The sequence below is a fragment of the Nomascus leucogenys genome, chromosome 18 (genome assembly GCF_006542625.1).
Source record: "Nomascus leucogenys isolate Asia chromosome 18, Asia_NLE_v1, whole genome shotgun sequence".
NCBI classification, from domain to species: domain Eukaryota; kingdom Metazoa; phylum Chordata; class Mammalia; order Primates; family Hylobatidae; genus Nomascus; species Nomascus leucogenys.
In genome coordinates, this window is record NC_044398.1 from 39,645,270 (window position 1) to 39,717,358 (window position 72,089).

Sequence of the window (72,089 nt, forward strand, 5' to 3'; positions counted from 1 at the left end):
CTCCTGAATGATTACTGGGTACATAACGAAATGAAGGCAGAAATAAAGATGTTCTTTGAAACCAACGAGAACAAAGACAAAACATACCAGAATCTCTGGGACACATTCAATGCAGTGTGTAGAGGGAAATTTATAGCACTAAATGCCCACAAGAGAAAGCAGGAAAGATCCAAAATTGACACCCTAACATCACAATTAAAAGAACTAGAAAAGCAAGAGCAAACACATTCGAAAGCTAACAGAAGGCAAGAAATAACTAAAATCAGAGCAGAACTGAAGGTAATAGAGACACAAAAAACCTTTCAAAAAATTAATGAATCCAGGAGCTGGTTTTTTGAAAAGATCAACAAAATTGATAGACTGCTAGCAAGACTAATAAAGAAGAAAAGAGAGAAGAATCAAATAGACAATAAAAATTGATAAAGGAGATATCACCACCAATCCCACAGAAATACAATCTACCATCAGAGAATACTACAAACACCTCTATGCAAATAAACTAGAAAATCTAGAAGAAATGGATAAATTCCTCGACACATACACCCTCCCAAGACTAAACCAGGAAGAAGTTGAATCTCTGAATAGACCAATAAAAGGCTCTGAAATTGTGGCAATAATCAATAGCTTACCAAACAAAAAAAGTCCAGGACCAGATGGATTCACAGCTGAATTCTACCAGAGGTACAAGGAGGAACTGGTACCATTCCTTCTGAAACTATTCCAATCGATAGAAAAAGAGGGAATCCTCCCTAACTCATTTTTTGAGGCCAGCATCGTCCTGATACCAAAGCCTGGCAGGGACACAACCAAAAAAGAGAATTTTAGACCAATATCCTTGATGAACATTGATGTAAAAATCCTCAATAAAATACTGGCAAACCAAATCCAGCAGCACATCAAAAAGCTTATCCACCACAATCAAGTGCGCTTCATCCCTGGGATGCAAGGCTGGTTCAACATATGCAAATCAATAAATGTAATCCAGCATATAAACAGAACCAAAGACAAAAACCACATGATTATCTCAATAGATGCAGAAAAGGCCTTTGACAAAATTCAACAACCTTCATGCTAAAAACTCTCAATAAATTAGGTATTGATGGGATGTATCTCAAAATAATAAGAGCTGTCTATGACAAACCCACAGCCAATATCATACTGAATGGGCAAAAACTGGAAGCATTCCCTTTGAAAACTGGCACAAGACAGGGATGCCCTCTCTCACCATCCTATTCAACATAGTGTTGGATGTTCTGGCCAGGGAAATTAGGCTGGAGAAGGAAATAAAGAGTCTTGAATTAGGAAAAGAGAAAGTCACATTGTCCTTGTTTGCAGATGACATGATTGTATATCTAGAAAACCCAGTTGTCTCTGCCGAAAATCTCCTTAAGCTGATAAGCAACTTCAGGAAAGTCTCAGGATACAACATCAATGTGCAGAAATCACAAGCATTCTTATACACCAATAACAGACAAACAGAGAGCCAAATCATGGTGAACTCCCATTCACAATTGCTTCAAAGAAAATAAAATACCTAGGAATCCAACTTACAAGGGATGTGAAGGACCTCTTCAAGGAGAACTACAAACCACTGCTCAATGAAATAAAAGAAGATACAAACAAATGGAAGAACATTCCATGCTCATGGGTAGGAAGAATCAATATTGTGAAAATGGCCATACTTCCCAAGGTAATTTATAGATTCAGTGCCATCCACATCAAGCTACCAATGACTTTCTCCACAGAATTGGGAAAAACTACTTTAAAGTTCATATGGAACCAAAAAAGAGCCCGCATTGCCAAGTCAATCCTAAGCCAAAAGAACAAAGCTGGACGCATCATGCCACCTGACTTCAAACTATACTACAAGGCTACAGTAAACAAAACAGCATGGTACTGGTACCAAAGCAGAGATATAGATCAATGGAACAGAACAGAGCCCTTAGAAATAATGGTGCATATCCACATGTTTATTGCGGCACTATTCACAATAGCAAAGACTTGGAACCAACCCAAATGTCCAACTACGATAGACTGGATTAAGAAAATGTGGCACATATACACCATGGAATACTATGCAGCCATAAAAAATGATGAGTTCATGTCCTTTGTAGGGACATGGATGAAGCTGGAAAACATCATTCTCAGTAAACTATCGCAAGGACAAAAAACCAAACACCGCATGTTCTCACTCATAGGTGGGAATTGAACAATGAGAACTCATGGACACAGGAAGGGGAACATCACACTCCGGGGACTGTTGTGGGGTTGGGGGAGGGGGGAGGGACAGCATTAGGAGATATACCTAATGCTAAATGACGAGTTAATGGGTGCAGGAAATCAACATGGCACATGGATACATATGTAACAAACCTGCACATTGTGCACATGTACCCTAAAACCTAAAGTATAATAATAAAAAAAAAAGAAAAAAGAAAAGAAAAAAAAAGAAATAATGGTGCATATCTACAACCATCTGATCTTTGAAAAACCTGACAAAAACAATGGGGAAAGGCTTCCCTGTTTAACAAATGGTGCTGGGAAAACTGGCTAGCCATATGGAGAAAGCTGAAACTGGATCCCTTCCTTACACCTTATACAAAATTTAATTCAAGATGGATTAAAGACTTACATGTTAGAGCTAAAACCATAAAAACCCTAGAAGAAAACCTAGGCAATACCATTCAGGACATAGGTGTGGGCAAGGACTTCATGTCTAAAACACCAAAAGCAATGGCAACAAAAGCCAAAATTGACAAATGGGATCTAATTAAACTAAAGAGCTTCTGCACAGCAAAAGAAACTACCATCACAGTGAACAGGCAACATACAGAATGGGAGAAAATTTTCACAACCTACTCATCTGACAAAGGGCTAATATCCAGAATCTACAATGAACTCAAAGAAATTTACAAGAAAAAAACAAACAACCCCATCAAAAAGTGGGCAAAGGATATGAACAGACACTTTTCAAAAGAAGACATTTATGCAGCCAAAAAACACACGAAAAAATGCTCATCATCACTGGCCATCAGAGAAATGCAAATCAAAACCACAATGAGATACCATCTCACACCAGTTAGAATGGCTATCATTAAAAAATCAGGAAACAACAGGTGCTGGAGAGGATGTGGAGAAATAGGAACACTTTTACACTGTTGGTGGGACTGTAAACTAGTTCAGCCACTGTGGAAGTCGGTGTGGTGATTCCTCAGGGATCTAGAACTAGAAATACCATTTGACCCAGCCATCCCATTACTGGGTATATACCCAAAGGATTATAAATCATGCTGCTATAAAGACACATGCACACGTATGTTTATTGCAGCACTATTCACAATAGCAAAGAGTTGGAACCAACCCAAATGTCCAACAACAATAGGATGGATTAAGAAAATGTGGCACATATACACCATGGAATACTATGCAGCCATAAAAAATGATGAGTTCATGTCCTTTGTACGGACATGAATGAAACTGGAAACCATCATTCTCAGGGAACTTTCGCAACGACAGAAAACCAAACACTGCATGTTCTCACTCATAGGTGGGAATTGAACAATGAGAACTCATGGACACAGGAAGGGGAACATCACACACCGGGGTCTGTTGGGTGGGGGGAGGGGGGAGGGATAGCATTAGGAGATATACCTAATGCTAAATGATAAGTTAATGGGTGCAGCACACCAACATGGCACATGTATACATATGTAACAAACCTGCACATTGTGCACATGTACCCTAAAACTTAAAGTATAATAATAATAAAATTAAAAAATGTGGCTACTATAACCACCAAAAAGGTTTTAACATTATTTAAAATGAGTTTGAATTTAAGAAAGTAGAATAACTTGGATACATTTAGCATCATCTTTCTAAAACCTAAATATTTTTATATTCTACCAAATAGTTTTCTTTCATGTACAAAGTATAGTGATATTTAGTCTTTGAGAATTGTTCAACGGATTTAATGTAAAAACGTAAAACGTTCTTTGAATGTATGACTGAATAGGCACTTACAAGTTATACATTAACATTCATATATGGGGCAATAAGGAATATTTGAACTTTAGTTAATGTATTTTCATGTTTATAATCAGGTCCTCATTCACCACTTTTGGATGTCATGTGGAGATATGATGCTTATTCAAAAGTGTAAGAATTTTTTTAAAAGTATGGCATGTATCTGGTGCCCCAGATAGTTTCTTTACAATTATTTAATGTAAGAGTTTTACATTTTAGTTGTCCGTATAATTGTTCCATTAAGACTTTGTTATGTAATTATGCAGTCTAAAATCAACAGAGAAACATTTAATATTAGCAAACAAATCATCAGTACTAGAACATAAGATTATAATGAATATGCCTGTTTAATGAAAAAAAGTGTGCAATTCAATAATTATAGTCACAAAGTTATACAACCATCACCACTATCTAATTCCAGAACATTTTGATCACCCTCCAGCTTCTTTTAGCTCTCCCAGAACTCTCCACATTGATCCCACTCTGGCTAGCAGCACCAGCTGGATGGTAATGGCTCTCAGAGGTGAACAGAATATGTTTCAACATGCCTTTCTGAAAGTTCAGTTAGCAACTGGACAGCACCTGAATTCCAGTTCTGCAAAGCTCTTCTCTGAATACCTGAGGTACCAGCATGATCCTGGCACTGCCCCTGCCTCCACTGTCTGTCTAATTCTAGCTCTCTGGGGCCACTCTTGTGAGTTTCTAGGTTCTGAGAACCTTAATCTTTTCCATTGTTTCCCAGCCCTAGACAGGTAGCTGCTACCTGATGTTGTCATCCTGTGTTAGCTCAGTGTTCATTTTTACCATTAAAAAACCTGCTTTAAATAATCTTCATCAAATTCTCTCAGTTGTAATACTTGAGTGATCTCTCTTTTACCATTTGAACCCTGATTGATGTAAATATACTTGCACATATATCGACAATAATTTATTTTATTATTACAAAGTCATATAAGTGGAATTACAATATTATAAGTCCTTTAAAGTTTAATTAAAATGCCAAGAATGTACATTGTGTAAAGGGCCCCCTGTTCAATAAATTGTGCTGGGAAAACTGGATATCCATATGCAGAAGAACAAAACTTGATCCTTACCTGTCACCATATACAAAAATCAACTCAAAATGGAATAAAGACTTAAACATAAGACCAAAACTGTAAAAATAATAGAAGAAAACCTAGAGCAAACTCTTCAGGGCATTGTTCTAGGCAAAAGTTTTATTACTAAGACTTAGAAAGCACAGACAGGGCCAGGCATGGTGACTCACTCCTAGTACTTTGGGAGGCCAAGGTGGGTGGATCACGAGGTCAGGAGATTGAGGACAACACGGTGAAACCTCGTCTCTACTAAAAATACACACACACACACACACACACACAAATTAGCTGGGTGTGGTGGTGCACACCTGTAATCCCAGCTACTTGGGAGGCTGAGGCAGGAGAATTGCTTGAACCCAGGAGGCGGAGATTGCAGTGAGCCAAGTTCACGCCAATGCACTCCATCCTGGCAACACAATGAGAATCCATCTCAAAAAATAAATAAATAAAAAGCACAGACAGGCCAGGCATAGTGGCGTACACCTGTAATCCCAGCACTAGCACTTTGTGAGAGTGAGGTGGGCAGATTCTTGAGCACAGGAGTTCAAGACCAGCCTGGGCAACATGGTGAAACTGCATCTCTACTACAAATACAAAATTTAGCCAGGCATGGTGGTGTGTCCCTGTAATCCCAGCTGCTCGGGAGGCCGAGGCAGGAGGATCACTTGAGCCCAGGAGGTAGAGGCTACAGTGAGCTATAATCACACCACTGCACTCCAGCCTGCCCAACAGGGTGAGACCCTGTCTCAAAATAAATAAACAAATAAATAAAAGCACGGACAACAACAACAAAAAGAGACAACTGGGACTGTATTAAACTAAAAAGCTGCACAGCAAAGGAAACAATTATGAGAGTGAAGAGACAGACTGTAGAATGGTAGGGAATACTTGCAAACTATTTATCCAAAAGGGACTAATATCCTGAATATACAAATAACTCAAACAACTCGACAGCAAAAAACAAAAACAAAAACAAGTAATCTGATTAAAATGTGGGCAAAGGATCTGAATAATTATTTCTTAAAAGAAGACATACAAATGGATAACAAATGTATGAAAAATGTCCAGCATCACTAATCATCAGGGAAATGCCAATCAAAATCACAATGAGGCATCATCTCACCCTAGTTAGAATGTCTACTATAAAAAATACAAAAAATAAGTGCTGGTAAGGATGCACACAGAAAAGGGAACTCTTAGACACTGTTGGTGGGAATGTAAATTGGTACAACCACTATATAAAACAGTGTGGAGGTTTCTTAAAAAATAAAATAGAACTACCATACAATCCAACAATCACACTGCTGGGCACATATCCAAAGGAAGGGAAATCCATATATCAAAGGGATACCTGCACTCCTGTGTTTATGGCAGCACTATTCACAATAGCCAAAATATAGTATCAACCTAAACATCCACCAACAGATCAATGGAAAAAGAAAATCTGGTATATAAACACAGTGGAATATTACTCTGCTATAAAAATGAAATCCTGTCATTTGCAACAACATGGATGGGCCTGGATGTCATTAAGTGAAATAAGTCAGACACAGAAAGATAATTACTGCACATTTTCACTTATATTTGGGAGTTAAAAAAATTGGGGCTCATAGAAGCAGTGAGTAGAATTATGGGCATTAGAGGGTGAGGGGGTAGTGGGGAGGGCAGGATGGGGAAAGGTGGTATATGAATACAAAATTACAGCTAGATAGAAGATATGAGCTCTGGTGTTCCACAGCCCTGTAGGATAAATATAATTGACTGTAATTTATTGTATATTTTCAAAAAGCTAGAAGAGAGGATTTTGAATGTTTACAACACACACACAAAAGTGTCTGAGGTGAGGGATATGCTAATTAGCCTGATTTGATCATTATACACTTTATACACATGTCAAAATATCAGTCTATATCCCCTAAGTATACACAATTATTAGGTGTCAACTAAATATAAAAGGGGAAAAGATACAAAAACAGAAGAAGAAATGAGAGGAAAAAATGAGCCTCCAGACTTAATCAAATTCACAATAAAAATGAATAGCTGTGGCCAGGTGTGGTGGCTCATGCCTGTAATCCTAGCACTTTGGGAGGCCGAGACTGGTGGATCACCTGAGGTCAGGAGTTCGAGACCAGTATGAACAACATGGAGAAACCCTGTCTTCAGGAAAAATACAAAAAATTAGCCAGGCGTGGTAGCACATGCCTGTAATCCCAGCTACTCGGGAGGTGGAGGCAGGAGACTTACTTCAACCCGGGACGCAGAGGTTTCAGTGAGCCAAGATCATGCCATTGCACTGCAGCCTGGGCAACAAGAGCAAAACTCTGTCTCTGTCTCAAAAAAAAAAAAAAAAAAAAAATAGCTGTGATGGTTAATGGTTAATTTTATGTGTAAACTTGACTTGGTCACAGGGTGTCTGGATTAAACATTACTTATGGGTGCATCTATGAGGGTGTTTACAGATTAGATTAGCATTTGAATCAGTGGACTCAGTAAAGAAGATTGCCCTCCTCATGTGTATGGACATCATTCAATCCACTAAGGGCCTAGATAGAACACAAGGCAGAGAAAGGAGGAATTCACCCATATTTTCTTTCTCATTGTTGAGTTGGGACATTTCATCTCATCCTCTCCTGTCCTTGGACTGGGATTTACACCATTGGCTTCCCTGATTCTCTGGCCTTTGGACTCATACCAAAATTACGCCACCAGCATTCCTGGATTTCCAGCTTGCAAATGACAGATTGTTGGACTTAGCCTCCATAGACATGTGAACCAGTTTCTCATCATCAATGTCTGTTTCTCCCTTACTCCCTCCTATTGGTTCTGTTTCTCTGGAGAATCCTAATACACTGGGAATAAACATTTCCCCAAGCCCATACCACAGGTGTATATTAGTGTTTTTTTCAATCTTTTCGAATCTTAAACTTAAAAATATTTTATTTATTTACGATTTCCCCCAGTTGAAAACAACTTGCATATCCCTGGACTGGCGATGGATAAGGAAGCTGGTAAATCCATGACAAGAAATGGGAGTCAGCAATGTCAGAGATGACAAATTCCTCTTCAAAAACTTTAGTTCCCTGTTGTTTGTTGCTTAAGACTAACTTCCTTGTACTTCCTTGTCTCCTAGCTACCTGTTCTGTAAACAACCTTCCTGCCTTTGCCATGCGCAGACAAGTCCGGATATGCCTTCCCGCTTAGTAATGGACAGCCCCCCTTCCTTCCCGCCTAATAGACCCTATTCAATTTTAACCCTTAGCCAATCAAGTTAGCTTTGATCGTGAGGTCCAACCCCAGCCAATGGGGAAGGGACACAGACGTGCTAGGAACTGCATCAGGGATAAAAACCCCTGCCCTACCCCTCTCGGTGTTCTCTTGTGATCATGACTGGTGTAAGATGGACCCTTCTGCAGAAGTAAATTTGCCTTGCTGAGGAATTTTCTGCCTATGTGCTGGTTTTCTCTGGGGCACCGGCCACTTGTTTCTAACAGCAAGAAAAACAAACAGGTATTGGTACACAAAACAACATGGAAGGATCTCAATTGCATTGTGTTAAGTAAAAGATACCAGATTCAAAGACTGCATACTGTATGATTCCATTTATATAATATTCTAAAAAAGGCAAACATATAGGCCCAAAGACTAGATAGTGGTTGCAAGAGGCTAAGACTGGTGAGAGAATCTGACTTTCAAAAGGTAGCATGGAGGAATTTTATTGACAGAGGTGAAACAATTTTGTATCTTGCTTGTGGTGGTGGTTACACAAATCTATAATTTGTCAAAACTCATAAAATTATGCACCAAATAAAGTGAACTTTTCAGTATATAAAGCATAAATTTAAAATGTAAATTTCAATAAATGTTTCACATATTTTTACTCAAATATTTGCATTTCTTTTTTTTTTCTCTTTTGAGATGCAGTCTCACTCTGTCACCAGGCTGGAGTGTAGTATCGCGATCTTGGCTCACAGCAACCTCCGCCTCCCGGGTTCAAGCAATTCTCCTGCCTCAGCCTCCTGAGTAGCTGGGACTACAAGGTGTGCACCACCACGTCCAGCTAATTTTTGTATTTTTAGTACAGAAGGGGTTTCATCATGTTGGGCAAGATGTTCTCGATCTCTTGACCTCATGATCTGCCTGCCTCAGCCTCCCAAAGTGCTGGGATTACAGGCATGAGCTGCCATGCCCAGCCATATTTGCATTTCTTTCAATTCTCATAATGGATTTAAAAAGTTTTGCTGGAATGGAGCTGCTTATTTTCCTCTATTATAAAATGTAACTGACATTAAATTTATAGTTTCCGTCCTTGGCATTGCATCCCTTTTTTTTTTTTTTTTGAGACAAGGTCTCACTTTGTCACCCAGGCTGGAGTGCAGTGGTGCCATGATGGCTTACTGCAACCTGGGGCTCAAGTGATCGTCCAACCTCAGCCTCCTGAGTAGCTGGGATCACAGGCGCCTGCCTACATGCCCGGCTAATTGTTATTTTTAATTTTCCGTAGAGATGGGGGTCTCACTATAATGCCCAGGCTGGTCTTGAACTCCAAGGATCAAGTGGTCCTCCTGCCTCCGCCTCCCAGTGTGCTGGGATTACAGGTGTGGGCCACTGTGCCTGGCCCACAATTTATACTCGTTTAGTGGTTTAAATGTTTCAATACTGTATAATGTGAATTTTATCACGTGTGATCTATGTATATCTCTATATTCCAAATTGTTAGGAATGACATGCTCTTTGGAATACTCCATTCTTTCCCTCACTGTTTTGAAATGCTGTATTTACTACAATTAAACAATACTCTTAATCATGGTGTCTTATTTCCATGGAGCAGGTGCCAAACTACTTTGAATAGAGCAATATTATATATATAGATAGATATAGATATTTCTCAGGCATTTTTTCCAGCTTTTTAAAACGTATACTGGCTGTTCATTTAGGTTTTTACTTACTCTGGATAAAGTTGAGAATGCTTTTGTAAAGTGCACAATACACTAAAGATCAAAGAGAAAAAATACATACAAAAATTTGTTGATTTTCTTTTAGGAATTTTGTCTTCCTAAGAAAGGTACAGATAGACTAAATGTATTTCCATTTAGTCAAGCAATTTTAATGTCACAGAGGAAATCATATGTGACATTTTCTTCTTTCGGATTATGTCTATTTTTTGACTTTTCAATTTCTGTCTATTGCATTAACGATTTTGATGAAGTAGCTTTCCTGTGGCACCTCCCCCATCCCCCCCAACCCCTCTCCCAAAGAATCGCTGATGCTGTCAAAGTCTTTTAAACTGTATGGATGAGAGCTACTTCCTAACATTTAAAGTGAAACTGACACGCAGCTGTCCTTTCTTTGAGGCGTCTGTGTCTAACCCGCACACTGGCTGCACACAGACCTCCCCTGCAGTACATCCCTTTGGGTCGCCCCGAGGGAGCCAGGGCTGCGGGCAGTTCCCACACCAACTCAGACTGCATCCGCCCACTGCCTAACGGGGCACCTCTCCGCCAATCCTGAAGGGCTGCTCTCGCAGCCTCAGGGGAAAGGTAGTTTCCAGGTTGGGCGCCGACAGCGCAAGGCTTTGCGCGTGGGCTCTGCGCATGCCTCGTCCACTGGCTACCTCTGCGTTTCTGCGTTTCCGCCTTTCCTTTTGTTTGTCTCACGTTTTGCGTGGGAGGCGGTCCTGGGATTTCAAGGTCTACCGGCTCTTTTATGGCGAATGCACCCCGATGAGAGAGCGGGGTAAGCCTCGGCGGGTTGGGCAGGGACGGAGAGGGGGCCCCGCGCGACTCCGGGAGCGGGCGGCAGGGGGCCAGTGCCAAGTGGTGGCGAGGAGTCCCGGGGACCTCACAGGGAAGCCGGGGACGGCGGGGCTGCAGCATGTCTGCCAGCACGCTAGGCCGGTTCCTCAAAGGCGCAGCCTCTGTACGGAGCGGGCTACGCCGTGTGCGTCGCCCTGTTTGTAGGGGCCGCGGAGGAGGGCATGTGCGCTTGCGCTGTCCGAGCGCTGAGCCTTGCGGGAGGGGCAGTTCTCTGGCCGAGCGTGCGCGCGTGTGCTAGGGTGCTGCGGTACCTGGTTAGGGAAGGGCGGGTGCAGTCGCCCGCCCGCCCTACAGACTCCGTTCCCGGTTCTGCATTCATCCTCTTTAGGTTCCCAACTGCCCTCCAGTCATGTCCGTCACTACATCTTGTTATTTGCTGTTCCTCTGTCCTAACTTGATCTTGCACTCAGGAAGGATCTTCAAGAATTACATAATTTTGGCCTAGCGCGGTGGCTCTCTCCTGTAATCCCAGCACTTTGGGAGGCCAAAGAGGGTGGATCACCTGAGGTCAGGAATTCGAGACCAGCCTGACCAACATGACGAAACCCCGTCTTTACTAAAAATACTAAAAGTAGCCGTGCGTGGTGGTACATGCCTGTAATCCCAGCTACTGAGGCAGAGAATTGCTTGAACCCGGAGGGCGGAGGTTGCAGGTAGCCGAGATTGCACCATTGCACTCCAGACTGTGCAACAAGAGCGAAACTCCATCTCAAAAAAAAAAAAAAAAAAAAAAAGAATTAACTAATTTTGCCTCATTTGTTAGAATAAAAAATATTTTTTTCGTTTCTTGTTTGTCAAGGTTACTGACTTGTTCAGGATCAAAGTTTGTTAGGGAAAACTAAAAGTCACATCTGACCCCTAAGCCAGTACTGTCTACTTTTCCACACACATCAAAGCAAGTTTAAAACATCCTTTTGTGAAATAACAACAAAGTTAGATGAAGAAATTAAAACTGATTTTTTCTTTTTTTTTTTTTTTTTTGAGACAGAGTCTCGCTCTGTCACCCAAGCTGGAGTGCCGTGGCAGGATCTCGGCTCACTGCAAGCTCCGCCTCCTGGGTTCACGCCATTCTCCTGCCTCAGCCTCCCCAGTAGCTGGGACTGCAGGCACCCGCCACCACGCCCAGCTAATTTTTTGTATTTTTAGTAGAGTCAGGGTTTCACCGTGTTAGCCAGGATGGTCTCGATCTCCTGAACTTGTGATCTGCCCGCCTCGGCCTCCCAAAGTGCTGGGATTACAGGCGTGAGCCACGGCGCCCAGCCCGGATTTTTTCTTTGAAGCACTGCCGCTTATGGCTTTCTGTGGAGTCACTCACCAGAGGTTAAGTAACATTACTGGGAAAATCGATAGCTTAGTCCTATTTTCTACAATGGTTTTAGTGTTAATGTTTCTTCATTAAATGTATTGTTAACTTGTTTGGCCAATATTGTCATTATACATTTTTTGTGAAGACTGAGGGAGATTGAAATCCTTAGGGAGCAAATATTTACTTTCACCTGGTGAAAAATCTTGTGCCCAAGAGCTACGTGGTTATGTTGGAGTTATGTTAGGGTGGTCTTTCACCATGTCTGCCCCCGTTCCGAAGTGTCAGAGGACATTGATATTCTTCCAGAGGGAGCATTTTACCTAGTGGGTGTGTATGGCTTCTTAGGGCAGAAGAATCCGGGAGTTGCCAGGCAGGCCAAATCTTTCATGACCCCATTCCTCTTTTTCTAACTCAGCTGTATCTTCAGAGTTGTCTCCGTCTGTCCAAGAACAGAACAAAATGAACAAGGTAAGTCGTTTATTAATTCCCTACTTTACTTTGCGGTGGACTTTGTGAGATTTGTAAGAGTCAATATGGTTTTTGTTTTTTTTTGTTTTGTTTTTTTTGTGAGATGGAGTCTTGCTCTGTCGCCCAGGCTGGAGCGCAGTGTCCCCATCTCCGTTCACTGCAAGCTTGCAGCCTCTGCCTCCTGGGTTCAAGCAATTCTCCTGCCTCAGCCTCCCGAGTAGCTGGGACTACAGGCGCACGCCACCACGTCTGGCTAATTTTTTGCATTTTAATAGAGACGGGTTTCACCGTGTTGCCCTGGCTGGTCACAAACTCCTGAGCTCAGGCAATCCGCCTGCCTCGGCCTCCCAAAGTGCTGGGATTACAAGCGTGAACCACCGTGCTTGGCCAAGAGTCAATATGTTAAGATGAGAAATTAGTAATAGATAAAAATTGAACTTCCCAGAAAATATAAAGTAACATATCAATAGCAGGGCCAAGTTAGAGTCAATAAGTTGAGCTTCATTGTGTTTCTTATGTTTCCAACAACCATGGCAGAAAGGAAGACACTGGATACAGACAGACTGACTCCTCTGAAGACACAAAGACTTCCTGGCAGATACCTTTTTTGGTTATAACATAGGGACCCATAGTGAATAACCTTCTAGGTATAGCCTGAAATGAGTGCAGCCTATTGAGTCAGACTGCTTTTTTAATTTTTATTTTACACAGATTCCAATTTTCTTTTGGATGTACTGTTTGATTAATAAGTTAAAATGTATTTTAATTTTAATTTTTTTATTTTTTTGAGACAGAGTCTCGCTCTGTTGCCTGGCTGGATGGCTCACTGAAACTTCCGCCTCCTGGGTTAAAGTGATTCTCTTGCCTCAGCCTCTCGAGTAGCTGAGACTACAGGCGTGCACCACCACACCTGGCTAATTTTTGTAGATTTAGTAGAGACGGGGTTTCACCATGTTGACCAGGATGGTCTCGATATCTTGACCTCATGATCTGCCGTCCTCGGCCTCCCAGAGTGCTGGGATTACAGGCATGAGCCACTGTGCCCGGCCAATAAATTAAAGTGTATTTTAATTTTTTTTTTTTTTTTTTTTGATACAGAGTCTTGCACTGTCACCAGGCTGTAGCACAGTGGCTCAATCTCGGCTCACTGCAACCTCCAGCTCCCTGGTTCAAGTGATTCTCCTGCCTCAGCCTCCCAAGTAGCTGGGATTACAGGCATGCACCACCACGCCCAGCTAATTTTTGAATTTTTAGCAGAGACAGGGTTTCACCATGTTGGCCAGGCTGGTCTCAGTCTCCTGACCTGGTGATCTGCCTGCCTCGGCCTCCCAAAGTGCTAGGTTACATATTTTAATTTTTAATGAATCTTATTTCTACATGTGTAGCAGATAGATAGAAAACCCCCTAAATTTTAAATACAGAACTTAATGAATTATTACAAATCCATGGCGCAAGTAATGAATACATAGGTCAAAACAAACATTGCTAGCACTCCTGCAGCTGCCATCTTGTCCCCCTCACAATCCTGACACCTCCCTGCTCATTCACTCATTTACATTTAATCTGTGGCTTCAGTGGCAGAGTTGACTAGTTGTGACAGGAACCTTTTGGCCTGCAAAGCCGCAAATATAATGATGTCTGATGATGTGGTTTTTTTGTTTTTTGTTTTTTGTTTTCTTTGGAGAGTGTCTCACTCTGTCACCCAGGCTAGAGAGCAGTGGTGCAATCTTGGCTCGCCGCAGCCTCTGCCTTCAGGGCTCGAGGGATTCTCCTGGTTAAGCCTCCCAAGTAGCTGAAATTACAGGCATGTGCCATCACACCTGGCTAATTTTGTATTTTAATAGAGATGGGGTTTCACTTGGCCAGGCTGGTCTCAAACTCCTGGCCTCAAGTGATCCGCCTGCCTTGGCCTCCCAAAATGCTGGGATTACAGGTGTGAGCCATCATGCCTGGCTAAATATTTAATGTCTGATTTTTTACAGAAAAAGTTTACCAATCCCGATATTAGTTTATTAAGTTTATTTGTTGGTGGTGTGTACTATTTTAGATGACTTTACCTACTTCGAGGTCATGAAGATAATCTCTTTTGTTATCTTTTAAAATATTTATTGTTTTAGCATTCACATTTACCTCTCTTTCATTGGAATAGGTGTCTACTTTTGTATGAGGTAGATGTCAGATTCCTGTTTTTCATTCAGTTAATGTAGAATTATTTTTGAAAAAACCATCCTTTCCCCACTGTTTTACATTGTGATATTTGTCATCAATTATGTGTACATATATGTCTGTGTGTTTTTTGGACTATGTTCTGTTGGTTGGTTGTGCCAGTGCCACACTTGGTGAAACATCTTAGTGTCTAGTAGTCAGTTTAACACATTTTTTCTTCAGCAAATCCTGGCTCTTCCTAGTTCCTTGCATTTCCATACAAATATTGTTAGTATTCTTAAAATAACTTGCTGAGACTTTCTTTGGGGTTGAATTGAACCTATATATAAATTTGGGAGGAATTACTTACCTTTTTTTTGAGACAGAGTTGCCCAGGCTGCAGTGCAGTGGTGCAATCTTAGCTCACTGCAACCTCCACCTCCTGGGTTCAAGTGATTCTCCTGTCTCAGCCTCCCAAGGAACTGGGATTACAGACACCCACCACCATGCCTGGCTAATTTTTTTCTATTTTTAATAGAGATGGGGTTTCTCCATGTTGGCCAGGCTAGTCTTGAACTCCTGACCTCAAGTGAGCTGCCTGCCTTTACCTCCCAAAGTACTAAGATTACAGATGTGAGCCACTGTGCTTGGCCTCCAGTTCCAATCTTATTTTCTTTCCCCAGTTTTCTGACATCTTTCTGATTTTCTCTTGATGGCTTTGAACACCACTATATTATAAATGTCTCTGTAGTCCTTGTTTCATTCTCTCTGTAGTCCTTATTTCATTCTTGACCTTCATATTATGCTTCATTTTTTTTTTTGAGATGGAGTTTTGCTCTTGTTACCCAGGCTGGAGTGCAGTGGTGCCGACCTCAGCTCACTGCAATGTCTGCCTCCCAGGTTAAAGGGATTCTCCTGTCTCAGCCTCCTGAGTAGCTGGGATTACAGGAGCCTGCCACCATGCCTGGCTAATTTTTTGTATGTTTAGTAGAGATGGGGTTTCACCATTTTGGTCAGGCTGGTCTCGAACTTCTATCCTCAGGTGATCCACCCGCCTCGGCCTCCCAAAGTGCTGAGATTACAGGCATGAGGCACTGCACCCAGCCTATGCTTCAAATTTAATATAATTAGGATGTTTCTTGCTAGAATACCACGTCCAACCTATTTTGCCCTAACTTTCCTGGTTTACATTGTGGCCCTAGTATCTGTTCATGGAGATAGCCAGAGGAAACATTTTTTTTCTTAATGAATGGGTGACCACATTTTGTTTCTCTGCCTCCTATTATCCGTGCCCTATTTGCATCCTGATTTCTTCTACAGGAGTTTATGTAAATGTTGTTTTGTCCTTTGCCGTTCTCAATAGAATTGGTTCTGTAAACAAAACCTGGTCACGTAATTGCAGTATATGCTCACATCTCATCTTTGGCTTTCCCTTTTTCACAGCAGTGATCCCTAAAAGATGTGCCCTAGAGGATATCCAGAACAATCCAATTGGGTGTCTTCTCCTATGTACTCCACAGAGGTTTCAAGTATAATAGTTCCAAAATCTTTCCATTTTCTACACATCCTTATTATTGTCTCTGAATTAAAGGATTAGAATCCAGGATATGTATTGCAATGAAGAAAATGTCAGGCTTTCTACATTTTTAAATCTAAATGAGAATTAAATTAGAATTCATAATAAATGTACTATTTGTGTGATTTGTAAATATAAATCTGTAGTTCTCAGTAATATTCTTGAAAATGGCAAATGATCAAATACTTTAGAGACCATTGGTGTAAAATTACTCTATAACCCATTTCCTTGGCTTTTGTTCTTAAGACAGCACCAGGCCATTTCCTGTGCTGTCTGCCCTTTTGTTGATGTCTGCAGTGTGTTGGAAGCCCTCACCTTTGCTTGTATCATGGCCCTGTGCTTATGAAGAACGTAATAGAGTGTTCTTCATAATTCAACCAACAGCTGTACTTCCTCAGTGAAACTCAAAGCAGAGCTAACTTTGCTCCTAACGTTAGTCTATTGGGTTTGTACTTTCACCTTAGTACTTGTAACACATTACCACATATATTTCTTACCACTCTGTGTGTTCTTTGAATACAGGAAGATTTTTATTAATCTTAGTGTTTCCAGCAGTGATGATAGTTCCAGGTACATTGTGGGAATTTGATTTTTTTTTGCATGAATTAATATCTTAATGCATTAATGGCAGAATATTTCTGTTACGATTTTTTTCCTAAAAGCATAAAGCAAAACAAATATTCTGTGAATAATAATCATGGTAAGGATTAGCCCATACTTCTTTTTTCATGCCACCTAATTCTGAACATTTCAGGTAGAGCAGAAGTTCCAGGGGTCAGTATCGTTTAAAGATGTGACTGTGGGCTTCACCCAGGAGGAGTGGCAGCACCTGGACCCTAGTCAGAGGGCTCTGTATAGAGATGTGATGCTGGAGAACTACAGCAACCTTGTCTCAGTGGGTAAGGTCTGTTCACTGTATCATTCTAAATAGCATTTCTTTATTTTGATTATGAAGCGTACAGGCAGTCTGTCTAGTTTAATGACATTAATTAGGCTTAGGTTGGGCTTCAGGAGTCAGTGTTGACTGATCATCTCTGAGCACCAGAAGATACTTGTGTTCACCTCTCCAGTGAAAATGTTCCACTGACAACTTGAAGCAGCCCCAGAAGCTTCTTCCTGCTTCAAAGGCCTGAAGTCTAGACTGCTTGGTCCAAATCCTAAATTATTTCCTGTTAACAGGGTATTGTGTTCACAAACCAGAAGTGATCTTCAGGCTGGAACAAGGAGAAGAGCCATGGAGACTGGAGGAAGAATTCCCAAGCCAGAGCTTTCCAGGTGAGTTAATATGTACTGCACAGATTCACATCAGGGGATTTGTTGTTTCCCAGTAGTTAATTCAGGGTTTGGCAACTTTGGAACATTTTTCAAGAACATCTCCATAGGGGTCCTAACCTCTGGAAGTGATGGAGAATGCTGATTCCTAAATCAAACCTCCAGATACTACTCACAAAAAATTCCTCCTTTTTGAATCATTTTTTGAATGTTTACTATTCTTATACCTGCCAATAGTTCAGTCTTTGCCCACCTCAACTTTACTATTGTTTTTCTCAAAGCACTTTCAGTGTCCCACCTTAACCTCCATTGTTTTGTGTTTATTCAGTTGTCAGAATTTTTTATTCACTCATTTTTAAACTCAGCACATAATTTTTGAGTACTTGCTGTGTGCTGAGGATATGATAATGAAAAAACTTAGGCCGGGTGTGATAGCTCACACCTGTAATCGCAGCACAGGTTGAGGTGAGCAGATCACTTGAGGTCAGGAGTTTGAGAACAGCCTGGCCAACATGGTGAAACCCCATCTGTACTAAAAATACAAAATTAGCTGGGCATGGTGGCAGGTGCCTGTAATCCCAGCTACTTGGGAGGCTGAGGCAGGAGAATCACTTGAATCTGGGAGGCAGAGGTTGCAGTGAGCTGAGATTGCACCACTGCACTCCAGCCTGGGTGACAGAGTGAAACTCTGTCTCAAAAATAAGTAAATAAATATAAAAAATAATAGTAATAAAATTATGTCTCTAAGTATATTATGTATATTTATGTTTATATATATTAAATGTTCTGTGGTTTTAAAGACTATGAAAGAAATTAAAGCAAGTTAGATTACTTTAAGGAACAGTCGGGGAAACCTTACTGTGGTCAACATTAGAGCAGAAATTTGAATGAAATGACTGTGTGAGCCATGAGGATTCTGCCCCTTTTCAGCAGGGGTAATAGCAGCTGCTAGCCTTGGACAGGAATGTGCTTGGTGGTTTTCAGGAATAGCCAAAAAGTCACAGTGGCTGAAGGGAGGGCTTGATTGGAGGAAGGGCATGAGGTGAGGTGAGGGAGGCAGCTAGAGTCCAAAGGTGAGCCTATCATAAGCCTTATTTGGTTACAATCTGTTTAGTGGTAGATTTTCAGCAGATGAGCAATATCTGATTTATATTTCTATAAGATCTTTCTCACCTTTGTAGAGAAAATACTGGGCATGGCATAGGGCATAGAGAGCTCATTAAAGGCATGTGGTAGTTTTGCTTATGAGTGATTATGGTAGCTTAGACAAAGCCAGAAGGCAGGAGGGAATGGGATGAGGTTTGATTCTTTCAGTATTTGGAAAGTGAATGGGGCAATAACAAAAGAACTAACATTTGTAACATCAGAAGGAAGGGGAAGAAGTGTTTAAAGTATTTGAAGAAGTAATGGCTGGACCTTCTCAAATTTAGCAAAAGATATAAAACTACACATTCCCAAGTCTGAAATAACATCACATAAATTAAGTCCATGGCAAACTCACACTGTAATTAAATTTTTGAAAACTAAAGACAAAAAAAATTTTCAAAGTAGCCAGAGACAAACAACACATTTCCTACAGGGAATGACTGTGGGTTTCTCTTCTGAAACTGGTGGCTGGAAGGAAGTAGTATATTTTCTCAAGTACTGAAAGAAAAGCACTATCAAATAAAAATTCTGTATCTTTTGAAACCATATTCATGAATAAAGGGGAACTAAAGGCATTATTAGACAGGGAAGCTAAGAGAAAATGTTGCTAGCAAACCTAGCTTTAAAAATTGGCTGAAAGTTCTCTAAATAGAAAGGAAATAACACAAGAAGGCTTGGAATGTAGGAAAGAAAGAAGATTGGAGTTTGGCAAAAATGGGGATAAATATATTTTTCTCATGAGTTTCTAGAATCATTTTTGATGGTTGCAGCAAAATGCTCTGTATGTAGGGGAAACACTTAAGACAATTATATTTTAAAAGTGAGGAGAGTAAAGGGGCCTAAGTGGAATGAAACTTGGTACATTTCACTTGAAGTGGTAAAATGCTTGATAGACTGTGATAACTTATGTACATTTTAATACCTAGAACAACTACTGAGAAAACTATAAAATGTGGTACACTTAGAAACACTGTAAATAAACCAAAACAGAGTCTAAAAAAATATTTAGGTAACTAATTGGAAAATAAGAAAAAAGGAACAGATGAATGGAAAACAGAAAACAAAACAAATAGCCTAACAGAGCAATATTTACCTTAAATGTAAATGATCAAAGTACACTAATTAAAATATAAATTGGCAGAGTGGAAAAAACATAAAACATAATTCTAAAATTTTTAATTTTTGTGAGTACATAGTAGGTGTATTTATTTTTGGGGTACAGGAGATGTTTTGATACAGGCACGCAATGTGTAATAATCACATTAGGGTAAATTGGGTATCTATTCCCACAAGTATTTATCTTTTGTGTTATAAACAATCCAGTTACACTCTTTTAGTCACTTTGAAATGTACAATTAAATTATTTTTGACTGTAGTCATCCTGTTGTGCTAGCAAATATTAGGTCTTATTCATTCTTTCTAACTATTTTTTTGTACCCTTTAACCATCCTCACCTTCCCCCAACCCCACCCCACCACCTTTCCCAGTCTCTGGTAACCATCCTTTTACTTTCTACTTCATCTTCATGAGTTCAGTTGTTTTAATTTTTAGCTTTCACAGATAAGTGAGAACATGCAAAATTTAACATTCTGTGCCTCCATTTCCATCTAGGTTGTTGCATATGACAGGAACTCTCATTCTTTTTTATGGCTGAATGGTACTCCATTGTGTATATGTACCACATTTTCTTTATCTATTTATCTGTGAATGGACACTTGGGTTGATTCCAAATCTTAGCTCTTGTGAACAGTGCTGCAGTAAACGTGGGAGCAGAGATATCTCATTGATGTTCTGATTTCTTTTCTTTTGGGTATATATCTAGGAGTGGGATTGCTGGATCATATGATAGCTCTATTTTTAGTTTTTTCAGGAACTTCCAAACTGTTCTCTTTCAGCCATATGAAGTGTAAACCATGCTCTGTAAGTGCTCACCTGACTTTTAGTTCCTGTGAAACTGCTTCTTTTGTGTAGATAGTTGCCAATCTTAGTCTTCCTGCGGGGGAGTGGGTATGATCAGTGGCGTTCTCTATTCCACCATCTTACTCCACCCATCCTAAAAATGTTTTCTTAGGAAACTCATAGTGAACAACATAGGTTGATAAAGTATATAAAAAGATAAACTGTGCAAACATTAATCAAAACAAAATACAGTAGACTCCAGAGCAAAGAAAATTATTAGACAAAAAGAACATTATATAATGATAAAAGGATCAATCCAACAAAAATGCAATGATCCTAAATGTGTCTCTAGCAAACCTCAAAGTACACCAAACAAAACTGATTGAGCTAAAAAGAGAAAAGCACATTTTTAATTGTAGTTGGAAAATTCATCACTTCCCTCTTAGCAATTGATAGAATTACTAGCCATGTGATTACTAGCAGATATAGAAGAACAGGACAGCAACATCAGCCAACAGGACTGAAGCATCATTGTAGAATAGTGCTCAACAAGGCCAGGTGCGGTGGCTCATACCTATAATTCCAGCACTTTGGGAAGCTGAGGTGGGCAGATTGCTTGAGGTCAGGAGTTCAAGAGTAGCCTAGATAACATGGTGAAATCCTGTCTCTACTAAAAATACAAAAATTAGCCAGGCATGGTGGCGCATGCCTGTAGTCCCACCTACTTAGGAAGCCAAGGCAGGAGAATCTCTTGAACCGGGAGGTGAAGGTTCCAGTGAGCCAAGATTGTGCTACTACACTGTAGCTTGGGTTACAGAGTGAGACTCTGTCTCAAAAAAAAAAAAAAAAAAAAAAAAAATGGAAGAAGAATAGTGCCCAACAACAGCAAAATATAATTTTTTTTCTCAAGTGTCCATGGAATATTCAGAAAGATAGACCATATCCTGGGCCATAGATAAGCCTTGGCAGATTTAAAAGAATTGAAATCATTCTGAGTATGTATGTTTTCTGGCCATAATGAAACCAAACTACAAATCAGTAATAGAATGACAATAGGAAAATATCTAATCATTTAGAAATTAAACATCAGACTTCTAAATAAAGTCTGGAGTGAAGAAGGAGCCTCAAATTCAATAGTAGAAATGCATAGACTTAATGAAAATGAGACCGTACCATATCAATATATGTGGGAGGTAGCTAAAGCAGCGCTGATAGAGAAAGTTACAGCACTAAGTGCTAACATTAGAGAAGATGATAGGTCGCAAACCCATAATTGACTTTCTACCTTAAGAAACTAGCAAAGAGCAAAACAAAACCTTTGTTAAGTAGAAGGAAGAAAATAACACTGGAAGCAGAAATCAGTAAAATTGAAAATAGGAAAAAGTAGAGAAAACTAATGAAACATAGGGTTCTTTGGAAAAGAATCAATAAAATGGATAAATATCTAGCAATATTGATTAAAAATATGAAATGAGATGACAAATCATCAATATCTAGAATGAAACAGGGAATATCACTCCACCATCCATTTAACAGTATAATAAGGGAATCTTGTCAACAACTTTATGTTCATAAGTATGACAACATAGGCCAGGTGTAGTGGCTCATGCCTGTTATCCCAGGACTTTGGGAGGCCAAGGCAGGTGGATCACCTGAGGTCAAGAGTTCACAACCACCCCGGCCAACATGATGAAACTCCGTCTCTACTAAAAATACAAAAATTAGCCTGGCATGGTGGTGCACGCCTGTAATCCCAGCTACTCAGGAGACTGAGGCAGGAGAATGGCTTGAACCCAGGGAGTGGGAGGTTGCAGTGAGCTGAGATTGCACCATTGCACTCTAGCCTGGGCAACAGAGCAAAACTCTGTCTCCTAAAAAAAAAAAAAAAAAGAAAAATGACAACATAGAAGAAATTTACCAGTTCTTCAGAAACCACAAACTATTACAACTCAATTAGGGTGATATAGATAATTTGAATGACCCACAGGTTTTCATAAAGGTTGACATAATTTGAATCAAAGAATTTAAATTTTAAATAAAAACCTCCAAAAAACCAATTTCCAAGTACAAGAGAGTTGTTGTTCTCACTAGAGAATTCTACCAAACATTTACACAAGAATTAATGATGATTTTACACAATGTCCTCAGAAAATAGAAGCGGGAATATTTATTTATTTATTTATTTATTTATTTATTTATTTAGATGGAGTCTTGCTTTGTCACCCAGGCTGGAGTGCAGTGTTGCGAGCTCGGCTCACTGCAACCTCTGCCTGCCAGGTTCAAGTGATTCTCCTGCCTCAGCTTCCCAAGTAGCTGGGACTACAGGCTCATGTGACCACGTTTGGCTAATTTTTTTTTTAGTAAAGACGGGGTTTCAGCTTATTGACCAGGCTGGTCTCGAACTCCTGACCTTGTGGTCTGCCCACCTCGGCCTCCCGAAGTGCTGGGATTACAGGCATGAGCCACTGTGCCCGGCCAAGAGAGAACATTTCTTAACACATTTAAAAAATAATTTTGATGTCAAAACCATACAGGCAGTACAAAAATAATAAAACTACAGACCTATACTTCCCATAAATTTAGTAGCAAAAATCTTTAACAAAATACTAGCAAATAGAAAATAGTCATGTAAAAAGTATACACTATAACCAAGTGGGATTTACTTGAGTTATACAAGCAAGGCTGGTTCAACATTCAGAAATCAGTCAATGTAATTAACCCACCATAAGCTAAAGAAAAATGATACATCAGTTAATATAGAGGAAGCATTTGACAAAATGCAATATCCGTCCGTGATAAAAAATCTCATACAAGACATTAAGAGGATCTTCCTCAGTTTGATAAATGAACATGCACAAAATATCTATAGCAGATATATTTGCTGGTAAGATGAAATGTTTTCCCTGTAAAACTGGGAACAAGGCAAGGATGTTTGCTCTCACCACTCTTATTCATTGTAGTACTGTAACTTCTTTCAAGCACAATGAGGCAAGAAAATGAAATAGAAGGCATACACATAGAGAAGAAATAAAACTGTTGACATTTACATATGACGTGATTGTATATGTAGAATATTACAAGGAATCTTAGAAAATAAAAACCTCAGGCCAGGCCTGGTGGCTCATGCCTATAATCCCAGTACTTTAGGAGGCCAAGGCGGGTGGATCACCTGAGGTTGGGAGTTCAAGAGCAGCCTGACCAATATGGAGAAACCCCATCTCTACTAAAAATACAAAATTAGCTGGGTGTGGTGGTGCATGCCAGTAATCCCAGCTACTCGGGAGGCAGGAGAATTGCTTGAACTCAGGAGGCAGAGGTTGTGATGAGCCGAGATCACACTATTACACCCCAGCCTGGGCAACAAGAGTGAAACTCCATCTCAAAAACAAAAAAAAAAGAAAACAAAATAAAATGAAAACCTCCCAGGATGAATGAATGATTTCCAAAAGGTTTCAAGATCCAAGATGAACACATATAATGAATTTCTCTCCACTAATAATGAACATATGCAAATCTAAATTAAAAACATAATACCACTTATTCCATAGAAAATTAAATACTTTGGTATAAATTGAACAAAATATGTATAGGACCTTTGTGCTGAAAATTACAAAATGCTGATGAAAGAAATAAAAGAATACTGAAATAAATGAAGATACATGGTCTCTTGATAGACTGGGAAACTCAACTTAGTAAGTGTGCCAGTTCTCTCCAAATTGACCTACAGTTTAATGGCATTCCTGTCAAGATTCCAGGAAGGTTTTTCTCAGCTTTAAATAAGCTTATTCCAAAATTTCCATAAACAGTCAAAGGAACTATATATATATATATATATATATATATATATATATATATAATATGAAACAATTTTGAGAAACTTTTTATCAGAAGTCTTGAGAAAAAGAATAGTAGGAGGAATTATTGTATCCAGTGTTAAGGCTTATTACCTTAGTCTCCCCTTTTCTGTGATTTTGCTTTCTGCAGTTTCAGTTACCTGAGGTCAACTGTGTTTCAAAAATATTAAATAGGAAACTTCAGAAATAAATAATTCCTAAGGTTTAAATTGCACACTGTTGTGAGTAGCATGATGAAATTTTGCACTGTCCTGTCCCAGGACATGAATCAACCCTGTGTCCAGCATACCCAGGCTGTATATGCTACCCATGAGTTAATTAGTTAGTAATTGTCTTGATTATTTACTGTCACTATATGTGTCCAAGTAATGCTTATTTTACTTAATAATGGCCCTAAAGCGCAAGAGTAGTGATGCCAGCATATTGTTATAACTTTTCTATTTTATGATGTTGTTAATCTCTCCCTGTCCCTACTTTATAAATTAAACTTTATCATAGGTTTGTATATTTAGGAAAAAACATAGTATTTATAGGACTCAATACTATCTGAGGTTTCAGGCTTCCACTGGGCGTCTTGGAATGTGTCCCCCTTGGATAAGGAGTGACTACTGTATGTATATATTAATAGCTATAATCAAGAGGACAGGATGTTGGTTGAATATACACGTTAATAGAATATACACATAGAACAATGGAAAAGAATAGAAAACTTCAACATTGATTATGCTGTTATAGGCTATATGTTCATGTCTCCCCAAAATTCATATGTTGGAGCCCTCACCTCCAGTGTGGTGGCATTTGGAGATGTGGAGCCCTTGGGAGGTAATTAGGGTTAGATTAGGTCATGAGGGTGGGGCCCTCACGATGAGGTTAGTGCCTTACAGGAAGAGGAAGTGAGAGCTTGCTCACTCTCCGTGTGCATAGAGGAAAGGTGACATGAACATGCAGTGGCTGACTGCAAGCTGGGAAGAGGCCCTCACCAGGCCCTGGCCATGCTGGCATCCTGATCTCAGACTTCCAGCATTCAGAACCATGAGGAAATAAACTTCTGTTGTTTAAGCTATACAGTCTGTGGTATTTTGTTATGGCAGCTGAAGCTAAGACATTTGACAAACTGTTGACAAAAATGCAAAATAAATTCAGTCAGGTATTCAGCAAATGATGCTGGGGCATTTTGACAATATATTCTTTTGTATGTAGTAAAATATATATAACATGAAATTTGCCATTTTAACAGTTTTTAAGTGTACAGTCCAGTGGCATTACACTCACAATGTTGTATAGCCATAACCACAGTTTCTAAAACATTTGCATTATTTCAAACAGAAACTGTATTGCCATTAAGCAGTAACTACACATTCCCCCCTCCCAAGAGCCTATGGTAACCTCTTATCTAGTTTGTCTCTGTGAGTTTTGACTGTTGTGAATATTTCATGTCAGTAGTGTGACAACATTTGGCCTTTTGTGTCTGCCTTATTTCACTTAGCATGATGCTTTCAGCTTTAATCTGTATTGTAACAAGTACCAAGACTTTCTTTTCTGGCTGTTTAATCCATTCATCTGTTGATGTACACTTGGGTGTACCTTTTGGCTGTTGTGAATAATGCTTCAGTGAACACTGGCATATCATTATCTGCTCAAAGTTCCTGTTTTCAGTTCTTTTGCATATAAACCTAGGTGTAGAATTGTTTTATCAAAGTGTATTTCTTTTAGCTTTTTGGGGTACCACTGAATTATTTTTAATGTGTATATATACACAGATATTTGTTTTTGAGACAGAGTCTCACCCTGTCACCCAGGCTGGGGTGCAGTGGCGCTATCTCAGCTCACCACAACCTCTGCCTCCTGTGTTCAAGTGATTCTCCTGCCTCAGCTTCCCGAGTAGCTGCGATTGCAGGCACATGCCACAACGCCCAGCGAATTTTTGTGGTTTTAGTAGAGATGGTGTTTCACCATGTTGGCCAGGCTTGTCTTGAACTCCTGACCTCAGGTGATCACCCGCCTTGACCTCCCAAAGTGCTGGGATTACAGGCGTGAGCCATCGCACCCAGCCTTACCTACTCTTTCTTTTGTTGCTTATCCATTTTATGTCATAGTTAAGAATCCATCATCAAACCCAAAGTTTTCCTTATGTTTTCTTCTGAACATTTCTTCTAAACATTTTATTTTTTTAGATGTTATTTTCAATTCATTTTTGTGTATAGTCAAAGTAGGGATCTAACTTTATTTTCTAACTTTATTATCATGTGGAAATCCAGTTAACCGAGCATCATTTTTTGGTCATTTGTCATGATTTCAAACAGAAGCTGTATTGCCATTAAGCAGTAACTACTCATTCCCCCTTCCCACCAGCCTGTGGTAACCTCTAATCTATTTTGTCTGTGAGTATGACTGTTACATTTCATGTCAGTAGCATGACAATATGTGGCCTGCATCAACTGAAAGAAAAGGCTTTTCTTTCTCCCAGTGAATAGAATTGACACCCTTGTCAAAAATCAGTTGACCATAGGTAGTGTATTTTTGGGCTCTCACTTGTATTCCATCTGTCTGTATGTCTACACCTATGACATGACCACACTGTTTGGATTATTGTAGCTTTCTAATAAGTTGTGAAATTGGACATTTTGAGTCCTCTGACTTTGTTCTTCTTTTTAAAAATTGTTTTGGCTATTCAGGGCCCTTATAATTCCATGCGACTTTAAGGATCAGCTTTTTATTTTGGTAAAAATGCTGATGGAATTTTGATAGGGATTGTGGTAAATCTGTAGATCATTTTGGATGGTATTATCCTTTTAACAATATGACATCTGTCTAACTGTGAACATGAGATACTGTTTCCTTTATTTACACCTTCTTTAATATTTTTCGTCAATATTTTGTAGTTTTCAGTATAGAAGTCTTGCACCTTCTTGGTTAACTTTATTTCTAGATAGTATTTTATTCTTTTAGATGGTGCTATAGATAGAATTGTTTTCTTAATTTTCTTTTCAGATTGTTCTTTTCAGGTGTGTAGCAACACAACTGATTTTTGTGTCTTGATGTATTCTGCAACTTTGCAGAATTCATTCATTAGCTATAGCATCTTTCTTGTAGTTTCTTTATGATCTATCTTTAGGATTATGTCACCTGTGAGTAGACATAGTTTTATGTCTTCCTTTGCAATGGATGCTTTTCTTTCTTTTTTTTGTTTGGCTGGAACTTCTACTGCAGTGTTAAATAGCACTGGCAAAAGTGGGTATTTTTGTCTTCTTCCTGATGTTAAGAGGAAAGCTTTCTTTCATCAGTGAATATGATGTAAAGCTGTGAATTTTCTATATGTGCCCTTTATCATGTTGAAGAAGTTCTATTCTGTTTTGTGTTTTCTGAGTGTATTTATCCTGAAAGGGGGTTGGATTTTGTCAACTGCCTTTCCTGCATCAACTGAGATGATCGGGTCCCTTTTTTACTTGTTTTATTAATGAGTGTATTACATTCATTTTCTTTTCTTTTTTTTTTTTTACATTGATTTTCTTATGTTGAACCACACAGGCATTTCCAGGATAAGTCCGCCTTGGTCACTTGGTCATGGTGTATACTCCTCTTAATATACCATTAAATATATTTTACTGGTATTTGTGTGTGTGTATATGTGTTTGTGTAGCTTTGTATGTGTATTCATATGCATCATTCATTCACTCACTTATTCATTTGCATTTGTATTTTTTTTTAAGAGACAGAGTCTCACTCTGTTGCCCAGGCTGGAGTGCAGTGGCACAATTATGGCTCAGTGCAGCCTCGAACTCCCAGGCTCAAGTGATCCTCCCCACTCATCCTCCTGAGGGGGCTACAGCTGTATACCAGCATGCCCACTATGCACAGCTATCTTTTTTTTTTTTTTTTTTTTTTTGGTGGAAACAGGGTCTCACTATGTTGCTCATGCTGGTCTTGGACTCCTGACATCAAGTGATCCACTTTGGCTTCCCAAACCTCTGGGATTACAGGTGCTATCCACCATGCCCAGCCTCAGTCTAAAACTATTAACTGTAAGAACTGTCAGTTTCTCCCTTGCATTCTGTCAGTGTTTGCTTTACATGTTTCAGGATGTTGCTTGGTACATAGTTATAATTTTTATATCTTATTGATGGAAAGACCCTTTATTCATATATAGTATTCTTCTTTTGTCTCTTGTAACAGCTTATGACTTAATCTATTTTGAGTGAAATTAGTGTAGCCACCCCAGTTCTCTTTTGGTGGCTATTTTCATGGAATATCTTTTATCAGCCTTTCAGTTTTAATTTATTTGTGTCTTTGGATTTTAAGTCAGTTTGTTTTGGACAATGTGTAGTTTGATCATGTTTTTAAAAAATCTATTCTGAAGCTGGGTGGTTGACACCTGTAATCCCAGCACTTTGGGAAAATCTCTTGAGCCCAGGAGTTGGAGACCAGCCTGGTCTACAAAGTGAGACTCTGTTTCTACAAAAAAAAAAAAAAAAAAAAAAAAAAAGTTGGGTGTGGTGGTGTGTGCTTATGGTTCCAGCTACTTGGGAGGCTGAGGCAGGAGGATCCCTAGAGCCCAGGAAGTCAAGGGTGCAGTGAGTCCTGTTTGTGCCACTGCACTCCAGCCTGGATGACAGAGCAAGACCCTGTCTAAAAAATAAATAAATCCATCCTGCCAGCCTCTGTCTTCTGATTGGTGAGTTCAAGCAATTATCATTTAAAGTAATCACCAACAAGGAAGCACTTCTGCCATATTGTATTTTGTTTTCTGTATGTTGTATACCTTCTTTGGTCCCATATTCCCTTTATTACTGCCTTCTTTGTGTTTCATTTTTTTTTTTTCAAGACCAAAGTCTTGCTCTGTTGCCCAGGCCAGAGTGTAGTGGTATGATCTTGGTTCACTGCAACCTCCTCCTCCTGGGTTCAAGCAATTCTCATGCCTCAGCCTCCCAAGTAGCTGGGACTATGGGCACGTGCCACCACACCCAGCTAAGTTTTGCGTCTTTAGTAGAGATGGTGTTTTGCCATGTTGGCCAGGCTGGTCTTGAACTCCTGGCTTCAAGTGATCCACCGGTCTAAGCCTCCCAAAGTGCTGAGATTACAGGCATGAGCCCACCACGCCTGGCCTGATTTTTATATTTATTCCCTTCTCATTTCCTTCTGTGTATATTTTTTAGATATTATTGTCCTTGTAGTTAACCATGGGGATTACTTTCACATTCTAAATTCATGACAATCTAGTTTAAATTGATTCTCTCGTAACTTCAATATCATATGAAAACCTGGCTTCTACCTAGCACCTTACTCATTCCCTTTATGTTGTCACAGATTACATCTGTATACATTGTGTGCCCATAATGTAAATTTATATTTAGTTCTTATCCATTTGTCTTTTAAGTCTTGCAGGAAGTAAAAAAAATGGAGTTACAAAGCAAACATATAATGACCCTGGCTTTTGTATTTGTCTATATAGTTAACTTTATTGGAAATCTTTATTTTTTCCTCCAGATTTGAGTCTAGTTTCTTTTTATTTCATCTTGAGAGACACCTTTTAGTGTTTCCTGTATAGCAGGCCTAGTAGTAACAAACTCTCTCAGAATTTGTTTATCTGGGATTATCTTCATTTCTCTTTCATTTTGAAGGACAGTTTTACCAGCTAGAGAATTCTCAGATGATAGTTTTTTTCTTTCAGGATTTGTATGTGTCATCCATCTGTCTTCAGGCCTTCAATTGACTTCTGAGGAGAGATATCAGCTCCTAATATTAATGAGGATCTCTTGTAAAGTAAAAATGCCACAAAACTTTCCCACCATTTGAAGTCGCCTTTTTCCTGATTTAGCATTCACTTGGTTACTGTAAACCTTTAATTGTTTTCCAGTTCTAACAAGGTTGGTTTTTATAGTTCTTGTTTTTTGGTGTTTCTGTGTGGAGACAGTTTGGAGCTGTGTACTCCACCATTTGATTATGTCACTCAGCACCGTTAACTGAATGGACCAGTTGTCCATTCAAGAACAACAACAAAATGAGATATGCAAAGAAACAGGAAAAATGTGACCCATGCACAGGACTATCAACAGGCAACACAATAATAACTGCCATTTAAGTTGGCAGAAACTGGGTTGTCTGGTGCAGATCAATGTATATTGTGTAATTTGAGGAAGAGCCAGTAAAATAATGAAAAATGAACAAAACCTTGGGAAACGGATATCATTAGGTGCATCAGCATATACAAATGGGAGTATCAATATGAGAGAACAGAAAGGGAAAGAAAAATTTTTTGAAGAATTCACAGAAACACCCATAATTTGTTGAAGAACACTAATATATTCATCCAAGAAGCTCAACAAACTCATAGGAGGATAAATGCAAAGAGACTTATACCCAGACACGTCATAATGAAAGATGTTTTTATCATGCTCTTATTTGACCTGCCTTATAAAAGTGATAATACAAGTGCTGGTGAAGATTTAAACTGAATTATTCATACATTTTTGATGGTATATAGAATGCTACAGTCATTCTAGAAAGTAGTTTGTCAGTTCCATTTAAAACTAAAAACAAACTTAGCATGTGAACCACTAGTTGCACTGTTAGACATTTATCCTTGAGAAATAAAAACTTAATGTTCCATCAAAAAAATTCCACAGCAGTTTTATGGGTAATAGCCCAAACCTGAATAATCCAGATCTTCTTGAATGGATAAATAATGTGTGGTGTGTCCATACCATGAAGTGTTACACAGTATTAAAATGGAATGAATGACCAATACATGTAACATTATGGATGAATCTCAAGAGATTAAGCTGAGTTTTAAAAAACCCCATCTCAAAAATTTACATGTTGGTTCTGATCCACCCCACAGAGTTGGGATGAACCCTCTTACCCCCTGTGTTTGGTTTAGATATCAAAACTGGTAATGATATCAAGAGTGTAAAAAAGAGTTTATTACTTATAGAGACAGGTTTCTAGGGAGACCAGAGAAGGCTCCTAAGCAGGTCTAAATGTGGATTGAGAAAGAAGGGAGAAGAATGGTTGCTTGTCATTAGGAATTTGGGGTGGGGTGAGCACATACAAAAAGGATGGAGTTTGTGTGGTTTGAGTTTCCTACTGGCATTGAGGGAGGGACCACCTAGGCTTTATTATTGGCTTGCCCAAATGTAGGGTAAGAAGGGAGATGGGTGGGATTTGAAATCTATTATCAGCCAATTATCACAAAGGCAGTTAGGCTGTTTATTATAATACCTCATGATCTGTTATTTGTGTAACAGTTTTGAAATGACAGCATAGGGATGGAGAACAGGTTCGTGGTTGCCAGCGTTAGGAAGGCAGAGAGGGTGGGAGATGGCTGTAGTTACCGTGTGTGGGATCCTGGTGATGGGACTGTTCTGTATCCCCAATGTTGTGATTTTCACAAAAATCTATACATGTGGCAAAATTTATAGAACTAAATATACACAACTAAGGCATGTGAAACTTGTGAAATCTGAATAAGGTTGATTGAATGAATCAATGTCAGTTCTTGGCTGATATTGGACTATAGTTCTGCAAATTTTTACCATGGAGAAAACTGGGTGAGGGGTATACAGAATCTTCTCATTATCTCTTCCAGCTGTACGTCAATTTAAGAATTGTCTCCAGGCTGGGTGCAGTGAGTGGTACATGCCTGTAATCTCAACACTTTGGGAGGCCAAGGTGGGTGGATCACTTGAGCTCAGGAGTTTGAGACCAACCTGGGCAACATGGTGAAACCCCATCTCTACAAAAAGTAAAGACATTAGTCAGGTGTTCTGGTGCGTGCCTGTGGTCCCAGCTACTTGGGAGGCTGAGGTGGGAGGATTGCTTCAGCCCAGGAGGTCAAGGCTGCAGTAAGCTGTGATGGCACCATTTGACTCCAGCCTGGGTGACAGAGTGAGAACTTGCCTCAAAAAAAAAAAAAAAAAAAGAAAGAAAGAAAGAAGAAAGAAAGAAGAAAAAAAGAACTGTCTTCAAATAAAAAGTTTTGTAAATTGCCTACCAACTATAAATAATTCAGCATCTTAATCTTTAATAAAGATAATAGACAGGCCGGGTGCGGTGGCTCATGCCTGTAATCCCAGCACTTTGGGAGGCTGAGGTGGGCAGATCACGAGGTCAGGAGATGGAGACCATCCTGGCCAACATGGTGAAACCCCGTCTCTACTAAAATACAAAAAATTAGCTGGGCATGATGGTGTGTGCCTGTAGTCCCAGCCACTCGGGAGGCTGAGGCAGGAGAATTGCTTGAACCCGGGAGGCGGAGGTTGCAGTAAGCCAAGATGGCGCCACGGCACTCCAGCCTGGCGGTAGAGCGAGACTCCGTCTCAAAAAATAAAATAAAGGTAATGGACAAAAACATATTGTACACTATTTGTTGAAAAATCACAGCACACTTTCTATATGAGAGTTGCTGGATCTCTTGTATCAGCAGTTTTACTGAATCTCATAGAGGATCTACTGTCCATTACACAGACAAGAAAAAAATAATAAAACATAAAGTTTGGGAAGGCAAATTGTCATTTTGTATGCAGACGATTTGATTATCTGTACAAGCAAATGTTACACAGAAGTGATTTAGATTACTAAAAAAAATTAGGTGGTTGGCTGTAAGAACAATGCATATCAGTTGTGTTATTTATACACCACAGAACAGGTAAATAAGAAACAATTTTCTTGAGAATTATATGAGATATAATTCACATACTATACTCTTCACCAATTGTACGTGTATAAATCAATCACTGTTAGTGTATTCGCAGGATTGTGCAACCTTCCCGACAATTTTTTTTTACTTTTTTTGAGTCTTGCTCTGTCGCCCAGGCTGGAGTGCAGTGGCGCGACCTCAGCTCACTGCAACCTCTGCCTCCCGGATTCAAGCCAGTTCTCCTGCCTTAGTCTCCTGAGTAGCTGGGATTACACAGCCTCCTGAGTAGCTGGGATTACAGGCGCATGCCCCCTCACCCAGCTGATTTTATATTTTCACCATGTTGGCCAGGCTGGTCTCAAACTCCTGACCTCAGAATATCCATGCGCCTCAGCCTCCCAAAGTGCTGAGGTTACAGGTGTGAGCCACCGCACCTGGCCGACAATTGTTTTTTTGAGGCAGAATCTTACTCTGTCGCTCAGGCTGGAGTACAGTGGCACGATCTTGGCTCACTGCAACTTCCACCTCCTGGGTTCAAGCTATTCTCCTGCCTCAGCCTCCCGAGTAGCTGGGATTGCAGGCGTGTACCTCTACACCCAGATAATTTTTTGTGTTTTTAGTAGAGACAGGGTTTCACCACGTTGGCCAGGCTGGTTTGGAACTCCTGACCTCAAGCGATCTGCCTGCATAGGCCTCCCAAAGTGCCGGGATTATAGGCGTGAGGCACCGCGCCCGGCTGACAATGTTTCTTAGAATATTGTCATCCTCCCTGAAACAAAGCCAATATCTGTTAGCAATTACTTTCTCTTTCCCCTTTCCTGTAGCCCTTGGCAAACAAAATTGAATTTTCTGTCTCTGTGGATTTGCCTAATCTAAATATTTCATAAAAATGGAACTGTATGTGACCTTTTCTGCCTGGCTACTTTTTCTTAGCATAACATAAAGGTTCATCCATGTTGTAGCACGTATCAATATTTCACTTGTTTTTTATAGCCATATAACATGGTGTATAGATATATACTACATTTTATGTATCCATTTGTCAGTGGATGGACATTTGGTTTTAGTTCTACTTCTTGACTATTATGAATAATTCTGCTGTAATTGTTCATGTATAAGTTTTCACATGGACATGTATCTTCAGTCATTTCAGATATATACCTAGAAGTAGAATGCTGGTTATGTGGTGTCTCTGTGTTTAACTTTCTTGGGAACTGCCCGATTGTTTTTCATAGCAGCCACAATACTTTACAATCCTGCCAGCAATGCATGAATTTTCCAGTTTCTCCGGTTTGCCAACACTTTTTATTAATATTATTATTATTTATTATACCAATCCAGTAGTTGTAAAGAGGTATCTCATTGTGGTTTTTTGCATTTCCTAATGGCTAATGATGTTGAACGTCTTTTTTTTTTTTTTCTTTTTGATATGGACTCTCGTTCTGTTGCCCAGGCTGGAGTGCAGTGGCGCGATCTCGGCTCACTGCAGGCTCTGTCTCCTGGATTCAAGCAATTCTCTGCCTCAGCCTCCTGAGTAGCTGGGATTACAGGTGCCCACCACCACACCCAGCTAATTTTTGTATTTTTGGTAGAGATGGGGTTTCATCATGTTGGCCAGGCTGGTCTTGAACTCCTGACCTCATGATCCACCCGCCTTGGCCTCCCAAAGTGCTGGGATTACAGGCGTGAGCCGCTGCTTCTGGCCTGATGTTGAACATCTTTTTATGCACTCGTTGGCTATTTCTGTGTCTCCTTTGTCTATTTAAAACATTCACTTTATTTCATGACTTACAGAAAATTGGGGGGGTAGTAGAGAGAATTGCCATTTACCCAGTTTCTGCTGTTATTAACATATTAGGATGGTATGTTTGCAACAGCTGTTGAACAACATTGGTACATGATTATTGACTAAAGTCCATATTTTTATTTAGGGTCTGCTGATTTTTACTTAATGTCCTTCTTTGTTCCAGGATCCCTTCCAGGGCACCATATTACATTTAGTTGTTATGTCTCTTTAGGCTCCTCTTGGCTATGGTGGTTTCCCAGACTTTCCTTGTTTTGGATGACCTTGACAGTTTGGAGGAGTCCTGGTGAGGTATATATAAATTCCATTTATTGGAATGTGTCTAATGTTTTTCTCAAGATAAGACTGGGATTATAGGTTTTGGGGAAAAAGGCCACAGTGGTTAAGTACCTTTTTTGTCACATTATATCAAGCATGCATACTGTCACCATGTTTTATGACTTTTGATGTTGGCCTTAAAAGTGTTGGCAAACATACAGTTTGTCCACTATAAAGTTACATCTTTTTCCTATTTTCCATATTGTACACATTGGAACAATGTTACTCTACACAACTCACACATAAGAAGTGGAGATTTATGAATTTTGTTGCCGTTGTTTTTTAGAGAACTTTCTTTCTGTCACTACAAGATGGTCCAGGCTCATCTTACGTATTTCCTTTCTGAAATCAGCCACCATTTTTCAGGTAACCCTGATTCCTTTTATTTGACAATGGTATTAGAAACCAAGATAGGGGCTAATGGTCTGCTTACAGCAGTAGGGTGTGGCCGTCTCAGCCGACAGAACAGGGAAATATACATGTGCATAAACCATGTAATATACTTACTTATAAATAGTTCTACATGTAACCATCTGTATCTCTCTTAAGCTAAACGTGTTTATACTTACACCTTCAACTCTTCATTACCACATGGGTCATTCTAGCTTTCTTCCCTTGCTTCACTGTAAATTACCATACCCAACAGTAAGAAATAAGTAAGAAATATGGCTCTAACCATCCATCATCCATTTAGTTTCTTTCTTTTTTTTTTTTTTTTTTTTTTTTTGAGACGGAGTCTTGCTCTGTCACTCAGGTTGGAGTGCAGTGGTGTGATCTCGGCTCATGGCAACCTCCGCCTCCTGGGTTCAAGTATTTCTCCTGCTTCAGCTTCCCAAGTAGCTGGGGCTATGGGTGCTTACCACCACATCCAGCCAATTTTTGTGTTTTTAGTAGAGATGGGATTTTGCCATGTTGGACAGGCTGGTCTCGAACTTGTGATCTTTTAGGTAATCCACCCACCTCGGCCTCCCAAAGTGCTGGGATTAAAGATGTGAGCCACCAAGCCTGGCCTTCCATTTACCTTCATTATTCTTTCCCTGTATACATGTGTAGCACTGTCAGAATTGTTAATCATGCCCATGTGGAAAATAATTTTATAATTTTATCAACTAAAATATAGTACTTATGTGCAGACTTGCCTTTAGTCTCACAGACTTCTATCTCTTTCCAAAGCACTTAAGGTCAAGACTTCCTCCTGCATTGAAGGGGGTCCTTCATTGATAATATTTTTTGCATTTGTAATGCAATTAGATGGTTTTGGTACAGGATGCCTTTATTCCTGGCTTCTTCTGAACCCATGACTTAGGTGAAATGGGTAATTCCTTGAAATACACAAACTACCAAGACTTACACAGAAGAAATAAACCATTCAGATGGACCAGTATCAGTTAAATAAATTGAATCCATAAAGCTTTCAGAAAAGAAAGAAAGAAAATAAATTATCAGACTTTTTTGGTTTCATTGGTGATTTCTGTGCAACATTTAAGGAAGAAATATGCCAGTTCTCTATAGTGTCTTTCAGAAAAGAGATGCAAAGGGAACCTTCCTGACACCTTTTTAAAAGGCTATTTTTTCTCTAATCCTAAAAGCATATGAAGACCTTGCGAAGAAGAAAAACCACACACTAATATCCCTCATGAATATAAATGCAAAAATCCAAGTAGAATCCAACATCGTATAAAAATAATTAGATGCCATGACCACTCGAGGCTGGTCAGAGTTTGAAAATCAATTAATGTGGCTGGGTGCAGTGGCTTACGCCTGTAATCCCAGCACTTTGGGATGCTGAGGCAGATGGATCACCTGATGTGAGGAGTTCGAGACCAGCCCGGCCAACGTGATAAAACCCTGTATCTATTAAAAATACCAAATAAGTTGGGCGTGGTGGAGCGCTCCTGTATTCCCAGCTCCTCTGAAGGCTGAGGCAGGAGAATCGCTTAGAACCTGGAACGCAGAGGTTGCAGTGAACTGAGATTGCATCACTGCACTTCAGCCTGGGCAACTCTGTCTCAAAAAAAAAAAAAAAAAAAAAATCAATTCTGTAACCTGCCATATCAACAGGCTGCAGAAGAAAACCATATCATGTCAATTGATGGACAAGAAGCATTTGATAAAATCCAACACCCATTCATGATAAAACTGAGCAAACTAGGAATAGAGAGGAACTTTCTCAACTTGATATAAAAAAAAAAAATCTGCAAGAAACCTACTGCTAAGATCATGCTTAATGGTGAGACACTGGATACTCTCTCCCTGATATAAGGAAACAAGATGTCCTGTCTCTTCACTCTTACTCAACATCTCATTGGAAATTGTAGGTAATGCCATAAGACAACAAAATAAGAGGCATATAGATGGGAAAGGAAGAAATAAAACTTTCTGTGTTCGTACAGGCATGATTGCCTAAGGAGAAAATTCTAAAGAACTCCCAAAACTTTTGTCTTTATAGCCAAGTTGGAGGATAGAAGCTTAATATAGAAAAATCAATTACTTTTTTCATTATGTAGTTGTGTTATGTGTCTTTTTGTTGTTGAGTTGTAAGAGTGTTTTACATATTCTGTGTACCAGTCACTAATTACATGTATTATTAGCCAATATTTTTCTCTCATTTGTGGGTTTTCATTTTATTGTCTTTACTTTGTACTTGGTAGCAAAAGAGTTTTTCATTCCATGAAGTCTAATTTGTTTTTTCTTTTGTTGCTTGTATTTTTGGTACTTTATCTAAAAGGGCTCTGTCTATCCGTAGGGCATGAAGATCCACTCCTATATTTTCTTTAAGTAATGGCTTTTAAATGTAGACCTGTGATACATTTTCAATTAGTTTTTGTGTATGGTGTGAGGAAAGGAATAATTTTGGTTGTTTTGCATACAAATATTCAGTTGTCTCAGCATCATTTCTTGAAAAGGTGATTTTTCTTTTTCCTTTTATTTTTTGAGACAGAGTCTCACTCTGTCACCCAGGCTGGAGTGCAATGGTGCAATCTTGGCTCACTGCAACCTCTGCCCCCCGGGTTCAAGCAATTCTCCTGCCTCAGCCTCCCGAGTAGCTGGGATTACAGGCGTGCGCCACCACACTTGGCTAATTTTTTTGTATTTTTAGTAGAGATGGGGTTTCACCATATTGGCCAGGCTCGAACTCCTGACCTTGTGATCTGCCTGCCTCAGCCTCCCAAAGTGCTAGGATTACAGGCATGAGCTGCCACGACCAGCCAAAAAGGTGATTTTTCAGCATTAAATTGTCTTGGCATCATTGTTGAAAATTAACTGAACATAATATATAGTAGTGTTTATTTATGAATTCTCAATTTTATTTCAAATGTTTACCTCTATGCCAGTATCATACCATCTTGATTATTATAATTTTGTAGCAAATTTTCAAATTGAGAAGTGTATGTCTTCTAACTTTCTACTTTTTTAAGATTGTTTTGATTATATTCAGTTCTCTAAATTTCCACATAAAATTTTAGACCAGCTTGTTAGTTTCTTCAAAAAGGCAGATGGGATTTTGGTAGGGATTGTGTTGAATTTAGATATTAATTTGGCAGTTATTGCCATCTTAACCATATGAACGCTATTCAGTGCCTTTCCATTTATTTAGGCTGTCTTTAATTTCTTCCATCATTGCTTTGTGGTTTTCACACTATAAGCTCTGTATTTCCTTGATTAAAGTTATAAGTATTTTATTCTTTTTGATGCTATTGTAAATGGAATTTATTTATTTATTTATTTTTTGAGACAGAGTTTTGCTCTTATTGCCCGGGGTGGAGTGCAATGGTGTGATCTTGGCTCACTGCAACCTCTGCTTCTGGGATTCAAGCGATTCTGCTGTCTCAGCCTCCCAAGTAGCTAGGACTACAGGCACATGCCACCACGCCTGGCTAACTTTTTTGTATTTTTAGTAGAGACAGGGTTTCACCATGGTGGCCGGGCTGGTCTCAACCTCCTGACGTCAGGTGATCCACCCACCTCGGCATCCCAAAGTGCTGGGATTACAGGCTTGAGCCATTATGCCCAGCCGGAATTCTTTTTAAAATTTCACTTATGATTTTTTTGTTGTTAGTGAACTTGCACACTACAACATTGTTGAACTTTTTGATTAGTTTTAATAGTGTTTTAGTAGATTCTTTAAGATTTTCTATATGCATGAGCAGTCAACCGCAAATACAGATAGTTTCACTTTTTTTTTTTTTTCAATCTGAATTCCCCTTCCCCTTGCTTTTATTGACTAGAATCTCCTGCATGATGTGTAACCAGCAAGAGGGCATTCTTGTCTTGTTTTTGTTCTTAGAGTAAAATCATTGTACCTTTCATTATTTAGTATGATGTTAGTGGTGGACTTTTTGTAGATGCCTTTAATCAGGCTCAGGAAGTTTAACTCTATTCCTGGTTTGTTGATTGTTTTTATAGAGAAGATGGGCATTGGATTGTGTTAAATGTTTTTTCTCTGTATACTGAGATGATCACGTGGTTATTGTTTCTTTTCTGCTTATGTGGTGTATTAATTGATTTTCAAATGATAAACCAAACTTGCATTACTAGTATAAATCCCACTTGATCATTGTATGTAATCCTTTTTATATACTACTAGATGAAATTTGCTAGTATTTTGTTGAGGATTTATAGGTCTGTAATCATGACACATGGATCTGTAGTTTTTTCATGTCTGATTTTGGTACTAGGGTAGTATTGGGATCATAGAATGAGCTGGCAAGAGTTTCTTCTTATTTTCTTGGAGTTTTTGAGTAATTGATAATTCTTTTTAAATGTTTGATAAAATTCTCCAGTGAACCATATGGGCCTGGGTTTTGTTTTTGTTTTTGTAATGGGAAGTTTTCTTGTCTGTTTTTTGTCTTTTTTGAGACAGAGCCTCACTATATTACCCAGGCTGGTGTGCAGTGGTGCAGTCTTGGCTCACTGCAGCCTGACTTCCCAGGTTCAGGCAATTTTCCCACCTCAGCCTCCCAAGTAGCTGGGACTACAGGTGTATGCCACCACATGCAGCTAATTTTTTGTAATTTTTTTGTAGAGATGGGGTTTCACCATGTTGCCTGGGCTGGTCTCAAACTCCTGAGTTCAAGTGATCTGCTTGCCTTGGCCTCCCAAAATGGTAGGATTACAGTCATGAGCCACTGCATCCCGCCTGTAATGGGGAGTTTTAAACTTACAACTTCAATCTTTTTACTTGTGTAGGTCATTTCAGATTTTTCTTTTTCTTCTTGAGTTGGTTTTAGTCGTTTTTGTTTTATGGATTTTTCCATTTTGTTGAAGTTAAATAATTTGTTGACATACATTGTTCATACCATTCTTTGTAATTATTTTTATTTCTGTAAAAGTACTAGTAATACATTGTTAATCCCTATGTTTAGTAATTTGAATCTTCTCTTTTTTTTTCAATGTCAGTCTAGTTAGAGGTTTGTATATTTTGTTGATCTTTTCCAGAAATCAGCTATTTTTCTGTTGTCTAGTTCATTAATTTTTACTCTATAATCTTTCTGCTTTCCTTCCTGCTTTCTGCTTGCTTTAGGTTTGTATTGCTGCTCCTGTCCAGTGTTTTAAGGTGGAAAATTAGTTTATTGATTTGAGATTTTTTTAATATGGTTATTACAGCTACAAATCTCTCTCTAAGCTTTGCTTTATCTGTGTTCCATAAGTTTCAGTATGTCTTCATTTTTACCTCATAGCATTTTTTCTAATTTCCCTTCTTATTGCTTCTTTGACTTTTTTTTTAACTTTAGAATGTGTTATATAATTTGTGCATGTTTGTGCATTCTCAAAATTCCTTTGTCTTACTGATTTGTAATTTCCACTGTGGTTAGAGAATCATTTTAAATTTATTCCGGGGAATGTTTCACGTGTACTTTTAAAGAATACCTATTCCACTGTTTTCGAGTGGAATGTTCTGTCTATATCTCTTAGATCTGGTTGCTTTAGAGTGTCATCTATATCTTCTGTTTCCATGTTTATATTCTGCCCAGTTGTCCTAACCATTATTGAAAATGGGTTATTACAGTTTGCAATCAGTATCGTAGACTTGTGTATTTTTTCTTTTAATTCTGTCAGTTTTTGCTATGCATACTTTGAGGCTCTGTAAGTAGTACATATGCTTAGAATTGTTATGTCTCCTTTATCGATTGACCCTTTTATTGTTATATTGATAAAATTCCCATTTTTATCATTAGCAAAATTTTTGTATTAAAGTGTATTTTGTGTGATATTAGGATAGCTACTCCAGCCTTATAGGTGCCATGTGCCTGATACATCTTTTTCTATTTTCAAATTTTCAACCTGTTTGTATCTATCTCTTATAGACAGCACGTTTGGACTTTCACACTTTCGACAACCTGAGAATTGTTGCTTTTTGATTGGATTTTCAAATCATTCCCTTTTTCCTGTTGTTATTGCTATACAGATGGTTCCTGACTTACAATGGTTTGACTTATGATTTTTTAGCTTTTCAATGGATTTATTGGGTTGAAACCCCTTTGTATTTTCAGGATTTACAAAGGTTCAACTTAACTATTTTTTCTGACTTTACTAGAATGTGTTCCCATTTTAAGTGGAAAAACAATAATTTCAACTAATTTGACTATTATCAGGATGTAACCTGATCATAAGTCAAGGAGCATCTGTAGTTGGATTGACCTCTGCCATTTTTGTTTTCGGTCTCATGCTTTTTTGATACTTTATTCCTTTTATTTCTGCTTTCTTTTACATGACATGAATATATTTTATTTTATTATTTTTATAGGTTTCGAGGGTACAAGTGCAGTTTTGTTACCCAGACATATCCGATAGAGGTGAAGTCTGGGCTTTTAGTGTGGCCATCAGCAGAATAGTATACATTGCACCCATCAAGTAATTTCTTATCCTTCACCCTCCTCCCCACCCCTCCAAGTCTCTAGTGTCTCTCATTCCACTCTCTATGTTTATGTGTACACAACATGAAATGAATATATTTTAGTATAACGTTTTAATTTTTAAAATTACTATGTCTCTTTGAAAATTTATTTACCTAGTGGTTGCTCTAGAACTTACCTAATAAATCTTACCTTATCAAAATCTACTTCAGATTTCTACTACCTTAACTCTAGTAAAATACAGAAACATTACTTATATATAGCTCTATTTCCTCTTCTCCATTTGTTATTTTTAAATATATTACATATATATTTAAAACCCAACAATATATTGTTATACAGGCTGAGCATCCCAAATCCGAAAATCTCAAACGCTCCAAAATCTGAAACTGAGTGCCAACGTGCTCAACATGCTCAAAGGAAATGCTTGTTGGAGCACTTCAGATTTTAGATTTCTGGATTTGGGAAGCTCAACCAGTAAGTATAATGTAAACATTCTAGAATTTGGAAAAAAATCTAAAGTCAGAAACACTTTTGATGCCAAGCATTTCAGATAAGGGATACTCTGTAATTGTTACTTTATGTCATTTGATGCCTTTTTTTTTTTTTTTTTTTTACTGTAAGTTCTGTGATACATGTGCAGAATGTGGAGGTTGTTACATAGGTATATGTGTTCCATGGTGGTTGACCCATCCTCTTAAGTTTCCTCCCTTCGCCCCCAACCCCTCAACAGGCCCCAGTGTGTGTTGTTCCCCCTCCCTGTGTTCATGTGTTGATGTCTTTTAAAGAAGCTGAAAGAAAGATAGGAAGTATCTATTCGTAGAGTTTGTTATACTGACCTTCTTATTCATCATTTCTGCTTTAATTCATTTGTTTGTGTGGATTCAGAGTTACCATCTAGTGTAATTTCCTTACTTCAGTACAGATTTGTTCCTCTTTTTTTTTTACCCCTGAGATGGAGTCTCGCTTTGTCGCCCAGGCTGGAGTGCAGTGGCATGATCTGGGCTCACTGTAACCCCTGTCTCCTGGGTTCAAGTGATTCTCCTGTCTCAGCCTCCTGAGTACCTGGGATTACAGGCATGCACCACCACACCCAGCTGATTTTTGTTTTTAGTAGAGACGGAGTTTCACCGTGTTAGTCAGGCTGGTCACGAACTCCTGACCACAGATGATCTGCCCGCCTTGACCTCCCTAAGTGCTAGGATTACAGGCGTGAGCCACCACACCCAGCCACTTTGCTTATTTTTTTGCTTTATTCTTTTTTTTTTTTTGCTTTATTATTTGTTTCCTTGTTTATCAATATATTTATTTTTTTTTGAAACAGGGTCTCTCTGAGTCCTTGAGGCTGGAGTGCAGTGGTAGGATCGCAGCTCACTGCAGACTCAACCTCCGGGACTCAACAATACTCCCACCTCAGCCTCCTGAGTAGCTGAGACTATAGGTGTGTGCCACTATGCCCGGCTAATTAAACAAATTTTTTTTTTTAGAGATAGGGTCTCAGTATGTTGCCTAAGCTGATCTTGAACTCCTGGGCTTAAGTGATTCTCCTGCTTCAGCCTCCCAAAGTGTTGGGATTACTGGCGTGAGCCACCGTGCCTGGCCTGCCTTATTGTTAAATATATTGCATTTCTATATGTTATAGGTCCAACAGTACAATTATAAACATTGACATACATATTTGCTTATTAAATTGGGTAGGAAAAGAAAGGAGAAAAAATGTGCCTTTTTTACTCTCTCATGTCATTGCCTTTACCCACAATAATTGTGGATTTGAACTAGTGTTTGAAATCACTTGTTTTCACCCTAAAGAACTTCTTTTCTTTCTTTTATGCTTAGTCTACTAGCAGTGGATTCTCAAGTTTTTTTTTTTTGGTTTCTATTTGTTTTTTAATTTCAGGATTTTAAATTTTCACCCTCTGTTTTGCAAATAGTTCTGCTATTTTAGGTGACAAGTTACTAAAAAAATTTTTTTTTCAGTACACTGAATATGTCATCCTGCCACCTTCTGGCCTCTACTGTCTCTGTTGAGAAGCCATATGTTAATCTTAAGACATTCCCTTGCATGTGAGGAGTTGTATTTCTCTTGATGCTTTCAAGATTTTCTCTTAACAGATTTGCAAGTTTTTGGCTTTTTTTTTTTTAATGGAACACTTCACAAACTTCTGTGTCTTTCTTGTGTAGCTACTGTACTAATCTTCTTGATATTGTTCCAGTTTTAGTATATGTGTTGCAAGGTGAGCATAGCCATTCATTTGTTTGAATATTTTTTCTGCTACTTGATATTTTTCCACTCCTTCTGGTACTTCTATTATTAATATATTGGTGTAGTTAATGGTATTCCTCATTTTTTTGAGGGTTTCTTCATCTTTCATCACTCTTATTTCTCTCTGTTCTTTAGATTACTTAATCTCTATTGATCCATCTTCAAGTTTACTGATTATTTTGCCAGGTACAACCTTTCTTTTCTTTTCTTTTTTTTTTTTTTTTTTGAGATGAAATTTCACTCTTGTTGCCCAGGCTGGAGTGCAGTGGCACTGTCTCGGCTCACTGCAACCTCTGCCTCGTGCGGTCAAGCGATTCTCTTGCCTCAGCCTCCAGAGTAGGCGTGTGCACTACCACACTCAGCTAACTTTTTTGTATTTTTAGTAGAGACCCCGGGGTTTCACCATGTTGGTCAGTCCAGTCTCGAACTCCTGACCTCAGGTGATTTGCTTGCCTTGGCCTCCCAAAGTGCTGGGATTACAGGCATGAGCCACCCCGCCTGGCCCAGTCTTTTGTTGAGTCATTCTAGTGCGTTTTCCATTGCAGTTATAATTTTTGAATCCAGAATTTTCATTGTATTCTTTTCTGTCTTCTTACTAATATTTTTCTGTTTGATGAGACATCATCATACCTCCCTTTTCTAAGTAGTGTTTCCTTATCAACATATTTTTATTTTTATTTTTAATTTTGATACAGTCTTGCTCTGTCACCCAGGCTGGAGTTCAGAGGCATGATGTCAGCTCACTGCAACCTCTGCCTCCCAGGTTCAAGCCATTCTCTTGCCTCAGCCTCCAGAGTAGCTGGGATTACAAGTGCCAGCCACCACGCCCAGCTAATTTTTGTATTTTTAGTAGAGATGGGGTTTCACCATGTTGGCCAGGTTGGTCTTGAACTCCTGACCTCAGATGATCCACCTGCCTCGACCTCCCAAAGTACTGAGATTACAGGCGTGAGCCACTGCGCCTGGCCTGAACATATTTATAATAACTGCTTTGAGGTCAGCTAAGTCTGATATCTGGATCTTCTCAAGGGCAGTTGCTGTTGCCTGCCATTTTTCCTGTATATAGATGACAGTCTCCCGTTTCTTTGTATGTCTTGTAATTTTTTTGTTGAAGAATAAACATTTTAGAGAATACTTTGTACTTTCTCTAGATATCGGTTCCTCTGTTCTTTCTAGGCCTTGTTGTTGTTTCTTATTTATTTAGGTGATTTGACTGTACTATTTGAGAGAAGCTTTTTCACCCCCATTGGGTTCCCACTGATGATGCTTGTCAGAGGGCTCCACCTTGGAAATGCACACTATCTTTAGGATGGCAGTGGTGTTAACAGTGCTCTCTTTGAGTGTCTCTTTCTGTGATTGCTGTGTTAGCCTGTCTGCCTCTGTTGCTGTTACACTTTGCTGATAGCCGCTACTGATTGCTGACGTATTGCTCTATTGTTTTCAACACTGTCCTGAACCGTATGTTGCTCTTAGTTTGCTCTTGTTAAATTTGGGTTCCTTCTAGAGGGTTGTCTTTGAGGCTTTGAGTTTGCTTTTTATGTTGCCATTTTGAAAGTCACCTCCTAAAAAACATAAATTTAAAAATCATTATTGTAGAAAATCTGTGTATGTATTTGTATGAGTGTTTCCGGTAGATAGGAACACATCTAATTGCCCTGGATGTCTCTTCTTAGCCATCTCTTTCCCTTGCTCTCTGCAGTAAACTTTCAGTTGGTCTGTGGTTTAGCTTGTTGCTGTCATAGAACTGCCACCCTCTTCTTAATTGGTTATCATTGAATTTCCATTCTTTTTGAGGGTGACCTTAGGCTTGCACTCACCCACACTCTGTTCTGAACAAAGTGAGTTTTCTGTAGGAGAGTTTTGGAACTCTCTGTCCTTACAGCTGGCCCTAGGTGAGAATCCTGCTCCATTATTCGGGATCTGGAGACTACAGCAGTGTTTTGCTTTTCTCTGGATGGATGACACTGTGCTTTATCATCAGGGATCTGGGTTGGGGCAGTAGTGTCTGGTCTTCTTGGTTTCTTTTGGAATCTCTTCTCAATGAGCTAGGTGGGCATTGTACTCCACCATTCTCAGACTGCCATGACTTGGCTGGATATTTTAATTGGGGTGGTGGAGGAAGCTGGCTCAAGGACTTTTGGCAGTTCTTTCCTAGAACTTGAAGCTGTGGGGGTTGAGGAGTGCTGGTGGCTTGCAGGAGATAGATGCACACAGAGAGAGGTCTGGAGATCTGTAAAGGGGCCTCCATGAATGATCAGCAAAGTACTAATCAGCTCATGTACATGAGGAAATGAGTGAAATAACTTTTGAAAAGAATCAGAGGGAACAGTACACAGTACTCACATAGGGCCTGGAAAAGGACTGATCCTGCCAGCCAGAGTGGAAAAACTCATAATTCAGAGTATTGGGTAGAGTGTTCAGAAAGGTCTTTTCTCCGTGGTGAGGAGTAATGTGCCCCAAACTGAGCACTGCTCCAGATTTGCCTAACAAATCTCAAAAGCAAGACCTGAAAGTGCCACATTGTTTCCAAGTGACTTAAGTGCATCCTAGAACAAAGCACAAAAATACTTATAGGAAGCCAAAAGTACCCAGCATCCAACCAAGTAAAACTCTCAGTCCATTGAAATATTACCAGACTTACAGACATATGGGAAAACATGAGCTTTCTCAAAGAGACTAACCAGGAAATTGAAATGGACTCAGAATTGCCATAGATATTAGAATTAACTGACAAGTTCATTGAAAACAGTATTATAATTTAGTTCCATATGTTCTAAAACTTTAGAGACACAGAAGATTAAAAAAAAAATCAAAATTCAGTATAACAGAAAAGATAGGAATCAGATTTCTAGAAATGAAAACTATAATGCTGGAGATGAAAAATACATGGCCAATCATTGGTGTCTCACACCTGTAGTCCCAGCACTCTGGGAGGCCAAGGCAGGTGGATCTCCTGAGCTCAGGAGTTAGAGACCAGCCTGGGCAGCATGGTGAAACCTCGTCTGTACCAAAAATGAAACAACAAAAAATTACCTGGGTGTGGTGGTACATGCCTGTGGTCCTAGCTACTTGGGAGGCTGAGGTGGGAGGATCACTTGAGCCTGGGAGGTGGATGTTTCAGTGAGCCAAGATTGTGCCTCTGCACTGCAACCTGTGTGATGGAGTGAGACCCTGTCTCCCCCGCCTCCCAAAAAAAAGAATAACACATAGGGCAAGAATTAATGGCAGTTTAAACATTGCAGAAGAAAAAGATTATTGAACTTAAAAACACAGTAATAGAAGCCATCCAAATGAAACAGAGAAAAAGCGTATTTGAAAAATAAGCAAGCCCTTGGGCCGGTTGCGGTGGCTCACGCCTGTAATCCCAGTACTTTGGGAAGCCAAGGCGGGTGGATCACGAGGTCAAGAGATCGAGACTATCTTGGCCAACATGGTGAAACCCCATCTCTACTAAAAATACAAAAATTAGCCAGGCGTGGTGGCAGGCACCTGTAGTCCCAGCTACTTGGGAGGCTGAGGCAGGAGAATCACTTGAACATGGGAGGCGGAGGTTGCAGTGAGCCGAGATTACACCACTGCACTCCAGCCTGGCAATAGAGTGAGACTGTGTCCCAAAAAAAAAAAGCAAACCCGTGTGAGCTTTAGGGGAACTTCAAGTAGTCTCTTAACACACATGGAATTGGAGTCTCTAAAAGGAAAGTGGGAAAAGGACAGAAAACAATATTTTGAGAATAATGAAAAAAATTCCAAATGTGTTGGGAACCTACTGATCTAAGAAGCTCATCAAACCCTGGGCACAAGAGACATGAAGAAAACTACACCAAGCCACATGAATCACAACCAGAATGCTCTAAATCAGTGTTAAAATGAAGTCCTCAAAGCAGCCAGAGACAAAGGACATGTTTTATGGAGGAACAAAAGTAAGGATGATAGCAGATTTCTCCTTAAATGAGGCAACAGAGAAAATAGTAGAACGTCATTTTTAGTTTTAAAAGCAAAAAAACTCAATGTAGAGTTATATACTTGGTAAAAGTAGCTATAAGAAACAGTGAAGAAATAAACAGTATAACAGTATAACAGAAAAGATAGGAATCAGATTTCTAGAAATGGAAACTATAATGCTGGACTCACACTGTGGGTGAGTTCCAGTTAAACAAAGCTGAAAGATTTCCTCTCCAGCAGACATGCACCACAAGAGGTGTTCCGATGTCTGATGGAAATCTGGATCTACCCAGGGGGATGAAGAACAGGAAATGTTGACTACTTGGATAGGTATACAAGATCTTTTTCTTTATGTAAATCTCTAAAAAGGATATTGACTTTAATACAAAAATAACATCAAATGTATTGTGGGGTTTGTAACATATTGAAAATATATGACAATCACAGCCTAAAAAGGCTATGAAAAAGAAGTAAAGTATATACTATTGGAAGATTCATATATATACTGTTACTGAAAAGTACACTGATTAAAGCTTTTATAAACATTGATGATCACAGAAAATATAAATGGCCTATAGCACCCCATTTAAAGGCAGAGATTTCTGGATAAGATAAATAAAAATGAGATCCAATCATGCTGCCTATAAAGGAAACATGTCAGATTCAAAGACAAATAGATAAACAAAAAGAATGGGAAAAGATGTAGAATGGTAAAATTATTCACAAGGCTGCAGTGCGGTGACAGCCAGATGAAGTAGCTTTCAGAGCCAGGAGTACCAGTGATAAAGATTTTTTTCATATTGATAGAGATCAATTCATCAAGAAGATTTAACAATCCTAAACTTAGTAACAGATTTGTGAAATATTTGAAGCAAAATCTGATAGACCTGGAAAGAGAAATAGATCCACAGTTATAATCAGAGGTTTTAGCATCCTTTTAATAATTGATAAAACAGGAAATGGAAAAGGAGCAAAGATATAATAGACTTAACCCTAAATAACTTAATTGACATTTACAAAATATTCTTCTGCACCCTCCTCCCCAAATAAAACAGTGGAATATACATTCTTTTCAAGGGCAGATGAATGAATTTATTAACAAAGGTAAATCATATTCTTGATTATAAAGCAAATCTTAATAAATGTAAAAGAATTGAAGTCATATATTTTCTCCCAGCATAAGAGGTTTAAATTTAGTTAAATTAAAAATCAATAACAGAAGTATCTATTAAATCCCTAATAGTTGGAAACTGAATATAAGTCTACATAATGGATGCTTCAAAGAAGAACTCGAAGGGGAAATTAGAAAGTGTTCTGAACTTTGGGTGAATGAAAACAGAATTTATGGGAAATTTACATATAGGAAATTTATAGGAAATATAAAATACGTACAATACTCATTGATTTCATTGTTTTCCATTTTGATCCTTACTGCTTTTTGCTACTTACTTTTGGGTTTAATTTGCTTTTTTCTAGCTTTTTAAGGTGGAAGCACCTGAGGTCATTGATTTGAGATCTTTCTTATGCAACACAAATAAGCATTGTGTGTGTTTGTATTATGTGCATATATATCCACCATATGTAAATGCATATATGAAGTTTCCACAATATGTAAATGCATATATGAAGTTTCTCATATATGGGATATAATGTATTATGTGTAATATATATTAAATATATAATGTGTAAATTTCACATATAGGGAATTTCATATGTGTATGTATTTATGCATATGTATATGTCTAATATATGCATGTATGAAGTTTAACTTGTGTTGGATAAGAAAGGTCTAAATCAATGGTCTTAGCTACTTCCACTTTGAGAATGTAGAAAAGAAGACAAATCCATATAGTAGTAGAAGAAAGGAAATAACAAAAAACAAAATAGAGAACAATATAACCTGTAAAACCAGAAAAACAGTTGAGAAAATCAGTGAAACAAAAAGCTGTTTCATTGAGAAGATTGATAAAATGTATAAACTTCTAGGTGGAACAGATTATCAATATCAAAACTAAGAATGATGTATCACTGAAGATTCTATAGATATTATGAAGGAAGTGAGGGAATACTATACCTGTAAGTTATCAATTGGATGATTTTGATGACAGGAACAGTTTCCTTCAAATAAACAGCTACCACCACTTACTCCAAAACAAATAGATAACCTTTCCACAAAGAAAACCCCAGGTCCCCAGATGCTTCAGTAGTGAATTCCAGCAAACAATTAATAGTACCAATTCTATACAGACTTTTCCAGAAAATTGAAGAAGAGGAAATACTTCCTAAATCATTCTTTGAGTTCAGCATTGCCCTAATAACAAAACCAGACAGAGACCTTGCAAGGAAAGAAAGCTGTAGACCAGTGTCCTTCATGAACATAAATTCAAAAACACTAAGGATTAGAAACCAGTGGTATATAACAAGGTTATTAATACCTCATGACCAAGTGTGGTTAATCCCTGGCTGGCTTTTTCAACATTTGAAAAGCAGTCAGTGTAATTCCCTGTGTCTAGGCCAACTTCATGGCTAGGTGACCTGTGCAGTCACATGTTGCTACACTCTTGTAAGAAGGGATCCTGTACTTCACTTAATGCCCTGCTGTTGTCATCTTGAAGTTCTTCACAGTTTTATCTTTGAACTTATGATTTGTATGTGAAGTCTGATGGACACTGGACTATGTGTGCAAGTAGACAGAATACTTGAGAGGCAGTGACCTACTCAGCTGTTGGTCTGTGTAGTATGGCCTGGGAGTGTCCTGGAATTGTGTGTGGGTAGCCAGGGCCATGACCTTTGTCTGCATTGGTTGCAGCAGCAGCAAACTCATGAACATTTGCACCCCAGAGAGGACCCACAATGTGAGGCTGGTTTGTCTCTCCCCTAAATCTGTCCCTCTGACATTCTTAGGAAGTACTAATTTTCTGGGCTAAGTACTGGGACAGTAACCTCCAGCTTTCAGGCAGTCATCATGGTCAGTAAAGTATTAGAAAATAAAAGCATACTTGTGGACATTGTGTTAAGGCACACTAGGCAGTTACTAGAATTCTTTGGAGTGTAGATTCTCTGGTCTTAAGAACTGCTGCAACATTGCAAAGCAAATATCCACAGGCTTAGAAATAGGAATTTCATTTGATGGGAGAAAACATTATTTTCATTTAAAATTTTGGATGAATCAAGTATTAACAAAGAAGCCAACTTTAAAAACAGTTTTTTTTTTTGCATTTGAAAATACAGCAATACACTGCATAAACAGGTGTTTCCAATTATATGCAAATCATGAAGCCATTTTTGGTTTCTTGTACAAGATGTAGGAAATGTCAGAGGAAACATTAAAATGCCATTGTATAAATTTACATGTAAAATTGAATTCAGTTTTGTACAAAACTAATATTCACGAAGAGTTAATTTCAGACAAACTATTAGTAATTATTGTATTATTTAAAGTTATTACAACAAAACTTTTTTGTGATTTGTAAATTTAGGTTGTTTTATATTACTATTATACCTATTACATTTTACAAGTAGTAAAATATATTAAAAGAAAAAAGCATAATTTATTTTACCTTTTACTATACTTCTTTTTATACATTCTGAGTAACTGACCTCACATTTTTATTTTGCACTGGCCCCATCAATTATGTAGTCATCTCTGTCCTGTATTAAAAAGAAAAAAATAGAAAAAAAGTCAAACCCGTGTGACCATTTCAATATATGCAGAGAAAGCATTTGACAAAATTTAGCATCCATTTCTGATTAAAACTCTCAAATGAAGAATAGAAGATAACTTTAATCTGATAAAAGTCATCCATAGAAAATGTACAATTGACATTGTATATAATTGTGAAAAATGGAATGATTTCTTTCCAATATCAGGAACATGACAAGGATGTCCACTCATACTTGATAGTATAATATATACTACCTAGTATAACCAGGGAAGAAAAAGAAAGGAGACTAGAGTGGAAAAGAAGTAGAAATGTCTTTATTCACAAAAGATATGATTATCTATGTAGGAAATCTAATGGAGTCTCCCAAGATATGGGAAAAAGAATGACTAGAATTATTAAATGTAGCTAAGGTGGCAGGAGAAAAATATTTAAAAATGAGTCTTCTATATATTAGCAATGATCAATTGGAAATTGCAATTTTTTAAAGTTCTATTTGCAATAGTATCAAAAATATTTTTTTTACAGCTATGTCTGGCAAAAGATGTGAAAAACCACACTAGAAACAATAATCCACTACAGAGAGAAATTGAAGACCTAAACAAGTGGAACTCCCTGCTTATGTCAGAAAGCTCAATATTGCTAACGTATTTTGCCATTAAAATGACTTACAGATTTAAAATAATATAATTCCATGTAGTAATTAGCAGGATTTCTTGTAGTAATTGAGTATGTAATTCTAAACCTTATGTGGAAATACATAGGAACTAGAATAACTAAAACTTTGAAAAATAAAAGCTGAGTTGTATGTATAATATTACCTGATTTCAAGACTCATTATCAAAGTAAAAGTTTGCTGAGACTTGGTCTTTTTGTCCAGAGTAATTTTTCTTCAATTTTTAACATCTAGTAGTTTTATTAAGATATGTTTTAGAGAAAACTGTTGCTGAACAGTTTTCCCAGGTTCATGATGGTTCTTTTGAATAGGAACCATCATGGATCAGATCTTTTATTTTTGGACAGTTTTCTTAGATTATACTTTTAAATATTAGATTTATTCCATTGTTTTCTTTTTTCTTCTTTAAGGACTGCAATAACATATATACTGTATTACAATTTTATCTATTTAATTATAGACCAGCTTTATCCAGAACTTTCTTTCTGATCCAATTTTCTTTTTTCTTACTCTTTTAAAATTATTGTTTCTTCTCTTTTTTCTGTTTGATTCTCCTTTACAATGCTGTTTATTCAAGTTTCAGTCAAGTGTATTTTCCCCTTTGGCTCTGTTTTAGTTTACTCAGGCTGCTGTAACAAAATTCAACAGACTAGATAGCTTAAATAAATTTTCTCACAATTGTGGAGGCTGGAAGTCTAAAGTCAAGATGCCAGCAGGGTTGGTTTCTGGTGAGTTCTCACTCCTTGGTTTGCAGATGGCATTTTTTTCTGGTGTCTTCACACAGCCTTTTCTCTGTGCATATGACCAGCGGTTGGGGGTGGTGGGTAGGGGGAGAAAGAGAGCTCATGCATGTGCTGTCCAGTCTCCTCCTCTTCTTATAAGGACACGAATGCCATTGTATTAGTCTAACCCTTATGACTTCATTTAACCTTAGTTAATCTCCTTAAAGTCCTCATCTTCAAATACAGTCACACTGGAGGTTGGGGTTTTAACATACACATTTTTGGGGGGCACAGTTTAGTCCATGACAGATTCCTTAATAAGGAATGTCTTTAATAAGTCTTTCATAAGACTTGAATTATAAATCTTATTTTCTGTGATTACGCTGTCCTCTTTACAACTTCATTCCTGAGTTTGATTACCCTTTGCCTCTTTAGTTTGCATACAATCCAAGTCTCTTCTCTTGGATTTCCCAGTAGCCTGAGCTTTAATCTACATGAACTCAGACATCTTCTGAGTATTTTCCCACTCATAGTAAAACTTTCCCTTTCTGGGAGTAGTTTTGTGTTTCATCCTTTCTGGGCTGTGTGTCTCCTCTATTCCATGTGATCACCCCAGTCTCTGGCTGACTCTCTTTGTAGGCATGGGCTGTCACGTTTTGCTGTATTTGAACACCTATTGCGTAGTGGTGATTTCAAATTAGTAATATTCTCCATCTCCTAGTTATGCTAAAGTCATGGGTTGTTATAGATAATATTATTTGCTCCACTTATGCTGACCTTTATAGTTCTTGGGGGGATGCATGGGGAAATGCAGATGTAAGCAGTTGCTGTTATTATTCTTACATTAGAAACCAAATGTGTGCATTCAAATAGTTAAATTCCTCTCTGTTTTTCCACTGGCCTAGGCCTTTTGTTTCTGGTTTTCATTTTTGTTTTTTCACCCCAAACTCATGAAGTACAAAAAATGTGCACTTAGAATTATGTTCATCTCTGGAAATTGGCCAAAAAACCAGAGTCAGCTACAACATAGGGCATTTGTATAGAGATTTCATTCCCTAAGAGATGTTTTGGTATTTATATGGTAAGATTAATTTTGTTTGTTTGTAGAAGTCTGGACAGCTGATCACCTGAAAGAGAGGAGCCAAGAAAACCAATCTAAACATTTGTGGGAAGTTGTATTCATCAATAATGAAATGCTGACTAAGGAACAAGGTAATGTAATAGGAATACCATTTAACATGGACGTAAGTTCTTTTCCTTCCAGAAAAAAGTTCTGTCAGTGTGACTCATGTGGAATGAGTTTTAACACTGTTTCACAATTGGTTATCAGTAAGATAAACTATTTAGGAAAAAAGTCTGATGAATTTAATGCCTGTGGGAAATTGTTATTCAATATTAAGCATGATGAAACTCGTACTCAAGAGAAAAATGAAGTTTTGAAAAATAGGAAAACTCTGAGTCATCATGAGAACACTTTGCAGCATGAGAAGATTCAAACTTTAGAGCACAATTTTGAATACAATATATGTCAGGAAACCCTCCTTGAAAAGGCAGTATTCAATACATGGAAGAGCGAGAACGCAGAAGAGAATAACTGTGAATATAATGAATTTGGGAGAACTTTGTGTGATAGTTCATCCCTCTTGTTCCATCAGATACCTCCGTCAAAGGACAGTCACTATGAATTTAGTGATTGTGAGAAGTTCTTATATATGAAGTCCACCCTTTCTAAACATCATGGGGTACCTATGAAACACTATGATTGTGGTGAAAGTGGGAATAATTTCAGGAGGAAATTGTGTCTGTCACAGCTTCAGAAAGGTGATAAAGGAGAGAAACACTTTGAATGTAATGAATGTGGGAAAGCTTTCTGGGAGAAGTCACATCTCACTCGACATCAGAGGGTACACACAGGAGAGAAACGCTTTCAATGTAATGTATGTGGAAAAACTTTCTGGGAGAAGTCAAACCTCACTAAACATCAGAGATCACACACAGGGGAGAAACCTTTTGAATGCAATGAATGTAGGAAAGCCTTTAGCCATAAGTCAGCCCTCACATTACACCAGAGAACACATACAGGGGAGAAACCATATCAATGTAATGCATGTGGGAAAACTTTTTACCAGAAATCTGACCTCACTAAACATCAGAGAACACACACAGGGCTGAAACCCTATGAATGTTATGAATGTGGAAAATCCTTCTGTATGAATTCACACCTTACAGTACACCAGAGAACTCACACAGGTGAGAAACCTTTTGAGTGTCTTCAGTGTGGGAAATCCTTTTGTCAAAAGTCACATCTTACACAGCATCAGAGAACTCACATAGGAGATAAACCTTATGAATGTAATGCATGTGGGAAAACTTTCTACCACAAGTCAGTACTCAACAGGCATCAGATAATTCATACAGGGTTGAAACCTTATGAATGTTATGAATGTGGGAAAACCTTCTGCTTGAAGTCAGACCTCACAGTACATCAGAGAACGCACACAGGGGAGAAACCCTTTGCATGTCCTGAATGTGGGAAATTCTTTAGCCATAAGTCAACCCTCTCTCAACATTATAGAACACACACAGGGGAGAAACCCTATGAATGTCATGAATGTGGAAAAATCTTTTACAATAAATCATACCTAACTAAACATAATAGAACACATACAGGGGAGAAACCCTATAAATGTAATGAATGTGGAAAAACCTTCTGCCAGAAGTCACAACTCACTCAGCATCAGAGGATTCACATAGGGGAGAAACCCTATGAATGTAATGAGTGTGGAAAAGCTTTCTGCCATAAGTCAGCTCTAATTGTACATCAGAGAACCCATACACAAGAAAAGCCCTATAAATGTAACGAATGTGGAAAATCTTTCTGTGTGAAGTCAGGACTTATTTTACATGAGAGAAAGCACACGGGGGAGAAACCCTATGAATGCAATCAATGTGGGAAATCCTTCAGTCACAAATCATCACTCACAGTACATCACAGGGCTCACACAGGAGAGAAATCTTGTCGGTGTAATGAATGTGGAAAAATCTTTTACCGTAAATCAGACCTTGCTAAACATCAGAGATCACATACAGGGGAAAAGCCCTATGAATGTAACACATGCAGGAAAACCTTCTCTCAAAAGTCAAATCTCATTGTACATCAGAGAACACACATAGGAGAAAAACCTTATGAATGAATTGGATATTAGAAATTTCCAGCCACAAGTCAGCCTCCATAATGCCTGAGAGTATTCACACTGTGGAGAAAGCCCTGTTGACATCCTGAATGTTCAGTAACTGTCCACAAACTCACCTCATGTTACTCCAGAGTAACAGTAGGGGATAAACCCATAGACTACAACAACTATAGGACAACTTTTGTTAGGAAGTGATATTCTGTTGAATATCAGATGGTTAATACTGGCATAAAACCTCACAGATTTTTTTGAATTTGTGAAAGTTTTTGGCAAAAGTACAAATGGATTATGTTAGAGTTTACACTGAGGAGAAAATTGTCAATTTAAGAAATCTAAAGTGAAAATTTTGCTTAGAAATAAAATATGACAAGTTCTGTTTTGAGTTTGATGCCATAATAGTTTTTAGGGTACCTAACAATAATTTATAGATGTACATTGTGGAATGTAAAGCTTTAAGAATTTTTTAAAAAGTAATAGTTAAAATAACCTCACAAGAAGTTGTAATGAGTACATAGAATTCCCATGTACCCTTCACCAAGCTTCCTCTAAGGATAATGTATAATCATAGTATATGGTCAAGTCCAAGAAATCGATGTTACCTTGCTAGTAGATACAGACTTACTCAGATTTTGCTATGGTTTGTGTGCACCGTGTGTGTGTGTGTGTGTGTGTGTGTGTGTGTGTGTGTGGTTATATCAAACTTTTACCACTTTTACATTTGAGTAACCAACAACACAATTGGTTTACAGAATGGAAAAGGAGGCTGAGATCTGTATTGTATCAGGATTACAAAGGAATCCAGATTTAGCCTCAAGTAGTTCCCTTGTTGTATTAATAACCACACCCTTTCTGCAACCGTATCCCTGGCATCCACTTGACTATGAAGCTTTTTGTAAAGCGTAGATAAATTGAATAATCAGGGCAATAGCATTAAACACATCTGTGAATTATCCCTGAAGTTCATAGGACTTACATATGTACAAGTGGTATGTGATATAAATCGTGTGTTTCATATGTGTAATGGTATTTAACGTAATTGGGAATAGGAAGTAGGTATCCTAATTTAGTAGTGGTTACTTCATCAGGCCCATCCCAGTTTTTTGTCATGTCCTGAAACAATTTAAAAAGAGACCCACTGAGCTAATGTTTATCCATTTAAAAGTTATAAATCAAAATAACAAATTATCTAAAAAAAAATCTATCCTGTACATTTGAAGATCTAGGTTTGCCTCCATGTTACTCCCTTTCTCTTCCTACCTATGGCTCATCCCATGCCATGAAGTGCCTAGGGTACATATGTGAACACTCCAGACTTCAGCGTAAGTGATAGTCCAAATTTTCTTTAAGCAGCTGCTCTCCAAGACAGGGCCCTGGAAGGAGGCCCACACATACAGCCCAGTTGCTGCCCAGGGCTGTTGGACTGTCATTTCAAGGCTCATTGTACCCAGACAGGGATCTGGGCCCTCAGAGACTTTTGAGAATATGAAGAGGAGGGTTGAGGCTAGAGCGGAGCCAGAATCAAGCTGGCATGGGGCTTTTATTGACAGTGTGAAGATTGTACACTACATTACATGATCAGATCGTACAAATAATCTAAGATTATACAGTCTGGTGACCCTAGATTACACAAGTAATCTAAGCTTCCACTTTAGAAAACTAGAAAAAGAAGAGCAAATTAAATCCAAAGTAACCTGGAAAAAAATTAGAGTAAAAATCAGTGAAATTGAAAAGAGAAAATCAATAAAACCCAAAACTGTTCTTTGAAAAGGTCAGTAAAATGGATAAACCTCTAGCTAGATTAAGAAAAAACAGAAGACAAATATTGCTAATACCAAAAGTGAAAGAGGCCATCACAGCTGATCCTATGGTCACCAAAAGGATTAGAAAGAAATATGGACAACCCTGTCCATAAATTTGATAACTTAGCTAAAATGGACCAATTCCTTGCAAGATGCATTCTCTCAAAGCTCACACAAGGTAGGCCTCAGTAGGCATATATATCTATTAAATAAATTGAAGCAGTAATTAATAACCTTCCAAGACCGGGTGCGGTGGCTCACACCTGTAATCCCAGCACTTTGGGAGGCTGAGGCAGGTGGATCACGAGGTCAGGAGTTCAAGACCAGCCTGGTCAACATGGTGAAACCCTGACTCTACTAAAAATACAAAAAATTAGCTGGGCATGGTGGCACGCGTGTATAGTCCAAGCTACTCAGGAGACTGAGGCAGAAGATTCGCTTGAACTTGGGAGGTGGAAGTTACAGTGAGCCAAGATTGTGCCACTGTACTCCAGCCTGGGTGACAGAGTGAGACTCCATCTCAATAAAAATAATAATAATAATAAAACCATCCAAAAAAGTGCCAGGACCACATGGGTTCACTGATGTGCATTTTTCGAGATACTTAAGGTAGAAATGATACCAAGTCTCTACCATCTCTTTCAGAAAATAAAAGCAGGGATAACACTTCCCAAATCATTTTGTGAGGCCAGTATTACCCTAATACCAAAACCAAGCAAAGACATTACAAGAAAGGAAAACTACAGATCAATATTTCCATTGAACACAGATGCAGAAATCCCCAAAATATTAACAAATCAGGAATGCAAGCCTTGTTCAACATTTGATATTCAATGCAATCCATTGCATGCACTAGCAGCTCAGAGATTAAATATGATCATATCAATAGGTACAGAAAAAGCATTTGACAAAATCCAATATCCATTCATGATAAAACCTCTCAACACAGAAGGAATACAGGAGAATTTACTCAGTTTGATAAAGAACTACTACAAAAAACCCTACAGCTAACATCATCCTTGATGTTTCCAACTAGATGCTTTCCTACTAAGATCAGGAACATGGCAAGGAACACCACTGCTTTTCAGCATTGTACTGGAAGTACTATCTAATGCAGTGATACAAAACAAAAAAAAAGGAAATTAAATGCACATAAATTTGGAAGGAAGAAATACAACTGTCTTTGTTCTCAAATAACATGATTGTCTTTGTAGAGAATTCTAAATAAACAACAAAAACCTGCTGATATTAATAAGCAATTATAGCAGGGTTGCAGAATATAGTCCTCAGGTATATGATAAAAAAGAATTAGACATCAAGTCATTAAAAGACATATAGGAACCCTAAATGCTTATTGTTAAGTGAAAACCAATCTGAAAAGGCTTTCTGTGTTGTATGATTGCAATTATATGACATTCTGGGAGAGGCAAAACTATCGAGCCAGTCAAAGGACCAGTGGTTGCTGAGAGTTGAGGGGAAAGGAGGGATGGCAGGTAGAGAGGTGATTTTTAGGGCAGTGAAAGTACTCTCTAGGGTACTGTAATTTGTCAAAATGCAGAGAATGGAAAACAGTGAATGGAAAACACAGAGTAAACCCTAATGTCAACTCTGGACTTCAGTTAATAATGTACCACTATTGGTTCATCAATTGTAACAAATGAACCATAATGATGCAAGATGTTAATAATTGGGGAGCCTGTGGAGGATGGGAGGGGTAAAGGTTAATATGAGAATTCTCTGTACTTTTTGCTCAATTTTTCTGTAACCCTAAAGCACTCTAAAAAATGAAGTGTATTAAGTAAATAAATAAGTAAATAACCAACCAACCCTGAAGAACATCTTGTTTCTGTGCTAAGGTGTTCTTTTGTTAGTCGTGTGTTTCTGACTGAACCTGTAAATCACCATTAATGAACATTTGAATTGCTTTTATACGTCCTTAATATATTTTAAATTATGGTAACTGTGACCTGAAATTAAGGACTAGTATTCTTGGTTCTCTTGACATCTGAAGCCAAAAGGGCCTCAAATGACCTAAACTCGTTTCCATCCCCACTCTGCTTCCACAGGTGAGGTACCTTAGCAGACAGTCCTCCCTGTCAGGGGGGTCAGGCACAGTTCCTGCTTATTCCTAAGTAGTAAGTTCTGCTTCCCTACCAGCTCTTGGAATTATTCACCAAACCCCTCACATCCTCCCACAGCAAACAGTGGTCACTGTACTCTCTGGATAATACAGCTGCTCACCACAACCTCTCCTTTTCCACTCTGCTCCCAAGTGGAACCCTTTGTGGCTCTGCCCAGCATGTGATGTCCTCCTCACCTTTCTGAGAGTTGGTGTGACTGACAAACTCACCTAGATCTTATCTGTCCAGTGTCAAGTGTTCAGTGTTCAACCTGTCTATAGCATCAGAGTGGGGATCCCTCCTTCACCATCAGGGTGAAAAGGAAGCAGTTACAACCATTGGCATAAACAGGATGGCCCATCCAAAGCCAGGGTCATCTAGTCCAATTTTAACTAACTGCTCTTGGCTAACTGAAAGGTTCCATATTATGGCAAAGGCTTCTTGGACAGAAACACCAGTTGCTGGCAGGTTTGCACTTGGCCTGTGCTGTAATGCACTTTTCTTAGGGGAGGTGAGTGTCACATGTCTTCCCATCCTAAAATGCTCTTGTGTGCAGGACAAGAGTTCTCTCCCATTGGCTGTATCCCTGCATGACTTGACTTGGGCTCAGCCTGTTTGGCAGGTGGTCTCTGAGGCTACCACCTCTAAAGGTAGTGACCACACTGCACACGAACTGATCAGCACTTGAGCCCCACTTTCCAAAGGACTGGCTGGAGCTCTCTGATTATCATCACTGGCTGCACGGAACATCCCTATAGACTATTGTTTGTTATTGCATACCCCTGGGTTGTGCATGCAGATGGCCTATTGTGAGGTTTGTGGAAAGGCAGGAGACAATTGAGGGAGGTGAGTGTGGCACTCCAGTTGCCTAAGGAGGCATTCAGGAAGGGTAGTACCTGCACCGTGTGCTGCTCCTTCACTTGCTGCCACCACACGTTTTCCTGACCCCTAAGAATGTCAAGATGCACATGCATGGTGACCCATGGTCCAGGTGCTGATGAGAAGAGAAAAAGGTACCAGTTCTCCCCAGATTACCAGAGGAAGTAACTCTCCTGCTCTCCCAATGCAAAACCTCTCGGCAGTGTGCCTGAGCATGGCCTGGCACTGCTACTTGCCAACATGCCACAGGGTGAACCTTGGAATCATGGGGCCTGATGGCCTGCACCTGGACCACAGACCATATGACCTTACCCTGAGCATAGGGAGAGCAACTGTGACATCCACTGTGCTTTGAGTGTTTGTGTCCCCTCCAAAAGTCATGTTGAGGCCAGGTGCAGTGGCTCAACAAATCGCAGCACTTTGAGAGGCCAAGAACAAATCCCAGCACTTTGGGAGGCTGAGCACAAGTCCCAGCATTTTGGGAGGCCAGGATCACTTGAGATCAGGAGTTCAAGATCAGCCTGGCCAACATGGTGAAACCCCATCTCTACTAAAAATACAAAAATTAGCTGGGTGTGGTGGGCGCCTGTAATCCCAGTTACCCGGGAGGCTGAGGCAGCAGAATCGCTTGAATCCGGGAGGCGGATGTTGTAGTGAGCCGAGTTGGCACCATTGCACTCCAGCTTGGGCAAGAGAGAAAGACTCTGTCTCAAAACAAAACAAAAACAAGTCATGTTGAAACTGAATCCTCAGTGCAACAGCTTGCAAAGGTTTGGCCTTTGAGAGGTGGTAAGGTCATGAGAACTCCACCTCATGAACAATTAGTGATCTTAGGAGCCAGCTGGAGAGAACACACTAGGCCCCTTTTTGCTCCTCGCCTTTCTGACATGTGAGGGCCCAGTGTCACTCCCCTCAAGAGGAAACAGCAAGGAGGGGCTGCCTTGGAAGCTGAGACCTGGTCCCCACCGGATACTCACCTTTCATCTTGGTGCTTTCATCTTGGACTTCCCTGCCTCCAGAGATGTGAGAGGTAAATTTCTATTGTTTATAAATGACCTAGTCTGAGGTGGTTTGTTATAGTCCATGGTTTGCACAAATGGACGAAGACAAAAAGTCTCTTGGAAATTTGGCATTTGGCCATGCTACACTCTCATCTCTGCACATGAGGAATATGTTGGGACACTGCTGAAAAAATCAAACTCAACACCTAATGGCATGGTCCCAATGCTGCCTAAGACATTTGTCAGATTATTTTCAGGGGAAACTGTGAGACTGTTATGACTGTGTGTGTGTGTGTGTGTGTGTGTGTGTGTGCAGCCTATGTGTATGTGAGGTGGGGCTGGGAGAGAGATTTATAATACCCCAGTTAATAGTTAATCTGAAGGATTGCTTGAGCTGGGGAATTCAAAGCTACAGTGAGCTACGGTGGTGCCACTGCACTCCAGCCTGGGTGACAGAGTGAGACTCTGTCTCTTTGAAAAACAAAAGGCCGGGTGCGGTGGCTCACGCCTGTAATCCCAGCACTCTGGGAGGACGAGGCAGGCAGATCACGAGGTCAGGAGATCGAGACCATTCTGGCTAACATGGTGAAACCCTGTCTCTACTAAAAATACAAAAAGCCAGGCGTGGTGGCAGGCACCTGTAGTCTGAGCTACTCGGGAGGCTGAGGCAGGAGAATGGCGTGAACCCAGGAAGCAGAGCTTGCAGTGAGCTAAGATGGTGCCACTGCACTCCAGCCTGGATGACACAGGGAGATTCCGTCTCAAAAAAAAAAAAATTCTGAGGAAAATTATCCTGTGCAGATCATCTGGAAGTAAACAGTGGGTTTGGAGTATGCACACCCTAGAGAAATCCTAAAGCAAAATGCATCTGTGTCTGTGTGTAGTAATAACAGACTGGCATCTGCAGATTCAAGCTATGAACTAGAGCAAGGCATCCTGACTCTGGTCCCACAGGTTCACATGGAAAGAGCACAAATGAATGAAATAATTGTGGGAAAAACAGGCATCTTGATAAATCACATTTCCTTTTTAAGGATATTTTTAAGGCACCAGTGGAAGCAGACATAGCTTGGTAATCCGTGGTGTATTCTCACAAGGTACCACTTGAATGGAAGAGAGGAGACACAGACAAAGACAACCAAGAGACTTAAACTTGCCGAAAAATTTATTTATAACAAAAAGGGCAGCAAGGTGCATGTAAATATATACAAAATGCTAACAGTGTCAGAAGATGAACATCCTGCTTTGTTCAGTGATTTCATGGAGTTGCTGTTTTGCATTTCCTTGTCATGTTCTCTGTCTACATGTTTAAAAGGAGGATTACATGTGAACACTATTCAGTATTGTGCATCTAAGCTTGTGTTATCAATCACTGGTAGATAGATAGTGAGATAACTTCTAGTTCCCATCTCCTCCGGTAAGAGCTAAGATGCAAACCCTTTGTGATGAACTGACATCAAGACGAAATATAGCACCCCCGTTTTCTCTGCATCAGCCTCACTTCAGACTTACCCTGTGAACTCACCAAAGGGAGTGAAGTGTGGATGTGTCTCTTTTACCTATTTTCACCTTGGTTCAGTTCTAATTTGTGCATTGTCCAGACTGCCCAGGATGTGACAATCTCAGGGAAGAGGTCGTGTTCATTATAAAAACACTTTGGCTCCTTAGGATTCAGCAAAGGTATCCACTGCCTGGTGTCTGTGGTGTCTGCAGGACAGTGTGGAGCTTAGAAACAATCACGTAGGCCATGAAGTGAGGCCAGAGACTAAAGTGGTGTCCACAAGGCAGAGAAAAGACACTCCTTTTGGGTTTCCAAGTGGTCAGTTTCCTCTTGCATTAGTCTTGTTCCAGGACATGGTGTGTCCCCTTGTTTATCCTCCTGTGGGTCACACTACTTCTTCATCCTGAGGAGGAGCCGGATGTGGGGTGAGAAAAACGCCTTCTCCCTCCTAAACCTGAAGCCCTAGTGAGCTCTGCAGGGCATCCATCAGAGCCTGAAACTCTTCCTGGCTGCAGTCCGTGGAGGGTTCTCTTGTCCTAATCCTAACTGGTGATGCTGATTTCTGAAACTCTGAGGTTGTCAGGAGTTCATCTAAAAGGCATGAGGTGAGGCCAGGCACAATGGCTCACGCCTGTAGTCCCTGTACTTTGGGAGGCCAAGGTGGGTGGATCACCTGAGGTCAGGAGTTCGAGACCAGCCTGGCCAACATGGTAAAACCGCGTCTCTACTAAAAATACAAAATTTAGCAGGGCATGGTGGTGGGTGCTTGTAATCCCAGCTACTCAGGAGGCTGAGGCAGGAGAATCGATTGAACCTGGGAGGCGGAGGTTGCAGTGAGCCGAGATGGTGCCATTGCACTTCAGCCTGGGTAACAAGAGTGAAAAAAAAAGAGTCTCAAAAAAAAAAAAAAAGTCAAAGGAACGGGATGGCCCCTTGCTTGGCCATGCCCTAGGCTGCTGCAGGTGTGTCTATGTGAGCACGTTGTGGAACAGCACCCTGTCCCCAGGTGGCAGTTTGATCACCACACCCTGGGGCTGCTCACGGCCACCATTGCCTAAGGTGGGCTGTGTCTTGGAGACCTTGTTGTTGTGATCCTTGCTCAGGATGACCAGACGGAGGCTGAGTAGTGTCCTTGAAGGGCAGAACTCCCAGGCTAGTGCTGTCCCTGTCCTTGTCATTCTGGCAATTTCTTTGGTACATGTTCCAGAAAGGAGACTAAGTGGGTGAGAGTACCCCTCCAAGAGTTGGTCCTGTTGACACATGGGTCCTAAGAGGAGAGATCTCCTGGCACAACCCAGGTGGACTGGTGCAGGATGGCCCTTGGTGCCTGGCTCACACAGCCTCCACAGACCTGCTTAGTGGAGGAAGGGCTCGTACAGATGACCAATGACTGCTGGGGGAGTTGGAGGGAGGCCTGTGCGCAGAGCTGCTCGGGCAATGCACAGGTTGCTGTGCTGCAGCTGAGCAGTAGGGTGAAGTCTGTGACTGGGGCTGCCAGGGAATTCATGGGGCTGCCTCTGCTCTGGCCTGGGGGCCGAGCTCTTCAGTTCTGATCCTACATCTAAGAGAAAGGGAAACAAGGATGTCAGAAGACATAAGAGGTTCCAGCTTCATTCTCTCATCTGTGAGGCAGAAGTGACATCTGTTGGGCTTTATCTCGGTGATTCTGTCTGTACATAGCATTTAGTCTGCAAAATATGGACGAGTTAAGGGAATTATTGCACTGGCCCATGAATGGATCCCACATTGATTTGTTAGAATGGCAAGATTTTCCCACAAAAGCGAAGACCCTAAACTATTAGATTATCACACCTGGGGGTTAGTGGAGGGCAAGGTCTATACTGGTGTCTAGTGCCTAGAAGCCTGAGATGGAGATAAAGGTCACATAAGACATAAGACACATATGACATAAGACGGACAAGACACATAAGACAGCACCCTCATAACAAAGAACTCTCAACTTTTTTGAAGATACCAGCTCACATTTATCTAGTACCATCTCAGCAGGCAATACCACTTCCAAAATTATGGGACAAATTGTGCACCACAGACAGAAAACTTACCTAGATTCTGGATTCTGGAATGCCTGTTTGTTTTGCCAGCTCTTCCTTGATGGCAGTTCCAGGGAATCGGTTCCTCTGAAAAGCTTGAAGGAGGACACCTGGCTGTGGTTTACTGATGGCATCACTTTTGTCTCCCTCCTTTGGTTAAGCATTCTGTAGGAAAACACAAGAAGAAAAGAGGGCTATCAGGCCATCTTCACATCAACCCTAAGACAGACATTTTCAAATACTGTTCTCACCACCCTTACTCCCTCCCAGGCCCCTGAGGTGTTCATGCACTGATCCTGGCCCTTGGATTAAACCCCTGCAGTGCTGGAAGAAGAAGACTCTGTACTGCCTGCCACACCAGAACTGGAAGTTCCATGGCCTTCCCTTCTTCCAAAGTACCTTCCCACGAGGTGGGGATGGTGGTCACATCTCCAACACTAGCGTGCTGTGGAAGAGACATCAGCATTCTCTGCAACAAATTTGGAAACAGCCTAAAGAGACGTTTCTACTTCAAAGAGTTGTGCTGAGGAAGTGCACTGGCACTGCTGGGGACTCACCTGGGGCCCAAGGCTGAGGCTTCTCGTGTCCTTGGAGCTGCTGTCCTCCCGAGGAGTGTGCACACTGCAGCCAGTTCAGCCTCAGGTGTCTTCTCTGGTTTTGAAACGAAATCTAAGTGGGAAAAGAAGATTCAAGTTTTATCCGATTTAGTCTACATAATTTTAAGTATCTATTTGAGCTCAACACCAAGAATCATTTCCTTCTCTGTCCCATCTGTGGTCTCCAAAGGAAAGGTCCCTGGGTTAGGAGACACTGGCTGGCATCCTAAAGCCAGAGCTGGCCGACCGGTGTGTATCCACTCTTCCTTCACCTCTTCCCCACCCCACACTTGTTTTTGTCTCATGCTCACTTGCTCTCTCTGCCTCCCTCTCACTCTTTAGGTGTCACAAAGGCTTTGGTCAAGGACTGACTGACTTTCCCTGGCTCTCTGTCATCTCCCCGTAATCAAAGGCATTTCGTAACACACAATCCATGTGAAGGGACCTCTGATGAAAATTCATTTAAAGAGGAGCTCACTAATTACCAATACTTACTGCTGAGCCTGGAATCATTCATATATACCCCAGAGTTCATTCGTTCCAGATGCAGTACTAGATAAGGAGACTCCTGTGAGCCAAAAACCTAACTCTGAATAGACTGTGACTGTCATAATCAAACCCTGTGGCTGCCTCCTCCTTACTGGAGGGCATAGAGGAATGCAGTTTTTTGTTTGTTTATTTGTTTTGAGACAGAGTCTCACTGCAATGCCCAGGCTGGAGTACAATGGTGTGATCTTGGCTCACTGCAACCTCCACCTCCCGGGTTCAAGCAATTCTCCTGCCTTAGCCTCCCGAGTAGCTGGGATTACAGGCACACACCATCATGCCCTGGCTAATTTTTGTATTTTGTGTAGAGACGGGGTTTCACCATGTTGGCCAGGCTGGTCTTGAACTCCTGACCTTGGGTGATCCACCCACCTCGGCCTCCCAAAGTGCTGAGATTACAGGCATGAGCTGCCATGCTCAGCCAGATATGTGCTTTTAATCATTCCTTAGTGTTTCATGTGGGGACTTGATAACTCACGATAAGGATTCTATCCTAAAAGACAAGCAATACCTGTTGACCTGCTCTTATGTCCCAGGCAGTTTGTAAAACTGTTTCATCTATTCTCTCAATATGTCACTTCAAATATTATCAGGAAAGAAGTCTTAAACACGGCTGGAAATGTGGGGGCAACAAATACATCAGTGAACACCCTGGCGGATCCAGCCTCATTCCACATGGTTTCTTGTGCTTTCCTTAAGCACCATCAATTCCAGTGGACTGGTTGCCAATGCTCCAGCCAATCTCCATGTCTTCCCATGGACACACTTTTTTTTTTTTTTTTGAGGCAGATTTTTGCTCTTATTGCCCAGGCTGGAGTGCAATGGTGTGATCTGGGCTCACTGCAACCTCCGCCTCCTGGGTTCAAGCGATTCTCCTGTCTCAGCCTCCCGAGTAGCTGGGATTACAGGCAAATGCCACCACGCCTGGCTAATTTTTATATTTTTAGTAACAAGGTTTCACCATGTTGGCCAGGCTGTTCTCGAACTCCTGCCTTGGCCTCCAAAAGCGCTGGGATTACCAACATGAACCACTGACCCCAGCCTGGGCCACACTTTCATTCTGGGATTTGATGTAGCACTCTGACACCTGGACTGGGTGCATAAAGAGAAGGAAATACATCTTCACTTGGCCTGCCTGAAACTCAGATCCCTGTATCCCAGGGCTTACTCAGGATTATAGCATTTGATATAAAACCCTGACCATAGGCTTTTCTTCAACAGAGTCCCTTTTACTTAGTTGTTGACAGTCTGGACACACTTCTCCTGGTGTGATTGTGATCTTTCCAGCTATTTCTTAACTGGAGAAACAGAATGGTTTTATTTATTTATTTATTTATTTATTTATTTATTGAGATAGTCTCGCTCTGTTACCCAGGCTGGAGTGCAGTGGCGCGATCTTAGCTCACTGCAACCTCTGCCTCCTGAGTTCAAGCAATTCTCTGCCACAGGGGCCCGCTACCATACCTGGCTAATTTTTGTATTTTTAGTAGAGATGGGGTCTCACCATCTTGGCCAGTCTGGTCTTGAACTCCTGACCTCGTGATCCACCTGCCTCAACCTCCCAAAGTGCTGGGATTACAGGCACGAGCCACCGCTCCCAGCTGGTTTTATTTTTATATCCATTATTCCACTCAAAATATTCCAAAACGGGATCAGGCATTAAACTCTCCAGTGTGTAAAGCCCACATAAAAACATTTAGTAGAGGCCAGGCACAGTGGTTCACTCCTGTAACCCCAGCACTTTGGGAGGCCAAGGTGGGTGGATCACTTGAGGCCAGGAGTTCAAGACCAGCCTGGCCAACATGGCAAAACCCCATCTCTACTAAAAATACAAAAATTAGCCAAGTGTGGCACATGCCTGTAATCCCAGCTACTTGGGAGGGTAGGGGATGAGAATGGCTTGAACCTGGGAGGTGGAGGTTGCAGTGAGCTGAGATTGCATCACTGCACTCCAGCCTGGGTGACAGAGTGAGACTCTGTCTCAAAACAAAACAGTAGAAAAGAAACAAAAACCATGGGATGAGAAATGGGACTTTATGGCAGCCCTGACCTCACTGTCCTCAATATTACCTATTAAAGAACAAGCATTCTGAGCATTCTGTAATATTGGTGCCAGGTATCAATGACAACCTATCATGATCATGGTGACCATATTACCTATATTCACTAGAGCATGCAAATATGATTTAATTTCTTCCTACCAGGAGAAAGGCCCAATTTAACTTCCTTCCCTCATCAGTGAATACACCAGACCACATGTTCCACGACAGGTAAAAGGCAGAGATAGGGGTCTTACTTTCAGTTCATTCTTAACATGGTATGCTTGGAGACTGCTTAGCCCAGCTTGTCTTTTTTCTTTGACTCCAAGGAAATGAAATGGAAATAGAAGCCCACCTGTAACCTAGACTCCAGACTGCTGATTTCTTTGGCCAGTTGTTCTCTGGTTGGTATGCCAGGGTAGGAGTTCTGCTTAAACAATGCTTGAAGGGCATCCTTTTGACTCGAGTTCAAAACAATTCTTTGTGGAAATTCTCTTGGGAGACAGCCTGGTTTAGAGAAATGGGTCAAAGCCATGGGAAGGATTTGTTGTGGATTCACATCTGTGTTGCAGATACCTGATACCAGGTTGAAGGTGTTGAGTCCCAGTGGTCACTCTGTGTTTGTACTTTTTGGATACACACTCCATGATTAACTGGGCACAGGGCATTACACAGATTAGAAAGGGTGATAGCCTTCATCCAGAGATCCACACCAAAAACTGAATCTCATGCCATTCATAACATTACACACAAACAACTCAGAAACCAGTTGAAAAAGGGGACATTGAATGAAACGTTTAGTTTCAAACTGTGAAAACCAAATTTAGACTTCCTGGGTTAAACATACATAGGGCAAGGGTTGAAAAACTACCTGTTGCACTCTATGCTCACTACATGAATAACAGAATCAGTCATTCCCCAAACGTCAGCATCACACAGTATACTCATGTAACAAAACTGCACATGTACTCCCTGAATCTTAAGATAAAAATAGAAATTATTTTTAAAATTGTCAAAAAAAGATAAAGATGTTATCTTCGAAGGGGGGTCATTAGGATGAACCATGATGTAGTAGGAGGGAGGCATGTAGCTGAGTCCCAGTGTTTATATCTGAAGAGGAGAGTGAATGGCCTGGCATCCCCCATGCAGAGACAATGACCAGCAGGGTGTCAAGATCTGTTGTAATATTTGCAGCATTACTGAAGATCCGTGTAGCAAACTGGTTCCCAGGGAACTCTTGGCAGGAATCAGAATGCATCTATGTCACTCCTTGTAAAATTGAAAAGGAAACAATAGGAACAACAAAAAATCCACCAACATTTCCTAGAATTTATGACACCAGACATTTTCTGAGAGCTGTGTGGCAGCCTTCCTAGTGGAGAAAACAGTTTTTGTCCCACATCTCCATTCATCTGGGTCACCGTGCATCATTCACATGACATTGCAGTGCTGTGAGATACACAACAGATACAGTCAGCTTTGTCCTGGGACTGGATGTTAGAGATGGTTAAGGAGTGGTCAGCCTCAGACCTGGAGCCTGAGTAGTGATCAGGGATCCCATCCCTCTTTCTGTGGTTTCCATCACTCTTAAGCCACATCACACACCAAGGGGCTTCCCTGGCCATGCTACCATGCAGTGGTGTAGGTGCTACGCTTACTGCTCAGTGTGCAGGTGAGCTTGGCTGAGACTCCCTGGCTGGGAGAGGGAACCTGAAAACAAACTCATTACATCCTGGATGAAGGAGAAGAGGGGACAATCCCGTCATGAGTGAGCCAGGGATCAGGATGCTGAGGGCCATCTTGGCCTGTCCCATGAAGGAGGAGGATGAAGAGGAGGAGTAGGGTGTATGCCACTGTCCAGATACCCCAGTGCTCTGCCGAGGCAGCTATGCTGCAGGCCTCTTATCCACCCTCCAGACCGTGGAGAAACAGGGGCCCTTCGTGCAAATCCTTAGCCAACCAAACCCTCGCTGGGTCTTTCCTGCTGCCCTGTGGCTGGGTGTCATTTCTGGGAGGCGTGGGCCTGTGCTCAGCCTGGCTTGAGGCTCTGCAGGGGCCCAGGGAGGACTCAGCTGCTAGCCCAATGAGTCCTGAGTGGAGGCCAGGATCAGTGTCTGTTTCCTCATTTCCCCAGCTGAGAGCCCCACAGGACCCCTCAGGGCAGGCCCACAGGCTATCCTCTCTGTATCTAGAGGAGGGGTGGTTTTCACAGAGGCTCCTGCTTCCACCTAGGCCAGGACCCCTGCCCACTCACTACCTAATGACAGAGTGAGATTCTTCCTCAGGGCAGCCTCCTGATGTCTCAGTCTTTAGTTTTCTATGTAGGCCTCCTCAGTGGGAACAGGGTGCACAATTCTCACTTTATAAGGAGTTCTTAAGGGAAGGGTTATCTCATATACAAATTGCAGCTGAAATAAGCATACATTATCTACAAGCAGGGGCGATTCAGCCCTGAATCCAATTGCCAGGGTACTCATGAAGCCAGGTTTCTCTCTCCCCACTTGATTGCTCAAGAGATCAACACGTAGTGAGCAGTCTGGTGAGTGCTGGGGAGGATAAGTTCACCTGATTGATAGATCCACTGAATTCTCTGTCAAGTGAGGAGAACCCGAGAGTATAAGGAGAAAGTACTGGAGAATCAGAAGCCTTGGGGCTTTTCCTGAAGTGAGGGATTAGAAAGATTCACTAAAGGAAGGGGATGTGAGTGACAACTTCCAAGATCTGAAAAACTTCCCTTGGCTTTTAGGACATAGAGAACTTGCTGACTAAGTGAGGAGGTCACAGGGGAGAAGGAGATGGTAGGAAAGAGAGACTGGAGAATCAAGATGGGAAATTGTGAATCAGAGATAAGGATTGGGAGAGGGTGAGGATGTTCCACACTTTAT

The 72,089-nt window shown here is 40.0% G+C and overlaps 1 protein-coding gene across 2 annotated transcripts; it reads left to right on the top strand.

Moving 5' to 3' along the window:
* Window positions 1-10,708: 10,708 nt before the first annotated feature.
* Window positions 10,709-57,054, top strand: LOC100596514 (zinc finger protein 33B). Of its 2 annotated transcripts, none has more exons than XM_003282112.4 (5): window positions 10,709-10,853; window positions 12,655-12,707; window positions 17,183-17,327; window positions 17,608-17,703; window positions 54,586-57,054. In XM_003282112.4, exons 1-5 carry the CDS (start codon window positions 10,712-10,714, stop codon window positions 56,670-56,672), a joined length of 2,523 nt encoding a protein of 840 aa, XP_003282160.3. In that variant the 5' UTR covers window positions 10,709-10,711; the 3' UTR covers window positions 56,673-57,054. The 2 variants fall into 2 exon arrangements, with proteins under 2 accessions (XP_003282160.3, XP_012359335.2); XM_012503881.2 differs by having other exon boundaries at window positions 54,589-57,054.
* Window positions 57,055-72,089: the final 15,035 nt, after the last annotated feature.

Excerpts from the sequence above, each read along its gene's own strand:
- LOC100596514 (XM_003282112.4), top strand. The coding sequence starts at position 10,712 with ATGCCTCGTCCACTGGCTACCTCTGCGTTTCTGCGTTTCCGCCTTTCC. Across the intron at positions 10,854-12,654 it reads CACCCCGATGAGAGAGCGGG|CTGTATCTTCAGAGTTGTCT; the intron begins GTAAGCCTCGGC and ends TTTCTAACTCAG. Across the intron at positions 17,328-17,607 it reads CAGCAACCTTGTCTCAGTGG|GGTATTGTGTTCACAAACCA; the intron begins GTAAGGTCTGTT and ends TCCTGTTAACAG.